At 42.2% G+C, this 62,152-nt stretch overlaps 3 protein-coding genes across 3 annotated transcripts; 1 reads left to right on the top strand and 2 right to left on the bottom strand.

The window, feature by feature from the left end:
- Window positions 1-1,235: 1,235 nt before the first annotated feature.
- LOC115135530 (matrin-3-like) lies at window positions 1,236-10,478 on the top strand. The gene is given in 22 exon segments (XM_065023534.1): window positions 1,236-1,376; window positions 2,085-2,632; window positions 2,938-2,999; window positions 3,134-3,172; window positions 3,277-3,377; window positions 3,487-3,530; window positions 3,846-3,962; window positions 4,422-4,547; window positions 4,647-4,722; window positions 4,725-4,810; window positions 5,039-5,163; window positions 5,260-5,758; window positions 7,619-7,706; window positions 7,853-7,878; window positions 7,995-8,123; window positions 8,352-8,474; window positions 8,620-8,748; window positions 8,825-8,952; window positions 9,216-9,330; window positions 9,578-9,713; window positions 9,846-9,967; window positions 10,225-10,478. Coding segments are annotated over 21 exon segments (2,814 nt in total). The 5' UTR covers window positions 1,236-1,376; window positions 2,085-2,116; the 3' UTR covers window positions 10,252-10,478.
- Window positions 10,479-16,567: 6,089 nt separating this feature from the next.
- On the bottom strand, window positions 16,568-24,968 carry LOC115136407 (transgelin-3-like). Its single transcript, XM_029671990.2, has 5 exons — window positions 24,835-24,968; window positions 23,886-24,099; window positions 23,454-23,628; window positions 17,701-17,803; window positions 16,568-17,444 (listed from the first exon to the last, which is right to left on the bottom strand). The coding sequence occupies exons 2-5, from the start codon at window positions 24,063-24,065 to the stop codon at window positions 17,303-17,305; spliced, it is 600 nt and encodes a 199-aa protein (XP_029527850.1). The 5' UTR covers window positions 24,066-24,099; window positions 24,835-24,968; the 3' UTR covers window positions 16,568-17,302.
- A 7,801-nt stretch (window positions 24,969-32,769) lies between these two features.
- LOC115135531 (palmitoyl-protein thioesterase ABHD10, mitochondrial-like) lies at window positions 32,770-45,802 on the bottom strand. The gene is made up of 5 exons (XM_029670311.2): window positions 45,590-45,802; window positions 35,531-35,717; window positions 35,224-35,335; window positions 34,755-34,892; window positions 32,770-34,432 (listed from the first exon to the last, which is right to left on the bottom strand). The coding sequence occupies exons 1-5, from the start codon at window positions 45,669-45,671 to the stop codon at window positions 34,091-34,093; spliced, it is 861 nt and encodes a 286-aa protein (XP_029526171.1). The 5' UTR covers window positions 45,672-45,802; the 3' UTR covers window positions 32,770-34,090.
- Between the last annotated feature and the right edge of the window lie 16,350 nt (window positions 45,803-62,152).

Raw genomic sequence — 62,152 nt, forward strand, 5'->3', positions numbered from 1 at the left:
AAGGGCGAAGTATCTGAGGTGTGGTGAAGTTATCAGAGACCGAGGTAGGCACTGAGGATCAGGAAAAAGAGGAGTCTGTGACAGTAGGAGTGAAGTTTTTGGAAAAAGTGGACTCTTGCCTTTTGGTTGATTCATTTGTGGTTTCACGGTGGGTGAAAAAAATAGTTGGGTAATGTGGAATCGGTAAGGGTAACCAGAAGTGGTCTAGTGATAATTGTTTCTGTTGGTCAGAGGGAGAATGCACTCGGAGTAAAACGAATGGCGGCAAGAAAAGTGTATTGTTTCGCTCTCAAGAAAAGGGCACCAATGAAAAGAATGATAACTGGGGTAGCAGTAAATATAAAAGTTGACCAGCTGAGGGGAAAGATTCCCAGTGTATGTGATGCTCGCAGACAGGGTGGCGAGAGTGAGGAAACAGAAGAGTCATTGTCTGTTCTTTTGAGTTTTGAAGGTGAGTGTTTGCCCGACAAAGTGAAGTTAGGATATATAAGTTATCCTGTATGAGCCGAATACATTACAATGTTACAGGTGTCAAGCTTATGGGCATGTGGCAGGAGGGAGGGTTCAAGGTGTGAGAAATGTGCAGAAGGGCATGAGACAAAGGAATGTGAAGAATTGGAATGTGTTAATTGTAGGGGTGCCCATGGAGCTGGGGATCAGAAATGTCCCGTGCGAGAGGGGCAGGTTGAGGTTTCCAGGGTTAGAGTAGAGTAGAAGTTGTCATATGCTGAGGCAGTGAAGAAAGTAGAGGAAGATGGGTTAAGGTGGAGGAGTGGTGAGAATAGTAGAGATATACCCGTACAGAGGGATAGGCCAAAAAGTTATGTTTCAGTAAGATTGGATTTTTAGCATTTATAGCAATGGTTATCAACTGTACTGCAGGGATGGAACGGAATTCACAGAAAATTGAGGTTGTGGTGGCAGCTGCAGAGAGATATTGGGTGGCGAGACTTGACAGCAGAAGAGTTACAGGGTGTGTTAAGTGGTGTCCCATCCTTCCAGGCATGAGGTAGGAATAAATACATTTAATTAGTAGGGAGGTGTTAATTTGATTGTATATCATTTAGAAATTAGTGAGTGTAGTGTTAGATGGTAGGGTATTTATTTAGTACATTTTTATTTTTCAAGCAAAGTATAAGGGAGTTGTACTCCAGTCTAGTGGGTGGCGGTAATGCAACAAATTGGATGCCAACCGCCGTTAAACCTCACAAAAGAAGAAGTAATGTAATTACGTGGGGGACTTTTATTCTGAAATTCCGCTAAGGGAATAAGCTATTGTTTTCATGTCGCTGGTAGATGGATAAATTATAAATATAGTTGGTCAGACTGTAGCCACTAAATTTAACGAAATACCCAGAAAGGAAGCTTCTTGAAAGGTATGTTTTACAGCATTCACAATGTGCATTCCATGTAGTAGTGGAACTGTATGCGTAAACATTCAACCCGAAACTATCTGTCTGTGTTTACTAGAAAGCTATGGTTAGCTTCTTGCTAGCTAGCTTCCTGGCTGTGGTCAGCAAGGCAGCATTCTCCAACGGTGCGTGCGGCTAGCCAACAATAATGCAGTAACTTTAGAGCTACATGGTACTTGCTTGCTAATATTTTTTTCATCGGGTTGAGATGATATTTGGCTTAATTTAGCAGAGCTAAATATGTGTAGCTAGCTAGTTAACAACAACTGGCTGTTGTGCTGAAGCCCCCTCCAATTTAACTAGCTACTGTAGCAAATGACTAGCTACCCACAGCAAATGAAGACCAGCTAGAGAGCCATTGAAGATGATACCTTTTCAGTTTACTTTTTTTCAGAATACTTTCTTCCTAATGCTCATTTGTAGGGCCTACACGTTTTACCCAACCACATTGATGTAGCTAGACATGTTCAGGGTTTCCCAAACTCGGTGCACGCTTTTTTGTTTTTGCTGTATTCCTACACAGATGATTCAATTAATCAACTAAGCATAACGTTTTGATCATTTGAATCTGCTGTCTAGTGTTAGGGCAAAAACCAAGATGTGCACCCCTTGGGTCCTGAGGACCAAGTTTGGGAAACTCCTTTAGAACACCTTTCCCCCCCCCAATTTCAGAATAAACTTCTCTGTGCCCTGGATGTTTGAGGATGGAGGGCAGTGAGGGAAACAGCTCTGCACACCAAGGATCTGGTGATGGAGCTATGAATTTATATGCCACTCTGGGGCTCTCTCCAGAAGACGTGGATGCTCTGGCCCAGATTCCAGAGAACGAGATCAGTGTGGAGACGTTGCCTTATCTGATAATGCAACTGAAGGCCAATCGAGCCAAGCAAGAGGAGCAGGGAGAGGCCTCCCCAGAGAGAGACAGCCGGCAGGAGGATACAGATGATGGAGTCCTTGGCAAACAGGACAGTCCGCCTGCAGTACCTCTCCGGTCAAACAGCCATTGTGACACTGACTATAGGAGAGTGGAGATTCACAGTAGACCAGAGCGGCGGACTGAGACGAGAGATTCCCGTCACAATTGGTCCTCAAGGGAAAAACCATCCGAGACCCAGCAAAGGTTACCTTTCTCCTATCAAGTGGATGATTTTCATGGAGTTTTGCCCAAGGTTTACCCACACACATGCTCTCTATGCTTATGCATGTTGAATTCTACTAAGGTAAGCTTTGTTATATTCCAATACTCTTGCTTTTGTACTGTGTATCTATGTAATTTAAATCAACACTCTTATACTTATAAAGCCCTTTTTACATCAGATGTCAAAGTGCTATACAGAAGCCCAGCCTAAAACCCCAAACAGAAAGCAATGCAAATGTAGAAGCATGGTGGCTAGAAAAAACTCCCTAGAAAGGCTGGAACCTTGGAATAAATCTACAGAGGAACCAGGCTCTGAGGGGTGGCCAGTCCTCTTCTGGCTGTGCTGGCATTCATTTAACAGGTTTAATGAGTTCGCTTTTTTCACAGGAATGGAAGGATCATGTCAATGGATTAAGCCACGTGGAGGGCTGTCGAGAACTCCTGCGTCTGTAAGTGTTAACATGCAACGTAAAACAGTTAGAGAATGGACTGATACAGGTCACAATCAATTGATATATTTCCTATTACCTGGTTTTTGTTCCAATTAGTTTTTTTTTTATTTAAATTTAATTTAATTTTACAGATATCCAGATTGGAAAAGACCTAATACCCGGAAGGAAATGTGAGGGGAATGAAATTAAGCTTCATGTTGAAAACAGGCATGTCATGATGTAAAATCATTAGCTGTTCCTTTTCTTACTTAGCACTGTTTACGTTATCTTCCAGGTCCAACTCCATCCCAAGTAGAAATGCTATTTCACCGTCCAGGAGAACGTCACGTCCTGCTATGCCGTACAAGAGACAACATAGCTCAGACCATGTAGGAGGTGATAACACCAGTCCCATTCCAAAGTCAAGTTTGATCCAGACCAAATAAGGCCCAATTGCAAACCACTTGAAAATAAATACTATCTCCTTTCATGTTTTCATCTTTAGGTGAAGTCTGGTCTGCTCCAGAAAGACACTATTTGAAGCCCAAGGTAATGATGCCCCTTTTGTGGTGATGTTTTCTTATAAATAGATTATTTGGTGTGGCTGGTAGCCTAGTGGTTAGAGCGTTGTGCCAGTAACCGGAAGGTTGCTGGATCGAATCCCCAAGCTGACAAGGTGAAAATCTGTCATTCTGCCCCTGAATAAGGCAGTTAACCCAATGTTCCCAAGTAGGCTGTCATTGTAAATAAGAATTTGTTCTGACTTGCCTAGTAAATATGATTTTAAATATATCATTAACTTATGATGGAGTTAATTTGCTTAAAGCTACATGCTTGAATGTGTGATTATATATTTTGCTTTAGGTTGGCACAAAGGTGGTGGTTACAAAATTTCCCCTTGGCTCTGTTTGTGTTGAAGACTTGATGACTTTGGCCAAGCCATTCGGCACGGTTGTAAAACATCTGGTGTTCCCCTGCAAGGTAAATTACACATTGATAAAAAAAGAGGAATAAGCACTCAACCCTTAAAGATCCACTATTCAGAAATCACTGCACCATTTCATGGTTGCAAAAATTCAAATAGTTTGCCTAATTTCAGTTTTTGACAAAACAAGCAACTCTACTGTAGAGAATAGTTGTACCATCTAAACTGCAGTGAAATATCTTTTCAATAACTAAATATTGTATTTTCAGCTGTGTACAAAACTGAAAGAAAGATTAAACTTAAGCATGGGAAGCATAGCAATGGGGCACATAGTCTAAGAAGCAGTAGATATGTTCTATCTTTCAATGAGAATGACAGCTATAACTAATTTCTATATGAATTTGGTTGGGTCGCCCAAAAGGTTACATGTTGCAGCTTTAACATTCTCTCTCTAAAAAAGTTACATCTGTAGTTGAATGTCTATTGGATGATTCAGTGTTGTCTTTTTGTTACAGGGATTCCTGGAGTTTGATTCTCACAAAGAGGCAGTCAATATGGTGAATCACTTCAGTGAAAAGCAAGCATTTGTGAAGGGAAATAAGTTGACTCTGTACCTGTCACCGATGGTGTGCAGTATTCATGTAAGTGCATCTGTCTGTTAAAAGTTTGAGATAATGATAATAATTAATACAGAAGTATTAATCACAGAGATCCCAGTATGAGCATGTTTTTTCCTTTAGCCGCCAAGGTTGAATGAACCACCAGAAAAACGGCAGACCAAACAAGTTACCAATACAGTGGTTTGTTTTTCCCACCTACCCCTGGGAAGGAAAGAGAATCTGAGATTCTTGATCTCGCCAAGATGTTTGGGGATGTGCGGCATTCAACATTTTCAAGTGATCAGGTAAGGTTTGAGCAATATGGAATTAAAGTGTGATCAATCAAATTCTGCAAATCGCTCTGGTGATCTCAAATAGACAAGAGTTCTTAACAGTAACAATGCAGTGTATCTATTTTAAATTGAGAATAGCATGGGATTGTATGACTAGAATAGATCAATTCAACACAAACCTCCCATTATGCAGTACCTTCTCTAGCTTCGTCTAATGAATCCTCCCTTATTCATCTGCAGGCCCTGATTGAGATGGTAGATTGGAAGGATGCTGACATTATGGTGAAGTACTACCACTCCAACCCCCTCAAGATCAATGGAAAGAGTGTCAAAGTATACTTGTCATCGTCACTGAAGCGCCTGAGGTAAGTAAGACTGGGGCAATGTCGACCAATTTTTCTGTGGGACTCATCAGGAAGTATGTCTCAGGGAAGTTTACCTCAATGGTTTTTGCCTTGTAGAGAAAGTCCTGACTCCACCACATCCAGAAGAGCGGATTCCAGTAAAGGCCGCAGCAGCAGACACAAGAGCGAGGAGACTAGCAAGACCTCAAACTCCACAAACAAAGAGAAACCCAGTACAGGCAAACAACCTGCTGAGAAAGTGATGGAACAAGGAGAAGGTCAACAAAGCACCTCAGAAGAGGTCAAGCAGGACATCAAGGAGGAGGACTTTGATTTGGAAAACAAAGATCTAGATGGAAAGGGCATCCAGGTGGAACCTGAACAATGCTTGTCAGATGATGAGGTTGGTGCTGGTGTTGCAACTAAAAACCCTGCTTCTTCCAAAAGTGCTTCTCTGGTGGCTGATTCTAAAGATAAGGGGGAACACGAAATCTCAGAACTTTTGGCAGACGATACCTTGGAGGATTGTGACATCAAGGCCGCCGATGATCCAGCTCTGTGTGATGCTGACGTCTCAATGGAGAACATGGTGGAACAGGAGAGCTTTCAAGAAGATGTAAGAAATTCTTGTCATTCATATTTGTGACCGGAACCAACAAAAGGCATATTGTTCCCAGAATTGAAAATAAGTTTGTCAAGTAACCAAGATGTGGGTTCCTAGCAATGGCTTCTTAAAGCATGTGTGCTTCAACTTGATTGAAGTTCTGGGAGCATTCCTGAGAATGTAGTTTGGTTGAGTGAGATCCTCCACTGATCAGTTGAAACAGATGTGGCCATCTATTGCCTAGAACCACTGAAATCTGGCAGAAGTTTCAGTGGCAAATAAAATGTATCTGACACTTCAGATTGAACCTCGTCAATCTAGACAAACAGTCAAGATGTTTTCTGTGACTCATGTCAGCAATGCCCGGTTTGACTCATGGCTTGTTGGAATATTGAGTTTGCTTGATACCATAGCCTGCTATTTTTTACAGTGCCTTCAGAAAGTATTCATGCACCTTGAACTATTCCACATTTTGTTGTTAGTCTGAATTTAAAATGTATTACATTGTCTCACACATCTACACACAATACGCATTATGACAAAGTGAAAACATGTTTTATAAATCTTTGCAAATGTACTGAAAGTAAGTACAGATATTGAATTTGCATTGGTATTCACACCCAAGTCCATATGTATTAGAATCACATTTGGCAGCGACTACAGCTGTGAGTCTTTCTGGGTAAGTCTAAGAGCTTTTCACACCTGGATTGTACAACATTTACACATTCTTTCATCTCCGTCAAGTAGGTTGTTGATCATTGCTAGACAGACATTTTCAAGTCTTGCCATAGATTTTCAAAATTGTAACTAGGCCACTCAGGAACATTCAATGTCGTCTTGGTAAGCAACTCCAGTGTATATTTGGCCTTGTGTTTTAGGTTATTGGCCTGCTGAAAGATGATTTCCCATCTACCAATTGGAGCCCTTATTTGCGAGGCATTGGAAGACCTCCATGGTCTTTGTTTGAAATTCACTGCTTGACTGAGGGACCTTACTATTATCTGTGTGTAGTACAGAGAATGGGTAGTCATTCAAAAATCATTTTAATCACTTATTGCATACATGCAACTTTTGACTTGTTAAGCACATTTCTACTCCTGAACTTATTTAGGCTTATTGGACTCACTGGACTCAAGACACTTAAACTTCTCATTTTTAATTCATGTCAAAACTTTTAAAAGTATAATTCCACTTTGACATGGGGTATTGTGTGTATGCCAGTGACACACACTCTAAATGTAATCCGTTTTAAATTCAGGCTAACACAACAATGGATAAAGTCTAGGGGTGTGAATACTTTCTGAAGGCACTGTATGTAGGCAATGTGATTTGCTCAGGGGCTATTAATTCCATCAGTTTTATGAGTGCCCTACAAATCAGATGGAGATCAGCTTTGAAGCATCTCCTTACGTTCCATGGTTTAATATCAAAGGTTATAGAGCCATCTCTGTACACGCTCCAATTGTTTCCAGAAAACCTAGACTGACCGTAGTAATCCAGAACAGGCACTTAATCGCTCAAGTCAGCCAAACATTGTAGATGTATGGATCAGTAGACATGCCTATTTGTTCAGCCCTAACATGGTAAAAACCTGGACTGACCAAGAGGTTTGAGCATATTTAAGATGTCAATGTAATTTGTAATAGTGCAGCAACAGAGTTCACTTCCTAGCTTTGAGACATGGATCTATATCATAGTTCAAGACTATTGAATACAATTTTACATACTTTTATGTTCATTGTTTGAGCAGCTTTTTACAGTTTCCCATTGCAACAAGTATTTGTCATGAGATAAGATATGGTTCTAGTGCAGCACTGTGGACCTTAACTCAAATGCTTTAACTTATTGATGTTGTGGACTTATTTCCAACAGGACAATATGGATGACATGGATTTCCCTGAGAATATGGATGACTTTGTTACATTAGATGAACTTGACGACAGTACTGGAGGGACACACCGCTGGGTAAGCAATGAATGATGAAAAATGTTATTACTTGGCAGCAATGGACATAATTATTATGCCTGTTTAGCCAGTGTGGATAACACATTAAGAAAATAATCTGCAGCTCATAATTTTATAGTTATAATTACTTTTTGTTTTTATTTGCAGAGTCAAAGGGTGCTTCATGGGTTGGTATTCCTCAAATGATCATTTAGAAACGTGTAGTTGGAATGTGTCAAGTGTAGAAAAGTAGTTTTATCCAACATTATTGATAGTAGGTTGCGCAGTAAAATTGTTTCTACAGGATGGAAAAGTTGTCCATATTAGCCCAATTAGAAAGGGCTATGGAAACATGGCGGTGGCCCTATTGAAACTGGCAGAGCGAGCAAACGTGAAAGTTGTCGACCATGCCATATCCTTCCTCAGAAAGGAGGTATGTTCATAATTATGTTACTTGCAGATCAGTGTATTTCTTTTGTATGGTACTTAACATTATTTCCATCCCATGAAGAAAACTAGATGTCATAGCAACAGTGGTGAATAACAATTTGATATTCATGCATTTTGGCATACAGAGAGGAATTTATTTACTCAACCCCTGATTTGTGCAAGCATTTAATGTCCTAGTGTGTATGACATTGAGCATTTCCTATATTTTCAGGCATGGTTAGAGCTTGAAACTACCGAGGAAGTACGTGAAATGGTGAAATTCTACAAAGGAAAAGGACAGTTGTTGAGGAAACCAGTCAGTGTTAGCATGTGCTTTTCACAGAAAAAGTTGGAGGTGGGTTTGGTGTATCTATGCTGTACACATTATGCATCTGATGAGAGAATTTAGTTATTAACTAAACTACACCTAGTATAGAGTCAATATTTGTAACACAAAGATGTGTATTATGTGTAATGTGACTTTGTTTCTGTCAATGTAGAGGCCTAGTGGGAGATCCATCTACATTTGTATGCTTCCACTCCAGAAGTACTCTGACGTCTCTCTTTTACGACTTGCCCAGCCTTTCGGGAAAATCATTGGCTATAATTTGAACTGGCATCATGGAAAGGTAGTTTCACCGGCCCTTTTTTTAGGGGGGGGGTTCTGATAATAAAGGACTTTCACTTGGATGTTTTTTCTTTCAGTGTTATATCCAGTTGGAGAGCGTGGAAGCCGCTCAGAAAATGGTGAAGTACTTCCAACGTCCACACAAGTTCTACGGGACCCTGTTAAGGGTCAGTTTGTGCAAAAAGGGAGACTCACTAATATACTGGTAAATAATTTTCAATGACCCTTAACAATATGTAATAGAGTAGATGATGGAAATTATAGTTAGACTAAATGGAATTTGAAGAATGCTAGTATGCAGTCCATGTTCACTACCAGTTCAATTGATTGGAATCTATTGGAAGAATATACAGCCAATTAAATAATCTGAGAAAGAATGTTGTTAAACTGGAATGTATGAGTGATGCATCTAAGTACACTTTCATGATCTAGTACTGCGTGACATTGTATTCTTCTCTTCTGATACAGGAAGCCACCAGTCAAATATGAGCTGTGGTTGGCTGGTCAGAACAACAGAAGATCAAGAGATCATCAAGGAGATGAAAATACTAATGGCCAGTCAACCAAAAGCCCCTATCCAGAGGTGAAAGATGGTTATTTGCTGTTTTTGTTTCCTTAATTTGAACAAGGTGAAAGATAGTTAATATGTAAATATTCAGCTATCAAGGCAATCGTTTATAAAAAATTTGCATGCCCGTGAACAATCCTTTTACAGTTACCGGTCAGTCAATCCACGTAACACCGAGAAGAGTGAAGATATTTATTGGTGTTGGTCTCTCAGGCTAAGTAGAACGAATGAGTGAAAGACATGATTGTTTTTGTATGGCCAGGATGTCCAGAGCCCTGTGTCTGACAGTGAGCGGGTCTGTGGGGACCCTGAGGGTGAGGAAGCCAGTGGTGTGGAAGCTATCCCAGAGAAGAAGCAGGAGGAACCTCTGGGTCCTTATCAACCTGACAACCCTGTTGGTAAGATGCTAGAGAAACTGACTTGTGTTTTTGTGGCTGCCTATTTTTATTATCAGGTGTGACAGGGATCTGCTTAAGGGCTTTTAGTGCCATATTGTGATAACAACCCTTTCGACCTCATTTTACTTGCAGGGTTAGATTATCTGGTGCCAAGGACTGGATTCTTCTGCAAGCTGTGCAACATCTTCTACACCAATGAGGAAACAGCCAAATCAGTCCACTGTAGCAGTGAGGAACATTATCTGAACCTTAAGGTAATTCTCAACTATGACAAGAGTCAGTCTTATGAATCATACTTTGTGGTGTATTTGTAAGACAATGTTTTTGACCTTGGAGGCCAGAATACATTCAACATTTCTCAAACCTTGTTTACTCTAGTTGAAGCTAGTTGAATCTCAACCAAATGGAAAGATGTGGGACTTTTTAGGGGATCGGTTTTAACTGGAGTTCTTGGTTATGGGTTAATTTAGATAATGCATTGAAAATGTACACTGATTTTATTTTCTTTCAGAGAAAGATGGACATAGATCTCGGCTGATTGAGAGGATTGTCGTCCACCTGTGGTCTTCCCAGAGGAAGGCCGTTTTAGTATAAACGTTTCTGTCCAGTTTGTTTAACATTCCAGTCTCTTCTGTTACTGTTGACAACAGTTACCCATTTGAAATCAATTAATGCAGCCTATTTACAAAATGTAGTCCCCTTCTGTGGTTATGAATAGTACCTGGATTTAGTTTCCTCTTATTGAATAAACAAACTTTTGACTTATTCTTTTACTTCTGGAAAGCACCTTTTTCACCTTAAGGCAAACATTTACTCTGAACCTACTGACCTTTAACATATTTGACAGAGGCCTATGGTTGTTTTAATGGTCAACTGTCATTTATCAAGGACATGTGGACAGGATTGGCTGGAACTACATCCCAGAATTTGCCATAACCCAGAGAACCATCTGGTTCTTGACTGTGACAGCAGAGCTGGTTAAGAAGATTCACCCAGTCTGTGGCAAGGAGCAGCACATCGCTTGAGGAAAGTTCTTGTCTGAGCCTTGCCACTAAGTTTTCAGTTCAACCTATAGAAAACACATAAGCCTATCATACATCATTAGATCAGGCATGTGGTCACCTCCAATAATGAGGAGATATGGAGCCTTGTTAATGTTTTATAACATGTTTGTTATTCACAGTTAGCTAGTTTAATACAAAATCATGGAAATTAGGGGGGAAAGGATCAGGAATACATCCATTTCAATCTGCTCAGATGTACTAAAATCAACTGTGTCTCATGCATTGTTAATGTAAGAACTATATATGTCATTCACAATACTGTATGCAAAAAAAGGAGGAAGGAGGAAATTAAGTTGAGTAAGATAGATGACTGATTCTTACCCCAATTGTTTTTCCTTTCCCCACTAAGCTCCTGCACTTCTTTGAGGAGCAATGGAAGTTCTACAAAACATAATTGTTAGATATCGTAATAATAATATATAGTAATTTTCAACTGGGCAACACATTGCATTTGGGAGAAAACGATAAATAAATGAAAGACAATGGTAGTGCATCAGGCTACAATAAAATGTGACGAAATTATATTAATTAATCACACTAGTCAATCAAGATGAAGCGCTACATGTGCCTGACTAGGCTACTCTTATGCAATTCTAAATAGCCAAAATTGTTACTAAAAAAAAACATTTATCATGTCATTCTCAACATATCCCTAACAGCAAGTTACAATGTTTCCCTTTATTTACACTCTGAACGTTCGTTGAGTCGTCTGTCGCCATGACTACGACAGGCTAACGGAGTTTTATAAATTAATTAAACTATGAAAACGTCAGAAAAACAGAAATCATTAAACTCCGCTTAACTTGGTGTTCTATGTCATATGCTTTATAACTGCCTTACCGTGAAGATAAGATTAAACATAATTCGTTTATCTGGTGCTTCAGTTTTCAGTAGGCTCTCATTCAACTTCACTAAGCAGGCAGGCTAGCGTGATAGCCACTGTGCACGTGAAGCAACCACTCGAGTGAAAGGCTCCCTCTGCGGGCAGAAACAAGCACACCCCTTGATAATACATGATTACAAATGACAAAAGATTAGGCTACCATATCTCACATTCTCCCACATTTCTGGTTGGCAACACAGGGAACCCAAACATGAGCACATTTATTTTTACTACCAACACAAAGTATTACCCCTTTTTCACAGCAACCATTTCCCTTTTTCTTTAATGTTACAGACAAACTAGGGCCAACAATAGTAGTCTAATGCTTCTGACTTTATGTAGCACTCCAATATGGTATACTTCTGCTGGGCAGGATACATTTAGTCCTGTGTACTGGGTAGTGCTGCTACTCCCACCTCTACCTCTTCCTATTCTCAGCTCATTCCAGAGAGGATTTGCTTGTTTAGAGCTCTATGTTAGAGTGTAAAAGCTCAGAAGTATACCAACAGCTATTCAATAGCTTGAAGTAGCTAGCCTCTCCACTTGGGAGCTCTGCTGTCTCCCCACTCGGTTTGCCTTGTGCCATTGTCAGGATAATTCTATACTCCTGTTCATTTACCAATTAAATTATGTTACCCTCAGTCTGTTATATCAGGATTCGTGAGATACTGATAGAAACGAAAACAGACAGAGGCCCAGTCTACCAAAGTTAAATGTTTATTCACGGGAACGTTCTGACGTGTACAGTACAGGACCTTCAATTTATAGCGACACACATACTTCCACACCAACCATCAAATCCGCCCGCCAATAGAGCCTAGGGGAGTACGTCAGAATAGTGTCTTCCTACCCTCCCCTAAGATAGGGAGAGACCTGGGACTGGGAAGTGTCCCAGCCAAGGTCTCCCCGGATCTGGCTCAGACAGATAGTCTGTTCTCAAAACACTAGACACATTGTTCCCAAACGTTGATTCTGACTAAAACCACACACAGTATTATAATCTAATCATCAAATGAGTCCAACACTTACACACATGTATTATAATAATCTAATGATTCAAATTAATTTCATACACATGGTATCAGACCTATGGTTTCAGGACTGTAACATTCTAATCATTTATTAAATCACATTTCCTTATCAGCCATCTTGTTTGGGTTTTGTCCATGTTTTAATTACTTGTGACAGTGTACCAACCTGGGCAATACTCAGATTGGTCAACCAGTATTGCGGGGCTGAGGGTTTGTCCTAGTTGTTGTGTCTTGTCTCTCCACCAGAACCGTCCCGGTTAGCATTCGGTCTCAGGGACCGTGCCTAACACTGCAAGCTCAGGAGTCTGTGTATGTTTCACTCCAGCAGACTTGCAGTTTTCCCCAGAGAGTGAGTCAAGTGTCACAAGCCGCACCACACTTATCTCTCACAGGGCGCAGCCATCTTGCCTAGACTCATGTGTTCCACGGTGAATAAGCTATGCAGTAGCTAGCTTAACAAGAGCAGACCACTGCAGGACTAAGCACACTCCTTATATCCTGCCAACACTCCCACGTATAGTAGAATAAACTATAACATGGCAGGAGTTACAGTTGACCCACACTATAAGCTAAGATTGAGTTAGCGTGTGAGTTTGTGTGCTCTGCCCTTCCCCCGCGATCAGGCAGTTGTAGCTTCTAATGTGCTAGTGATGGTTATTTAACAGTCTGATGGCCTCATCTCCTTTGTTTTGTTGACATTGGGTAAGAGTTTATTTCCCTGGCACCACACTCCCAGGGCCCTCACCTCCTCCCTGTAGGCTGTCTCGTCATTGTTGGTAATCAGGCCTACTACTGTTGTGATGTCTGCATACTTGATGATTGAGTTGGAGGCTTGCGTGGCCACACAGCCATGGGTGAACAGAGAGTACAGGAGGGGGCTGAGAATGCATCCATGAGAGGCCCCAGTGTTGAGGATCAGCGAAGTGGAGGTGTTGTTTCCTACCTTCACCACCTGGGGTCGGCCTGTCTTTAAGTTCAAGACCCAATTGCACAGTGCGGGGTTCAGACCCAGGGCCTCAAGCTTAATGATGAGCTTGGAGTGTACCATGGTGTTGAATGATGAGCTATAGTCAATGAATAGCATTCTTATGTCGGTATACCTCTTGTCCAGATGGGATAGGGCAGTGTGATAGCGATTGCATCGTCTGTGGATCTATTGGGGCGGTAGGCAAATTGAAGTGGGTCTAGGGGTGTCAGGTAAGGTCGAGGCGATATGATCCTTGACTAGTTTCTCAAAGCACTCCATGATGACAGAAGTGAGTGCTATGGGGCGATAGTCATTTAGTTCAGTTACCTTTGCCTTCTTGGGTACAGGAACAATGGTGTACATCTTGAAGCATGTGGGGACAGCAGACTGGGATAGGGAGAGATTGAATATGTCCATAAACACTCCAGCCAGCTGGTCTGTGCAGGCTCTGAGGACACAGCTAGGGATGCAGTCTGGGCCGGCAGCCTTGCGAGGGTTAACATGCTTTAATGTCTTACTCACGTCGGCCATTGAGAATGAGAGCCCACAGTCCTTGGTAGCTGGCAATGTCGGTGGCACTGTGTTATCCTCAAAGTGGGCAAAAAAGGTGTTTAGCTTGTCTGGAAGCAAAACGTCGGTGTCCTCGTTAGGGTAGATTTTAATAGTCACAGTGGGTACAGTATCTCCTATAGACTTCCTGAGAAACTCGGTCACTTATCAGTATTCTGTATTCCTCAATGTTATTTTCGGAGGCTACCCGGTCCTTAGCACGGGCACTTCCTGTTTGAGTTAATGCCTATAGGAAGGGAGAAGCAAAATGGAGTCGTGATCAGAGGCCTCATTTATAAACGTTGTGTAGGCACAAAAGAAGGCGTATGAAACTTTATAAGCAAAGGTTGGATTTATAAAAAACAAACTTGATGGGAGAATGTGCGGTCCTCCACGGACACCGGAGAAATAAGAAACTGCGACTCCGATGGCAGAAGGATGAACTCGAGAAACCCTTTGAAATTGATACCTTTGTGTAAAATAATTCCAAATATTACCTCTCACCTATTATATATGAAGAGTTCCTTTGACTGCACAAAAAAAACATGATTGAGGATAAATACAAACGGAGATATCTGTTTTGCAACAACAAAAAACTAAAATATATTGTACTGTTTAATCGGAGTCATATTTCATTTGAACTGTAATTATTAAACAATACCTGCATGTTATGAAATGTATTCTAATGAATAATAAGGTGAACAGTAGGTCAAATTACGTTTAAACTGATGCCGTTTTCGATGTCTCAGTAGGGCAGATACGAGTGCACAGTTTAATATATTGTTATCACATGTTCGTTGCGCAGAACTGTCAATGTGATAATGGCCCTCTGTCATTGTCAGTTACAACCAGCGTAATTACCACACATGAAGGTGTTAAGCAATTGGGTGGCTTTGACAATCAAATGGGTGGGTATTAAAAGGCATGCAATTACAATGCGTAATGACGCACAATGGCTGCTTTGGCACTGTTGGAAGATTTGGCGAATGGAAGAATTCAGAAAGAGCGAATTTTCAAAGACCAGCAAGATTTACTGGCCAATGATGATGAGTGGCGTATAAACCGGTTCCGATTACCAAGAGCTGTTCTCTTGGATCTCTGTGCTGTAGTAGGCCCAGTTTTACAGAGAAGCACCCGCAGAAACCAAGCCGTGCTGACAACTGACAACTCTCGGATTTCTGGCAACCGGCACTTTTCAAAGGGAATTGGCTGACAGGTCAAGGATCTCTCAGCCAAGCTTTAGCCGCGTTATGCCAGACGTGTTAGGAGGTATAACTGGATTGACGCAACTCTACAAAGTTTCTTTACACCGTGGGTGACCAGGCAAATATCAAAGTGCAATTTGCAGCAATGTCCGGTTTCCTAAATAATCGGTGTAATTGCCTGCACTCATGTTGCTATAAGGGCAACGAGTGAGAGTGAATTGACTTTCATTAATCGAAAGCTTTATCATTCCATGAATGTCCAAATCATATGTGATGCGGACATGGTGGTGGCCTGGGTCAACCCATGACTCATTCATATGGAGAAACAGCAGTGTTGGGCGCAGACTTGAGGCTGGAGCTGTCCGTGATGGCTGGCTTCTAGGTACGGATGAGTAATGTAGAAATTCTAAATCAATTGCAATTTCTCTGCTGCAGTGCCTAACCCATTCACTAACCTTACAGGCGACAGTGGATATCCTCACAAGCGGTGGCTGCTCACCCCTTTCGCCAACCCGCAGAGAGGAACTACAATGTGCGCCATTGCCAGGTACGCGCTGTTGTGGCGGGCACCATCGGGCTTCTGAAGGACATATGGCGCTGCCTGGGTTAGAGACCCACTTTGTTGATGATGCTTTTTGTGCATTGCGGTTGAACCAAAATATTATATGTAACAAAGATTTAATTCAATGTAAACAATGAAATATGTATATGAAATTTAGTGAAATAATAATATATGTTGATGCTAATACTATGTACACTATCTAATTACGTTGCAATATAACAATAGCGCACAGATAACTTAATTGGGGAGGATGGACTGGTGGTAATGGCTGGAGCGGAATAAGTGGAATGGTATCAAACATGGTTTCTATGTGTTTGATGCCATTCCATTAGCGCCGTTCCAGCCATTATTATGAGCCGTCCTCCCCTCAGCAGCCTCCACTGCATTAGCCTAATATTCTAAATGCTTTTAGCAATTCATTAAAAAAAATCTCATCACCCTAATAACTATGACATACCCCTCACTATTGTCATTGTTTGCACTAATTGCACTTTTTGTCTACATAACCTACATGACATTACCCTGAAGAAGGCACAATGATGACAAAATATTGGTGCTTCACCCAATAATTTACTGGGAGCTTGTATATAGTGTGCAACTTTATTTATATTTATAGCCTAGAGTGAACTCGTCATTAGGCAGCACTTCTACCAACTTTTTTTGCGCCAACTCATGCTTTTTATAAGACATTTCACACAGTACTCATACATCTGGATACATTAAGTAACATTTTAAAAACATTTAACAAATTAAACAAGAAAAAAGACATATAATTGAAGTACTTCAACAAATATTTCACTTAACATTCAATACTGAACATGAACTTTGTGCATAAAGAAATCATGCAACGAAGGTAGTTATATAAAAAGAAAAATGGCCGTAGTGCATCGCATTCACATTCCGCAGTGTAGTAAAGAATAAGACTACTGGTGCTGTAAATTACCGGAATAAAGAATATTGCACCTTAATACTATCGTGACTATCATTACAATTACTTTTCAAAATAACATTTCTCAGACAATGGCACAGTTGCTGTCATTTCACAATTGTGTTGACAGAAACCTTGAACACCTGTCTGATGCAAAAACATCCACTCTGACAGAAATGACACACCAGACCGTGTAACTGAGTGAAGAAGAGCCACTGTGAGCTCATACAAAGGCTTATTGAAGGACATCATCTGTAATGCCCTGTAATAGTGTTCTGAGACTTTCAGTATAAGGTTACATCTCGGGCCCCTATAGCGAGATCATCAGGGAAACTTCACGTTGCCACTGAGCTAATGAGAGAGCAACTTTGGATTAATTTAGAGGAGCCAAATTACATTTTTACATTATCTGGCGTGGCATGCCGTACCCCCTCATGCCAGACTGAGATGCCCCCGTGTTTCCGCCCATCTGCATGCCAATCAGACTTCGGCCTTGACGCAACTGCTCCTCAGAAAACTCCCGCCGGTTTCCCTGAGCTTTCCTAAAAGCACAGGAGACAAAACGTGATTTACCTGCTGTGATGGATGTTTGTACAGGAGAGATTAAAACTGATACAAGTCAGGAAGGTCTACACCTACAGTAATGATACGTAAAGCAAACAGGTGAGAGGGAGGAGGGGTCAAGTTAAGGCGACTCATTATAAATAGTTCATTTTGGAGTGGTATGTAATAAAGAAATGGACATCATTGCTGTTTTGTACAACTCATTACAAACAGCTATCATGATTGGTTCCTCACCTATGAAACCAATCAGGTTCACCACGATATTGACCATCATCCTTTGTGAGCGCCATACTGCCAAGTGCTGACAAGGTCCCTTGCACGGCAGCCATATCTTTCCCTGTAGTACACAAAATACCAGACAGACATTTCAATACTATATTTGGCCTTTAGTAGGTCAAAGCAAAGTTTATTGGTCGCATACACAGATTTGCAGATGTTATTACAGGTACCAGCGAAATGCTTGTATTTGTAGCTGTAACAGTACAGTAATACCTAGCAATAAAAAAAAAAAATCAAATCATATCAAATCAAATTTTATTTGTCACATACACATGGTTAGCAGATGTTAATGCGAGTGTAGCGAAATGCTTGTGCTTCTAGTTCCGACAATGCAGTGATAACCAACAAGTAATATAACTAACAATTCCAAAACTACTGTCTTATACACAGTGTAAGGGGATAAGGAATATGTACATAAGGATATATGAATGAGTGATGGTACAGAGCAGCATACAGTAGATGGTATCGAGTACAGTATATACATATGAGATGAGTATGTAGACAAAGTAAACAAAGTGGCATAGTTAAAGTGGCTAGTGACATAAGAATGCAGTCGATGATCTAGAGTACAGTATATACATATGCATATGAGATGAATAATGTAGGGTAAGTAACATTATATAAGGTAGCATTGTTTAAAGTGGCTAGTGATATATTTACATCATTTCCCATCAATTCCCATTATTAAAGTGGCTGGAGTTGGGTCAGTGTCAATGACAGTGTGTTGGCAGCAGCCACTCAATGTTAGTGGTGGCTGTTTAACAGTCTGATGGCCTTGAGATAGAAGCTGTTTTTCAGTCTCTCGGTCCCAGCTTTGATGCACCTGTACTGACCTCGCCTTCTGGATGATAGCGGGGTGAACAGGCAGTGGTTCGGGTGGTTGATGTCCTTGATGATCTTTATGGCCTTCCTGTAACATCGGGTGGTGTAGGTGTCCTGGAGGGCAGGTAGTTTGCCCCGGTGATGCGTTGTGCAGACCTCACTACCCTCTGGAGAGCCTTACGGTTGAGGGCGGAGCAGTTGCCGTACCAGGCGGTGATACAGCCCGCCAGGATGCTCTCGATTGTGCATCTGTAGAAGTTTGTGAGTGCTTTTGGTGACAAGCCAAATTTCTTCAGCCTCCTGAGGTTGAAGAGGCGCTGCTGCGCCTTCTTCACGACGCTGTCAGTGTGAGTGGACCAATTCAGTTTGTCTGTGATGTGTATGCCGAGGAACTTAAAACTTGCTACCCTCTCCACTACTGATCCATCGATGTGGATAGGGGGTGTTCCCTCTGCTGTTTCCTGAAGTCCACAATCATCTCCTTAGTTTTGTTGACGTTGAGTGTGAGGTTATTTTCCTGACACCACACTCCGAGGGCCCTCACCTCCTCCCTGTAGGCCGTCTCGTCGTTGTTGGTAATCAAGCCTACCACTGTTGTGTCGTCCGCAAACTTGATGATTGAGTTGGAGGCGTGCATGGCCACGCAGTCGTGGGTGAACAGGGAGTACAGGAGAGGGCTCAGAACGCACCCTTGTGGGGCCCCCGTGTTGAGGATCAGCGGGGAGGAGATGTTGTTGCCTACCCTCACCACCTGTGGGCGGCCCGTCAGGAAGTCCAGTACCCAGTTGCACAGGGCGGGGTCGAGACCCAGGGTCTCGAGCTTGATGACGAGCTTGGAGGGTACTATGGTATTGAATGCCGAGCTGTAGTCGATGAACAGCATTCTCACATAGGTATTCCTCTTGTCCAGGTGGGTTAGGGCAGTGTGCAGTGTGGTTGAGATTGCATCGTCTGTGGACCTATTTGGGCGGTAAGCAAATTGGAGTGGGTCTAGGGTGTCAGGTAGGGTGGAGGTGATATGGTCCTTGACTAGTCTCTCAAAGCACTTCATGATGACGGAAGTGAGTGCTACGGGCGGTAGTCGTTTAGCTCAGTTACCTTAGCTTTCTTGGGAACAGGAACAATGGTGGCCCTCTTGAAGCATGTGGGAACAGCAGACTGGTATAGGGATTGATTGAATATGTCCGTAAACACACCGGCCAGCTGGTCTGCGCATGCTCTGAGGGCGCGGCTGGGGATGCCGTTTGGGCCTGCAGCCTTACGAGGGTTAACACGTTTAAATGTCTTACTCACCTCGGCTGCAGTGAAGGAGAGACCGCATGTTTTCGTTGCAGGCCGTGTCAGTGGCACTGTATTGTCCTCAAAGCGGGCAAAAAAGTTATTTAGTCTGCCTGGGAGCAAGACATCCTGGTCTGTGACTGGGCTGGGTTTCTTCTTGTAGTCCGTGATTGACTGTAGACCCTGCCACATGCCTCTTGTGTCTGAGCCATTGAATTGAGATTCCACTTTGTCTCTGTACTGACGCTTAGCTTGTTTAATAGCCTTGCGGAGGGAATAGCTGCATTGTTTATATTCGGACATATTACCAGACACCTTGCCCTGATTAAAAGCAGTGGTTCGCGCTTTCAGTTTCACGCGAATGCTGCCATCAATCCACGGTTTCTGGTTTGGGAATGTTTTTATCGTTGCTATGGGAACGACATCTTCGACGCACGTTCTAATGAACTCGCACACCGAATCAGCGTATTCGTCAATATTTCCATCTGACGCAATACGAAACATGTCCCAGTCCACGTGATGGAAGCAGTCTTGGAGTGTGGAGTCAGCTTGGTCTGACCAGCGTTGGACAGACCTCAGCGTGGGAGCCTCTTGTTTTAGTTTCTGCCTGTAGGCAGGGATCAGCAAAATGGAGTCGTGGTCAGCTTTTCCGAAAGGGGGCGGGGCAGGGCCTTATATGCGTCGCGGAAGTTAGAGTAACAATGATCCAAGGTTTTACCACCCCTGGTTGCGCAATCGATATGCTGGTAAAATTTAGGGAGTCTTGTTTTCAGATTAGCTTTGTTAAAATCCCCAGCTACAATGAATGCAGCCTCCGGATAAATGGTTTCCAGTTTGCAAAGAGTTAAATAAAGTTAGTTCAGAGCCATCGATGTGTCTGCTTGGGGGGGGATATATACGGCTGTGATTATAATCGAGGAGAATTTTCTTGGAAGATAATGCGGTCTACATTTGATTGTGAGGAATTCTAAATCAGGTGAACAGAAGGATTTGAGTTCCTGTATGTTTCCTTCATCACACCATGTCTCGTTAGTCATGAGGCATACGCCCCCGCCACTCTTCTTACCAGAAAGATGTTTGTTTCTGTCGGCGCGATGCGTGGAGAAACCCGTTGGCTGCACCGCATCGGATAGCGTCTTCCCAGTAAGCCATGTTTCTGTGAAGCAGAGAACGTTGCAGTCTCTGATGTCCCTCTGGAATGCTACCCTTGCTCGGATTTCGTCAACCTTGTTGTCAAGAGACTGGACATTGGCAAGAAGAATGCTGGGGAGTGGTGCGCGATGTGCCCTTTTTCGGAGTCTGACCAGAACACCGCCTCGTTTCCCTCTTTTTCGGAGTCGTTTCCTTGGGTCGCTGCATGCGATCCATTCCGTTGTCCTGTTTGTAAGGTAGAACACCGGATCCGCGTCGCGGAAAACATATTCTTGGTCGTACTGATGGTGAGTTGGCGCTGATCTTATATTCAGTAGTTCTTCTCGACTGTATGTAATGAAACCTAAGATGACCTGGGGTACTAATGTAAGAAATAACATGTAAAAAAACAAAAAACTGCATAGTTTCCTAGGAACGCGAAGCGAGGCGGCCATCTCAGTCGGCGCCTCGTTTTTGACCCCCTCCACTGTGGCTCTGTCAATGTGGATGGGGGTGTGCTCTCTCTGCAGTCTCAAGTAGTCCATGTTGTTCCCTCAACATGGACCTCTTTTTTTAGACAGAGTTCCTCTGTCTAGTGTCTGTGTTCTTTTGCCCATTTTGATCTTTTATTTTTATTGGCCAGTCTGAGAGATGGATTTTTCTTTGCAACTCTGCCTAGAAGGCCAGCATCCAGGAGTCGCCTCTTAACATTGAGATTGGTGTTTTGCGGGTACTATTTAATGAAGCTTCCAGTTGAGGACTTGTGAGGCGTCTGTTTCTCAAACTAGACACTCTAATGTACTTGTCCTCTTGCTCAGTTGTGTCCTGGGGCCTCCCACTCTTTCTATTCTGGTTAGGGACAGTTTGTGCTGTTCTGTGAAGGGAGTAGTACACAGCGTTGTACCAGATCTTCAGTTTCTTGGCTATTGCTCGCATGGAATAGCCTTCATTTCTCAGAACAAGAATAGACTGATGAGTTTCAGAAGAAAGTTCTTTGTTTCTGGCCATTTTGAGCCTGTAATTGAACCCACAAATGCTGATGCTCCAGATACTCAACTAGTCTAAAGAAGGCCAGTTTTATTGCTTCTTTAATCAGGACAATTTTTCAGCTGTGCTAACATAATTGCAAAGGGTTTCATAATGATCAATGATAGCCTTTTAAAATGATAGCCTTTAAAATGATAAACTTAAATTAGCTAACACAACATGCCATTGGAACACAGGAGTGATGGTTGCTGATAATGGGAGTCTGTACGCCTATGTAGATATTCCATTCCAATATCCGTTTCCAGCTACAATAGTCATTTACAACATTAACAATGTCTACACTGTATTTCTGATCAATATGATGTTATTTTAATGGACAAAGAAATGTGCTTTTCTTTCAAAAACAAGGACACCAAACTTTTGAACGGTAGTGTAAACATGATTAAAGTGACCAGTGTTCTTCAATGAGTCAATATCCGGAGACACCTGAAACCCCACCTCTTTAAGGAATACCTAGGATAGGATAGTTTCTCACCCCCCTCCCCTGAAAAGATTTAGATGCACTACTGTTCCACTGGAGGTCATAAGGTGAATGCACCAATTTGTAAGTCGCTCTGGATAAGAGCGTCTGCTAAATGACTTAAATGTAAATGTAAATGTTCAATGACTATGGACATAGGGCAGTAGTTTCTAAGGTGCAGGGTAGAGTACCGGGTGTTAGCCGGCTATTAAGAGTGACTAAGGTTCAGGGCAGGGTACTGGATGGAGGCCGACTAGTGGTGACTGTTTAACAGTCTGATGGCCTGGAGATAGAAGCTGTTTTCTCAGTCTTTCATCGCAGCTTTGATACACCTGTGCTGTCTCCGCCTTCTAGATAGATGGTAGAGGGGTGAAAAGGCAGTGGGGAGGGTGGCTGAGGTCTTTAATGATCTTCATAGCTGACCTGTGACATCGGGTGATGTCCTGGAGGGCAGGCAGTGTGCCCCCGGTGATGCGTTGGGCTGACTGCATCACCGTCTGGAGAGCCCTGTGTTTGCGGACAGTGCAATTGCCATACCAGGCGGTGATACAGCCCGACAGGATACGCTCAATGATGCATCTGTAGAAGTTTGTGAGGGTCTTAGGAGCCAAGACAAATGTATTGATTCTCCTGAGGTTGAGGAGGTGCTGTTGATCTTTCTTCACCACGCTGTCTATGTGAAGGGACCGTTTTAGTTCGTCAGTGATGTGCACGCAGAGGAAATGTACGTTTTTGACCCCCTCCACTGTGGCTCTGTCAATGTGGATGGGGGTGTGCTCTCTCTGCAGTCTCAAGTAGTCCATGTTGTTCCCTCATTGGTTATAAAAATGTATGATTTGACAAATGAATCCTTTCCAGGAAGGTATATTATATTGAAAGGCTATATTCACATACATGGCACATACCTGAAGTTATCTATCATAAGGACTAACCAATTGCTGCATGTGAGTGTAAGGTGGAAGAGCTGTACCTTCCCATAGGTCCACGGTCTGGAAAAGGTCCCCGGAATTCACCCCATAAGCTTCAGCTGACTGCAGGAACTGAGAGATCTTCTCCATCTGCTTGAAGACCATCTTTGTCTCTTGGATCTTCTTTATGGGTTCTTGACCAGGGGGATAGAGGCTGTTAATGAGCCTGCAAAGAATCTGCAACGAGAGATGAAATAATGGAGTGACAGATTAGAACAGGCCTACACCCACCTAGCATTAGAGGTGGCAGTGGTTGGTGGCTTTGAGGACCAGGAGAAGAAACCCCATAATTACAAAGGCTATCAAATATCGTCTATTATGATAATGGTGAATTAGAGTCTGAGATGATCTGTATATGTGTTTTAAGAGTTAGGTTTAGAATAATGAAAACATGCATAAGGTTACATCAACCAGAGTTTGTGTCAGAGACTCACTGTTCCATCCTTGAGCCAGCTCTGGAAGTTTAGTCTCCCAGACTCTGGTCGTTCTATGCCCCCCTCAACCTGCAAGATGATCCAGTCCACCAGTCTGGCCTCCAGGTCCAGAGTATACTTCTGGTCTATCTTCTCCTGAACCTCCCTACTCAGCCCGTAACTGGGTCCTCTGTTTGCCATGGCTTCCAGAGTTCGAGCTCTTCCAAGAGAGTGACTGCAAGGAAAGGGTGCAATTGAACAAATATAACATCTCTTCAACCTTTCTGTAAAATTAGAAGCAAAATGTCTTATTGTGGGTAAATTAATCCATAACTTTTGAACTGCAGTCTATAGTAGTTTGAGGATGTGTGTCGCTGGAGACATGCACTATTTCACTGCTGTCTGTTAATTATTTGTATTCGTCTGCCCTGGGCTTTCATTTCTGATGTCATATGTATATTTAGGTACGGGCCTCTGACTTCAAGGATACGCAGTCATAAAGTTCAGCAATTTTTTTCATATATTCGGACACCTCTAGTTTCACATTGCAATCTTCATAATTTAATTTGTTTTAACCGTGTGGATGATACTTCCCTCGAAAAAAAATCAAGGGAAATATGATCGACATTTCAGATAGTCTACGTAGTCCTCCTGTGATGCGCGCGTTGTCACTCTCCACTGGATGGCATCCAGAGATTGATTTATGAAACGCCATAATATACTTGCTTGCATAGACGAAAGAAAAAATACAAATGGATCAGCCAAAAATAAGTCCCTCTCATTCTATCGAGTTAGGGAAATAACGTAGGCTAAACGGCCTGGATTAACTCCCTCCAGGGAAAATCCTGCTAGTGCAAGTGCATGCAATATGACAGCATTTATTATAGCGTTCGCAATTACATCTAGGCCCATTCCTTATTGTCAGCTTCCGTCTCTGCACATTATTTTCCCATTTCAGTCATTTACTTACGAATTTTCAATTTATGTACGGTCAGGCTTCGTTCCGTTCCTGGTCGTTAGTCCCACTCTGGAGTCACATGCTGTTAAAACTGGACATCTTGAGGAGTGCAGTACCAACCTCAACATCCGTACTCAGCATCCGTTCTCTGACTCCCAACAGCTTTCAGTGCCACGAGAGTCAGTTGATGCCGCTGCGCCTTCGCGCCTCCAATAGGGGATGGAGCCTACTATCCGGATGAATTCATGGCCAAAGGGGAGAAACGTCAATATCCAGTGGTAATGTCCAGGAACTTTACCCTTCAAATAGTTTACTAGGAGTTCATTCCAATTATTTCATTAATATAATGTAGCATTACATGATTTGTAGATAGTCAAATGAATGGGTAAAGAAGGGCCTATGGTTGATATTTGTGATGTGTGCTTTCTCTATATTCATCAATATTGATCAGTTGTTTTATTCACAAGGCATTTGAATAAAGGCATACAGTGCCTTCAGAAAGTATTCACACCCCTAGACTTTTTCCACATGATTTTGTGTTACAGCCTGAATTTTAAATTGGTCTACATAGTCCTCCTGTGAGGTCCCTGGAATTCACCCTATAAGCTTCTGCTGACTGGTTTTTACTGGTTTTTACCAATGTTAAACATTTTCTTCCAATTTGACAGAGTATTTTGTGTCGATCATTGACAAACAGTTTTTTTTTTAATTTTTTTTTTTACAATTACAGAAATGTTAATCCCACCTTGTACCACAAAACGTGGAAAAGGTCCAGGGGTGTGAAGACTTCCTGAAGGCACTAGCAAGTAGACTTACACCTCAACTCTGTTTATTATTCGTATACAATAGTTTATATTCTTACATGCATTTCACAAAGTTACAGTAGCCCATGTTATATGAAACATTGTCCATGCAAAAAACGAATCATGCACATGCAAAAATGTAATATGCATTTTCCATTTTTAAATGTTTCTTTGGACAGAATAAGGATAGTACATCATGCAATCACACTCTTACATCATGCAATCACACTCTTACATCATGCAATCACACTCTTACATCATGCAATCACACTCTTACATCATGCAATCACACTCTTACATCAAGGAGAGCACTGTAGAGAAAGCACATTTAGCTAAGTGATTGTAGTCGTCCAACCCCACTGAGATGTTGATGATTTTTATCCCATGATACTGTGGCTGTTGAGCATCTCCACAGTTCCTCTACTGACCATCTGTCACCGTCTGCCTGTCAAGGTGAGAACGGGCATTCCGCATTATCTCCATATAGAGCCTGTTGTTTTCACTGGAAATGCATGCAATCAGACTTATTTAAAAACACGTCAATAGCTGAGTTTACACATTACCGGTATGTAAGCTGTGCTCTTTGTTAAATGCTTTTAGTGCCATTGCCGCTATCTATGGTAACAGTTGTCTTAATAGGCTCACATAGCCACAGAGTGGTCGAACATCAGGTGTCCCATATCCATGAAATACTGAGCATCTGTTTGGAGAGCTGTCCAGTACTCATTGGCCTTGGGTAGAGAGAGTAATAATATCATGTGCATGCAAACAAACGCATACATTTACACAGGTAGAAAGCCTGGACTTGTCTAAATCAATACAAAATTCTAAAATCATACATAAAATACACTGGTAGATGTGGCACCTTTTTTCAATAGTGTAACCCCACTGGTTCTTAGAGTGGTTGGGATCCCAGTATCCCGATTGTCTCTTCAGTCTGATGAATCGCTTTGCTTCCTCTTCCTTCATGAATGGAGCAGCGAAAACTCCTGTTCAAAATGTTAGTTTTGCACTTTCCTGTTCAATAATTTATTAAATACAGTATCCTTGAGATTGCTGCAGACCAGCCATTTTAAAATGTACCAAAACATTTTATATACACACTTACCACTGAGGGCAAAACTAATCCAGATTTTCATGTTTCTGACCTGATGAAATAAGATATTAATACAGTTGTGTAAACCACTAAAACAAAATGTGTTTTGTTGCAGGTAACACAGCTACTCTCATTAGTATTGAGTCTACTTTTTCACCTGTAACTGCATGGATCACTTACCATCTCGTTCTGTTAGGTGACCTAAACTGGGATATGCTTAACACCCCGGCAAGTCCTACAATCTAAGATAGATGCCCTCAATCTCACACAAATTATCAATGAACCCACCGGGTACAACCCTAAATCCGTAAACATGGGCACCCTCATAGATATTATCCTGACCAACTTGCTCTCCAAAAACACCTGTTTTCAATCAGGATCTCAGCGATCACTGCCTCATAGCCTGCATCCACTATGGGTCCGCGGTCAAATGACCAACCCTCATCACTGTCAAACGCTCCCTAAAACACTTCTGCGATCAGGCCTTTACATTTTTTATTTTTATTTAAAAATATATATTTTTACCCCCTTTTTCTCTCCAATTTCGTTGTATCCAATTGTTAGTCTTGTCTTGTCTCATCGCTACAACTCCCGTACGGGCACGGGAGAGACGAAGGTCGAGAGTCATGCGTCCTCCGAAACACAACCCAACCAAGCCGCACTGCTTCTTAACACAGCGCGCATCCAACCCGGAAGCCAGCCGCAGCAATGTGTCGGCGGAAACACTGTGCACCTAGCGACATGGTTAGCGTGCACTGTGCCCGGCCCGCCAGAGGAGTCGCTAGTGCGCGATGAGACAAGGATATCCCTACCTGCCAAACCCTCCCTAACCTGGACGACGCTAGGCCAATTGTGCGTCGCCCCATGGACCTCCCGGTCACGGCCGGCTACGACAAAGCCTGGGCTCGAACCCAGAGTGTCTGGTGGCACAGAGATGGCGATGCAGTGCCTTAGACCACTGCGCCACCCGGGAGGCCAGCGATCAGACCTTTCTAATCGACCTGGCCTGGGTATCCTGGAAGGATATTGACCTCATCCCGTCAGTAGAGGATGCCTGGTCAGTCTTTAAAAGTAATTTCCTCACCATCTTAAATAAGCATGCCCCTTTCAAAAAATGTAGAACTAAGAACAGATATAGCCCTTGGTTCACTCCAGACCTGACTGCCCTCGACCAGCACAAAAACATCCTGTGGCGGACTGCACTAGCATCGAATAGTCCCCGCGACATGCAACTTTTCAGGGAAGTCAGGAACCAATACACTCAGTCAGTTAGGAAAGCAAAGGCCAGCTTTTTCAAACAGAAATTTGCATCCTGTAGCTCTAACTCCAAAACGTTTTGGGACACTGTAAAACCCATGAATAATACGAGCACCTCCTCCCAGCTGCACACTGCACTGAGGCTAGGAAACACTGTCACCACCGATAAATCCACGATTATCAAGAATTTCAATAAGCATTTCTCTACGGCTGGCCATGCTTCTGGCCATCCTCCTGGCTACCCCAACCCCGGCCAACTGCTCTGCATGCCCTGCACCTACTTTCCCTGCAGCTACTTTCCCAAGCTTCCCCAGCTTCTTCTTCACCCAAATCCAGATAGCAGTTGTTCTGAAAGAGCTGCAAAACCTGGACCCGTACAAATAAAAACTATATGCCGCCATTGTTGCAACCCCTATTACCAGTCTGTTCAACCTCTTTCGCATCGTCCGAGATTCCTAAAGATTAGAAAGCTGCCGCGGCAACCCCCCTCTTCAAAGGGGGTGACATTCTAGACCCAAACTGTTACAGAACTATATCCATCTTGCCCTGCCTTTCTAAAGTCTTCGAAAGCCAAGTTAACAAACAGATCACTGACCATTTCGAATCGACTCTGTCAATCACCGTATTCTTATCGGCAGACTCAACAGCCTTGGTTTCTCAAATGACTGCCTCGCCTGATTCACCAACTACTTCTCAGATAGAGTTCAGTGTGTCAAATCGGAGGGCCTGTTGTCCAGACCTCTGGTAGTCTCTATGGTGGTGCCACGGGGTTAAATTCTCGCGCCAACTCTTTTCTCTGTATATATCAACAATGTCGCTCTTGCTACGGGTGATTCCTTGATCCACCTTTACGCAGACAACACCATTCTGAATACATCTGGCACTTCTTTGGACACTTAACAAACCTCCACACATACACAGTTGAAGTCAAAAGTTTACAAACACTTAAATCTCGTTTTTCAACCACTCCACACATTTCTCGTTTACGAACTAAAGTTTTGGCAAGTCGGTTGGGACATCTACTTTGTGCATGACACAATTCATTTTTCCAACAATTATTTACAAACAGTTTATTTCACTTATAGTTCACTGTATCACAATTCCAGTGGGTCAGAATTTTACTTACACAAAGTTGACTGTGCCTTTAAACAGCGTGGGGAATTCCAGAAAATGATGTCATGGCTTTAGAAGCTTCTGATAGGATAATTGACATCATTTGAGTCAACTGGAGGTGTACCTGTGGATGTATTTCAAGACCTACCTTCAAACTCTGCCTCTTTGCTTGACATCATGGGAAAATCAAAAGAAATCAGGCAATACCTCAGAAAAAAAATTGTAGACAATTTCCAAACACCTGAAGGTACCACGTTCTTCTGTACAAACAATAGTACGCAAGTATAAACACCATGGGACCACACATCCGTCATACTGCTCAGAAAGGAGACGCAATCGGTCTCCTAGAGATGAACGTACTTTGGTGCAAAAAGTGTAAATCAATCCCAGAACAGCAGCAAATGACCTTGTGAAGATGCTGGAGGAAACAGGTACGAAAGTATCTATATCCGCAGTAAAATGAGTCCTATATCGACATAAAATGAAAGGCAGCTCAGCAAAGAAGAAGCCACTGCTCCAAAACCGCCATAAAAAAGCCCAACTACGGTTTGCAACTGCACATGGGGACAAAGATTGTACTTTTTGGAGAAATGTCCTCTGGTCTGATGAAACAAAAATGGAACTGTTTGGCCATAATGACCATCGTTATGTTTGGAGGAAAAAGGGGGAGGCTTGCAAGCCGAAGAACACCATCCCAACTGTGAAGTATGAGGGTGGCAGCATCATGTTGTGGGGATGCTTTGCTGCAGGAGGGACTGGTGCACTTCACAAAATAGATGGCATCATGATGGGGGAAAATTATGTGGATATATTGAAGCAACATCTCAAGACATCAGTCAGGAAGTTAAAGTTTGTTTGCAAATGGGTCTTCCAAATGGACAATGACCCCAAGAATACTTCCAAAGTTGTGGCCAAATGGCTTAAGAACAACAAAGTTAAGGTATTGGAGTGGCCATCACAATGCCCCCGACCTCAATCCTATAGAAAATGTGTGGGCAGAACTGAAAAAGCATGTGCGAGCAAGGAGGTCTACAAACCTGACTCAGTTACACCAGCTCTGTCAGGAGGAATGGGCCAAAACTCTCCCAACTTATTGTGGGAAGCTTGTGGAAGGCTACCAGAAACGTTTGACCCAAGTTAAACAATTTATAGCCAATGCTACCAAATACTAATTGAGTGTATGTAAACTTCTGACCCATTGGGAATGTGAGTTGACACCTACTCATTCAAGGATTTTTCTATATTTGTACTATTTTCTACATTGTAGAATAATACTGCAGACATCAACACATGGAATCATGTAGTAACCAAACGTGTTAAAAATATATATATATATATATATTTTAGATTTTTCAAAATAGCCACCCTTTGCCTTGACGACAGCTTTGCACACTCTTGGCATTCTCTTAACCAGCTTCACCTGGAATGGTTTTCCTTTCCAAGTCTTGAAGGAGTTACCACATATGCTGGTAGCCATGTTGGTTAAGTGTGCCTTGAATTCTAAAGAAATCACAGACGGTGTCACCAGCAAAGCACCCCCACACCTCCTCCATGCTTCACAGTGGGAATCACACATTTTTTAGATCATCCATTCACCTACTCTGCGTCTCACAAAGACACAACGGTTGGAACCAAAAATATTACATTTGGACTCATCAGACCAAAGGACAGATTTCCACCGGTCTAATGTCCATTGCTCATGTTTCTTGGTGTCCTTTGGTAGTGGTTTTCTTTGCAGCAATTCAACCATGAAGGCCTGATTCACACAGTCTCTGAACAGTTGATGTTGAGATGTGTCTGCTACTTGGAACTCTATGAAGCAGTTATTTGGACTGCAATTTCTGAGGCTGGTAACTCTAATGAACGTATCCTCTGCAGCAGAAGTAACTCTGGGTCTTCCTTTCCTGTGGCGATCCTCATGAGAGCCAATTTCATCATAGCACTTGAAGAAATTTTCAAAGTTCTTTAAATGGTCCGGATTGACTGACCATTCTCTTTGCTTATTTGAGCTGTTCTTGCTATAATATAGACTTGGTATTTTACCAAATAGGCCTATCTTCTGTATACCACCCCTACCTTGTCAAAACACAACTGATTGACTCAAACACATTGAGGAAAGAAATTCTACAAATTAACTTACCAAGGCACACCTGGTAATTGAAATGCATTCCAGGTGACTACTGGTTGAGAGAATGCCAAGTGTGCAAAGCTGTCAGAGGCAAATGGTGGCTCAAACATAAATCAAAATATATTTTTAACACTTTTGGTTACATGGTTCTATATATGTGATATGTCTTCACTATTATGCTACAATGTAGAAAATAGTGGAATGAGTAGATTTGTACAAACTTGACAGGTACTGTAAGTATTCAGACCCAATAGTCAGTACTTTGTGTAGGCACCTTTGGCAGCGATTACAGCCTTGAATCTGCTTGAGTATGACTAAGTTTAGCACACCTGTATTTGGGGAGTTTCTCCCATTCTTCTCTGCAGATCCTCTCAAACTCGGTCAGGTTGGATGGGGAGCATTGCTGCACAGCCATTTTCAGGTCTCTCCAGAGATGTTCAGGGAGACATTCAGAGACATGTCCCGAAGCCACTCCTGCATTGTCTTGGCTGTGTGCTTAGGGTTGTTGTCCTTCTGGAAGGTTCTCCCATCTCCACAGAGGAACTCTGGAGCTCTGTCAAAGTGACCATCGGGTTCTTGGTCACCTCCCTGACCAAGGCCCTTCTCCCCCGATTGCTTAGTTTGGCTGGGCAACCAGCTCTAGGACGTCTTGGTGGTTCTAAACTTCTTCCATTTAAGAATGGAAGCCACTGTGTTCCTGGGGACCTTCAATGCTGCACATTTTTTTGGTACACTTCCTCAGATCTGTGCCTCGACACAATCCTGTCTCGGAGCTCTACGGACAATTCCTTTGACCTCATGGCTTGGTTTTTACTGACATGAACTGCCAACTGTGGGACATTAGACAGGTGTGCTACTTTCCAAATCATGTCCAATCAAGTTCTAGAAACCTCAAGGACAAAAGGAAAGGGTCTAAATACTTAAATAAGGTATAGTTTATACACACACACAAAAACAGCACTTTGTCATTATGGGGTATTGTGTGTAGATTGCTGAGATTTCTATTTAAATCAGTTTAGGAATAAGGCTGTAACGTAACAAAATGTGTAAAAAGTCAAGGGGTCTGAATAGTTTCCAAATACACTGTGTGCCAGAGGGTGTGAATGGGCAAAACAAAATATTTAAGTGCCTTTGAACGGGGTACGGTAGTAGGTGCCAGGGGCACCGGTTTGTGTCAAGAACTGCAACGCTGCTGGGTTTTTGACGTTTGTGTGCATCAAGAACGGTCAACCACCCAAAGGACATCCAGCTAACTTGACAACTGTGGGAAGCATTGAAGTCATCAATGGAGGCCAGCATATCTTCGGAACACTTGACACACCTTATAGAGTTCATGCCCCGATGAATTTAAACTGTTCTGAGGGCAAAAGGGGAGGGTGGGTGCAACTAAATATTAGGAAGGTGTTCCTAATGTTTGGTATACTCAGTGTATATGTTAAGAAATGAGATTCACTTGAAATGGCTAATTTAAAAAATAAACTAAAATGAAACCTTAGGTATGAGATTAACAAACCAACATGTTAGATGTATCTGAAAAAGCCAGATCCATACATTGTTACTTTATTTATTGGCATAAGCGTCCGATGGTATTGTCGCTCTGGATAAGAGCGTCTGCTAAATGACTTAAATGTAATGTAAATGTATTGCTTGTTATCATCAATAAACAGATATGACCAGTGTTTCGGTGAACTAGCCCATCAATTCTGCCACATAGTGATATCACCTATAAACATTTAACTGTGATATGGAACATGGCATAAATAAACTTAGTTCACAAGATTAAACATTTAGGATCTAGGTTGTGAGATGTTGCAAACCAACCAGAAAAACCTGGCTTTAACCAGCAAAACATTATGTTTACTATACTAAACAGGAAAATCTAAACATGGGCTGCTCCCTACATGGCAATGTTTTTCACCTAACAACTCCCCAAAAACGTGCTTTTGTGCCAGTCACTCAAACCAGGCTAACATCTCATGATGCTACTGTTCAATCGTTTCTTTGAAATCTGTGTCATTTTGGAATAGGACCCACTAGCAACAAAACCCATATGAACTGAGCCAACATTGAAAGTAACATAAGTTGAATCTACATAAAGTTCTTCATACATGAGTTGTCATGCAGTCAATATGCTGTTCTGACCTTGTGTGCAAAGTCAAATGGCACGGACAAATCAATACGAAAATAGATATGTTCTTTCAGCAATGGAACCAAAAGCGCAAATACGGACAGCATGGGAAATGAGCAGTGCATGGAAATCAGCATGAGAATCATACAGTACAGTTGAAGTAATTTTGCCAACTGATCTCTTCACAGACAACCCCCCCCCTCCTAGAAATCTATTCTGCTGGAGACATGTTACATAGCGAAGTGCCTAAAATACTAGTGACATTTGCTGCCTCCTACTGGTCTTTAAGTGCACATGCATACATAAAGGCACAAACTGCCCATTACACTTGTATTTGTTCGGAGTAAAATTGACAGTGGAAGAAAATAAATGTTTGCTCACAGGTGGACGTAACACACCTGGACCTGATGTGCTATTGTAATAGGAGTGAGCCCAGTCATTAACGGTTTAACCAAATCACTATCAAACCACATTGTGAGAATAAAAAATAAAAACTACACAGAAATCCCAATAAGTTCGGGAGAAGTGTGAACAAAGTGGCATGGCACCAGTAAATAAAAATCCTAACAAAAGCTATCTATAGAGAGAGCCAGGAGAAAGTGTAAGAGCTCCTTTTCTTCACAGTATGTATTTTGTAAAGTAGCACCTCGATTTTGTAACGCATCAGGAACAGCAGTCCTAGTGCAGGAAAGTTGGGATCGGGGTGGGAGGTGTCACCCATAGCATGGTCCAGTTTTGGCCAATCAAACCAAAGTGGTCAGCTTGTCTATTAGGTCATCGATGGTGTAGACTATGAGCTTGATGTCCTCCTTTTCAGCCATGCGGTGCTGGCCATGCTTGCGCAAGATGACGTCAACGTCGTTGCTCAGCACACGCTCGGCTAGCTGCATGGAGATGTGCCAGGGCACATCCTGGTCCTTCATCCCATGGATGAGCCTCACCGGGCAGGTCACTGGAATGGGGCTCTGCAGAACACAGTGCTGCTCTGCCTCCTTCAGGAACTCTGTGGTGAACGTGATGGAGCCCTCCTCGTTGTGTTTGGTAGGAACCACCCACTGCCCCTTCTCTTCAATCTCCTTCCTCGCCTAGAATGAGACAGGTGGCATTTAGACAAAATGCTTGAATTAGATTCTGGAGGTGGAGACATTATCTAAGATGGCAACCATTTTAAAAAGTTCTCAGGAAAGATGTTTTAATTATAATGCCATCTGAATTTTGTTCTTGCAATTTCAAAACTAACTGCATGCATTTCAGAATTAAGGATTTTTTGTTCCCTTTCTTTTGAACCCTCCTTCGGTTTGTTGTTATGATCCATTTAATCAAGTGTCAGTCATGAGGGGAAAAGTGGTCTGTAGAGCTTTAAGGTTATTGACAACTCAAGATGGCTGACTCTGAACGCTGACTCACCTCAATAGGAAGTGTATTGAAGACAGTTACAAAGTGGTCAGCTGCTGTAGAGATGCCAACCATGGCCGCAGTTCTTTCTGGACGAGCTATGGCTGCCAGGCACATCAGCCAGCCGCCCATACTAGAGCCAACCAGAATCTGCAACACCAGAATAATTGTCTAGATCAGAAATTACCCTCTAATGATAGCATGGATAACCCTAGTGTAAATAATGCATGCATGGAAGAACCAAAGGCTTCTGCAGGACAAGTAGAGGTATAATAACCTAATATCCTCCACATGGCCATCAGGGCTAGGTTTATTACTAACTCAGTGGTCAATTCACACTGCAATCTGTACCAGTTTTACATAAACTACCATCCCACTATTAAACATGAGTCTGTGCAGGTCTATTTCAGGTAATAATACTTTGTATTACACTGGCTGACCACAATTCATCTCATCATAGAAACAGAGGGGAGCACCTTACTTGTGGCCCCTCCACAAGCTCGTCCAATACATATAGAACATCCCTCTTCCAGGTGCCGACAGTGCCGTCTACCATCTCACCTTCAGATGACCCACAGCCTGTATAGTCAAACCTGGGAAAGACCAAAGACTACATCATCATGATATGAGGAGCTTAGAACTCAATGAGAGCAATGCAGACAAAAAAATAATAAACACAATGGCAACAAGTCCTGACCAACTCAAAGAATGACATGCATACATGCATGAGTGTAGAGAGATCAGACAGCTCTTATTTTTCATGACTGAAAACACTATAGCTAATTTACCTTAGGTAAGAGTGGCCTAGTGATTGGCAGAACTCCTCAAGGGCTTCTGCTTTCTTTCCCCCCATGTTAGAGGCAAACCCTGGCAAGAAGACTACACCTGGGCTCTTCCCCTTCACTTTTCTATAAGCCAGCTTCGGCAGGTCAGGGCGTGCTGCATACTGCACTGTAGACGACTTGTGTCTCACTCCTGGAAAACAGAAACATTACAACAACGTTTTGCATACATTTCCCCCAAACCATTGGGTCAATCTTGAAATACATGATTTCACTCAATGACACAGCTAGCCATGCCCATGTGACTTGGAGATGGTGGTGCTTTGACAATGGTTTGGTTTGTGGTTCCAATTTGTATGCGTCTTGTCAAGTGTTGTAGTCCAGTCTCGAGATCACAGAGGGTCAAGTGTTGTAGTCCAGTCTCGAGATCACAGAGGGTCAAGTGTTGTAGTCCAGTCTCGAGATCACAGAGGGTCAAGTGTTGTAGTCCAGTCTCGAGATCACAGAGGGTCAAGTGTTGTCCAGTCCAGTCTCAAGTGAGATCACAGAGGGTCAAGTGTTGTAGTCCAGTCCGAGATCACAGAGAGTCAAGTGTTGTAGTCCAGTCTCGAGATCACAGAGAGTCAAGTGTTGTAGTCCAGTCCAGTCAGAGAGTCAAGTGTTGTAGTCCAGTCACAGAGGGTCAAGTGTTGTAGTCCAGTCTCGAGATCACAGAGGGTCAAGTGTTGTAGTCCAGTCTCGAGATCACAGAGAGTCAAGTGTTGTAGTCCAGTCTCGAGATCACAGAGGGTCAAGTGTTGTAGTCCAGTCTCGAGATCACAGAGGGTCAAGTGTTGTAGTCCAGTCTCGAGATCACAGAGGGTCAAGTGTTGTAGTCCAGTCTCGAGATCACAGAGGGTCAAGTGTTGTAGTCCAGTCTCGAGATCAGAGGGTCTCGGGTGCATTTTTACTCATCCAGTGAGGACTCGCCATTTCTTCCCGAGACCAGGGGCCTAATTTAAAACCGTTGTAAATAGCTGTGTGCCCTATTTCTGAAAAGACTGCGCGTACACACAAATTGAGATTTATAAACCATATACACATGCATGTTTCCCGTTAAATCAGACCTGATGTTCATGCGAGCACAATTTTACAAGCCTTCTAACTCCATCTGAAAAACACCCATCATTCACCTTTTATGGTGACAATAACACCCTTCTTTGCTGTAAACCATGGAAGTATTAGAATTAGGCCAAGACGGTATCTAAAAGGAAGTAACAATGCGAACTGGATTAAATATCGTGAGGTATTGGCAGAATGTTTTTTGCAGGGGCATTTGCTGTATCTGACTGTTGTTTCAGAAACACAAAAACAATTGCTAATTGTTTTGGACCTGTAAACAGATGATTTACATTGACTTTTTCCCTAACCTAAACACGCTGCTGTGCCCTCGAATTCTGAAACATTGACCACGGCCAGCAGAGCAAATGAACTGCAGCGGTAGCCTACACACTTCAATGCAAAAGATCCACTGTATGTTCACCTGTCTAATTCTACTGTTGACCTGCGTTATAAACCGTGCCCCCTTTTCGGATGCATAAAACAAAAACAAATTATAATAGCTTATCTAATAGGCCCAATTAAATTAGATGCTCATCATGGCCATATGAGGAAATCAGTCAATTGAAATAAATTCATTAGGCCCTAATCTATGGATTTCACATGACTAGGAATACAGATATGCATCTGATGGGGCCAGATACCTTAAAAGAAAAAAGGGACTCACAATGGGCCTCAGAATCTTGTCAAGCTATCCCTGTCCATTCAAATTGCCATCGATAAAATGCAATTGTGTTTGTTCCATAACCTCACCGCCACCATAGGACACTCTGTTCACAACGTTGACATCAGCAAACCGCTCGCCCACACAACGCCATACACATGGTTGTACTACCAAATTCTCTAAAATTACATTTGATGCGGCTTATGGTGAGAAATTAACACTACATTCTCTGGCAACAGCTCTGATGGGCATTCCTACAGTCAGCGCGGCAATTCCATGTTCCCTCAACTTGAGACATCTGTGGCATTGTGTTGTGTGACAAAACTGCACATTTTAGAGTGGCCTTTTATGGTCCACAGCACAATGGGTCACCTGTGGAATGATCATGCTGTTTAATCAGCTTCTTGATATGCCACACCTGTCAGGTGGATGGATTATCCTTGGCAAAGAGGAAAAGCTCAAACCGGAATGTAAACAAATGAGTGATTTTTGTTGTTGTTGAGAAATACGCTTTTTGTGCGTATGGAACATTTCTGGGATCATTTCAGCTCATGAAACATGGGACCAACACTATATGTTGCATTTATGTTTTTGTTCAGTGTATTTCACAAGTATAACACCATGAGTCAGAAAAGGTGAGGAATTTATTCTGCAATGAACATGGAAATGTATTTTTAAACATGTGACTATTTCTAATTATTTTAGAATCCAAAGAAAATATATAGGCGTAGATTTTTGCTCTTCTCACTAACGGCAAATGAATGCATCTTCGTATTATATTTAGCTACATGTTATTTTTTTAATGATTAAGCGTGTCATCATACTGTATATTCCTATTTGCCCAAGTCTACTCCTAGGCTACTTTTGCATTCTTGAAATGCAATACCTTAAACCACTAGAAACTGTGCGTACGAATGGTCTAAAGATTGCGGGAGGAGAAGCACATTCTTACGTCAAGATACATCAAGAGTTTCATAAATGCCAACTTCTACATGATAACTGGCACACGCATGTTTTGGGGCATACTTCGTGGTTATGCAAGGTTTCTAAATGATGCCCCAGTGGAGTAAAAAAATCTGAATTATCAGCCCCAGTTCAGTCAGTGCATAAAAAAGTGCTTTGCCAAGCCAGAGATCCACACTCATTTCATGACATGTATATCTTATAGCCTATTAAAACCTGGGCTTTCTACATTACTGTCCTTTACTTTTGTTGAAACATATCCTCAAACCTTGTCACGCTCTTCAGCATTTCCTTGCTCCCCTAGAAGCCCAGGGCAAATTGTAAGTTTATCATGGTCTGTATCTATCCTTTACAGACTAATGGTTAGTGATAATTTGAAGGGTGACTATTTGCCCTCAATACATATTTCCACCATTCTGAATGGCTATAAAATCCATATGTTCCCCCGGGTCTTGGGTGGTCTTGTCACACCTTTGACTAATCATGGTCTGTTCTGACTAGCTAGCTAATGGTGCTTTTAAAACAACTCGGAAACTGAATAAAAATGTGTATTTTTTTGTTGTTGTTGCGTAGAGCCTCCTATTGGTCAATTCTGATATTTTCCAAGTGGGAAACTCAGAGCTCATTTTCTTACAAAGAGTTTCCGAGTAATGACTTGTCTTGAAAGTGTCATAATACTAACAACTGATGAATAGCTGCTGGCGAGTTAGCCAAGTTAGCTGCAGGCTTGCAATAGCTAGGTAGCTACTTGTAACTAACTAGCTAGCTGCAGGGTGGAATGCAGCTGGCTGATGAAACTATGGCAGCCTCTACCATCCGTTGTATTGCTGAATGTACAATCACTGGAGAACAAACTGGTGGATCGCCGATGAAGACCGTCCTATCAAAAGGGACTTGAAGAACTGTAATATTCTATGTTACTCTGAAACTTAGCTAAACAAGGACATGGATAATCCTCTAGCTGGTGTTTCTATGCATCGGCAGGACAGAACGGCAGCGTTGGGAAAGCTCAAGGGAGGAAGTGTGTCTTAACAGCTGGTGCACGATCTCTAATATTAAGGAAGTCTCGAGGTTCTGCTTGCCCGAGTTAGAATACCTCATGATAAGCTGTAAACCATACTATTTACCAAGATAGTTTATCTATATTTGTCATAGGTGTCCATTTATCACCACAAACCGAGGCTGGCACTAAGACCACACTTAATGAGCTGTATAGGGCTATAAGCAAACAAGAAAACGCTCATCCAGAGGCTGCGATCCTAGTGGCCGGTGATTTTAAGGCACCACGTCACCTGTGCAACTAGAGGTAAAAAATATTTTAATCAACACTCTAGACCACCTTTACACCCTCCCCCACACACAAAGCTCTCCCTCGCCCACTATTTGGCAAATCTGAAGCGCTCAATACGGAAGTGGTCTGATGAAGCTGTTGCTAAGCTCGTTTCGCTAGCAGAGAAGTTGGGTTGTCACAATACCAGTATTATGATACTCGAGGTATCGTGGCAAGGAAGCAAAACATGAAGTGGACAACATTTGAGGAAAACAGTCCTAATGTCGGAAACAAGCAGCCTTGTGTCCTTTTTAAAGGATCAAAGAGTAAAGTCAGCTTCGTGTTTTCCTTTTTTCCATGGAAAAGTAGGTATCCCAGTATCGTGACAACCTTAACATATTCCAGTCTCTGCTCCGGGACTCATCCAATGGCATTGAGGACTATATCACATCATTCACTGGCTTCATTAATAAGAGCATTTGTCAACATCCCAAAGTGACCGTATGTACATATCCCACCCAAAAGCCATGGATTACAGGCAACATCCGCACTGAGCTAAAGGCTGGAGCGGTCATGTTCAAGAAGCCGGTCACAAACCCGGACAAGAAATACCGCTACGCACGCCGACAAACCATCAAACAGGCAAAGCATCATTACGGCACTAAGATAGTAGGATTCTACACCGGCTCTGATACTCGTCGGATGTGGCAGGGCTTGCAAACCATCACGAATTATAAAGGGAAACCAGCCGCGGGCTGCCAAGTGACACGAGCCTACCAGACAAGCTAAATGCCTTGATGTTCGCGTCGAGGTTAGCAACACTGCACCATGCATGAGAGCACCAGCCGTTCCGGACAACTGTGTGATCATGTTCTCCGTAGCCGAGAGTAAGTCCTTTAAACAGGTCAACATTCACAAAACCAGATTACCAGGATGCATACTCCGAGCATGCACTGACCAGCTGGCAAGTGTCTTCACTAACATTTTCAACATCTGCCTGACCCAGTCTGTAATACCTATATGTTTCAAGCAGACTACCATAGTCGCTGTGTCGAAGAAAGCAAAGGTAACCGGTCTAAATGACTATCGCCCCATAGCATTCACATCTGTAGCCATGAAATGCCTTGAAAGGCTGGTCATGGCTCACAACATCACAATCATCCCAGACACCCTAGTCCAACTCAAACATGCATACCACCCCAACAGATGACAATCTCGATTGTACTCCACACTGCCCTTTCCCACATGGACAAAAGGAACATTTAAGTGAGAATACTGTTCAGTGACTTGAGCTCAGCGTTCAACACCATAGTGCCCTCCAAACTCATCACTAAGCTAAGGATGCTGGTACTGAACACTTCTCTTTGACACTGGATCCTGGACTTCCTGACAGGACGCCCTAAGGAGGTGAGGCTAGGAAACAACACAGCCGCCACGTTGATCCTCAACACGGGGGCCCCTTAGGGGTGCATGCTTAGTCCCTCCTGTACTCCCTGCTTATCCACCACTGCGTGGCCAACACGACTTCAACACCATCATTAAGTTTGCAGACGACACAACAGTGGTAGGCCTGATCACCGACAACGATGAGACAGCCTATAGGGAGAAGGTCAGACCTGGCAGTGTGGTCAACCTCTCCCTCAATGTGATCAAGACAAAGGAGATGATCATGGACTACATGAAAAGGATGGCCGAGCACGCCCCTATTCACATCGACGGGGCTGTAGTGGAGCATGTTGAGAGCTTCAAGTTCCTTGGTGTCCACATCAACAAACTATCATGAGTCAAACACACCAAGACAGTCATGAAGAGGGCACGACAACACCTATTCCCCCCGCAGGAGACTGAAAAGATTTGGCATGTGTCCTCAGATCCTCAAAAAGTTCTACAGCTCCACCATTGAGAGCATCCCAACTGGTTGCATCATCGCCTGGTATGGCAACTGCTCGGCATCCAACCGCAAAGCATTACAGGAGGGTACATCACTGGGGCCAACCTTCCTGCCATCCAGGACCTCTATACCAGGCGGTGTCAGAGGAAGGCCCTAAAAATTGTTAAAGGCTCCAGCCACGCCACCCTAGTCATAGACTGTTCTCTCTGCTACCACACGACAAGCGGTACATGAGTGCCAAGTCTAGGTTCAAAAGGCTCCTTAATTTCTTGGATATAGGGGGCGCCATTTTAATTTTTGGATGAAAAACGTTCCCGTTTTAAACAAGATATTTTGTCACGAAAAGATGCTCGACTATGCATATAATTGACAGCTTTGGAAAGAAAACACTGACGTTTCCAAAACTGCAAAGATATTGTCTGTGAGTGCCACAGAACTGATGTTACAGAGAAAAAAACGGATAAAAATCCAATCAGGAAGTGCCACATTTTTTAAAACCGCCTCATGGCAATGACTCCTTATATGGCTGTGGAGGAGCTAGGAGTCAGCTTATGTTTTCCACGTTTTCCCCAAGGTGTCTGCAGCATTGTGACGTATTTGTAGACATATCATAGGAAGATTGACCATAAGAGACTACATTTACCAGGTGGTCGCTTGGTGTCCTCCGTCACAATTATTGCGTAATCTCCAGCTGCAGTATTTTTCCGTTTACTCCTGATGAGAAACCAACTGCCACGAATGATTTATCATCGAATAGATATGTGAAAAAACCTTGAGGATTGATTCTAAACAACGCTTGCCATGTTTCTGTCGATATTATGGAGCTATTTTGGAAAAAAAGTTTGGCGTTGTAGTGACTGCATTTTCTGGGTTTTTTCTTAGCAAAAAGTGATGAACAAAACAGAGCTATTTCTCCTACACAAATAATCTTTTTGGAAAAAATGAACATTTGCTATCTAACTGAGAGTCTCCTCATTGAAAACATCCGAAGTTCTTCAAAAGTAAATGATTTTATTTGAATGCTTTTCTTGTTTTTGTGAAAATGTTGCCTGCTGAATGCTAGGCTTAATGCTATGCTAGGCTATCAATACTCTTACACAAATGCTTGTGTAGCTTTGGTTGAAAAGCATATTTTGAAAATCTGAGATGACAGTGTTGTTAACAAAAGGGTAAGCTTGTGTTTCAATATTTTTATTTCATTTCATTTGCGATTTTCATGAATAGGAAACGTTGCGTTATGGTAATGAGCATGAGGCTATGATTACGCTCCCGGATACGGGATTGCTCGACGCTAGAGGTTAACAGCTTCTACCTCTAAGCCATAAGACTGCTGAACAGTTAATCAAACGGCTAACCTGGACTACATACATTGACAACAAACAAAAAGACGCTGCTGCTACACACTATCTATGCAGTCACTTTACCCCTACCTACATGTACATATTACCTCAATTTACCTCGACTAACCGCACATGGACTCAGTACCAGTGCCCCTTGTATATAGCCTCGTTATTGTTATTTTATTGTGTTACTTCAGTTTATTTAGTAAATATTTTCTTAACTCTTATTTTTCTTAAAACTGCATTGTTGGTTATGGGCTTGTAAGTAAGTATTTCATGGTAAGGTTGTATTCGGTGCATGTGACAAATAAAATTTGATTTGATTTTTGACATCAGCTCAGACAGATCCAGCTCAAAGGCCCAGCTCATGAGCTCCATCAGAAGCAGATATTAACTTAGATTGGACAATTAACTTGTTACTGAAAATGTTAGTGCATCAAATAGCATTCGTTCTCTAATCAAACCGAATCGTTTAACTAAAACGTATTGTTCCTGTATCATATCTCATCTAGATGTGTCGAATCTTATTGAAAGGGCACGATGCACATCCCTACTAGATTCCACTTTTCCTCACTCATTTTCTTTTCCTCTGCTGGCCGTGGTTAATTCCTACCACATACAGTACCAGTCAAAAGTTTGAACACCTACTCATGCAAGGGTTTTTCATTATTGTTACCATTTTCTACATTGTAGAATAATAGTGAAGACATCAAAACTATGAAATAGCACATATGGAATCATGTAGTAACCAAAGTGTTAAATCAAAATAAATGTTATATTTGAGATTCTTCAAAGTAGCCACCCTTCGCATTGATGACAGCTTTGCACACTCTTGGCATTCTCTCAAACAACTTCATGATGTCAGTCACCTGAAATGCATTTCAATTAACAGGTGTGCCTTGTTAAAAGTTAAAATCAACAAATTATTTCCTTCTCAATGCATTTGAGCCAATCAGTTGTGACGAGGCAGGGCTGGTATACAGAAGATAGCCCAAATAAATGAATATAAATATAAATAATATAAATATATAAATAAATGCTCGCCTCCCTACCACTGAGGAAGTACAGTTCCCGCGCAGCCCAGTCAAAACTGTTCGCTGCTCTGGCCCCCAATGGTGGACGCCAGGACAGCGGAGTCAATCACCACCTTCCGGAGACACCTGAAACCCCACCTCTTTCAGGAATACCTAGGATAGGATAAAGCTTAAAGATTTAGATGCACTATTGTAAAGTGGCTGTTCCACTGGATGTCTTAAGGACCAATTTGTAAGTCGCTCAAGAGCGTCTGCTAAATAAATGCTTCAGAGTTCAAGTAACATACACATCAACTATTCAGAGGAGACTGCATGAATCAGGTCTTCATGGTTGAATTGCTGCAAAGAAACCACTTCTCAAGGACACCAATAAGAAGGAGACTTGCTTGGGCCAAGAAACACGAGCAACGGACATTAGCCAGGGAAAATCTGTCCTTTGGGCTGATGTATCCAAATTAGATTTTTGGTTCCAACTGGTGTGTCTTTGTGAGACGCAGAGTACATGAACAGATTCTCTGCATGTGCAGTTCCCACCGTGAAGCATGGTGGAGGTGGTGTGATGGTGCTTTGTTGGTTACTGTCTGATTTATTTAGAATTCAAGGTACATTTAACCAGCATGGCTACCACAGCATTCTGCAGCGATACGCCATCCCATCTGGTTTGGGCTTAGTGGGACTATCATTTGTTTCTCAACAGGACAATGACCCAATCCACCTCCAGGCTGTGTAAGGGCTATTTGACCCAGAAGGAGAGTGATGGAGTGCTGCATCAGATGACCTGGCCTCCACAATCAACTGACCTCAACCCAATTGAGATGGTTTGGGATGAGTTGGACTGCAGACTGAAAGAAAATGAGCCAACAAGTGCTCAGCATATGTGGGAACTCCTTCAAGAATGTTGGAAAAGCATTCCAGGTGAAGCTGGTTGAGAGAATGCCGAGTGTGCAAAGCTCTCAAGGCAACTGCTACTTTGCAGAACCTAAAAAATATATTTTGATTTGTTTACCACTTTTTTGGTTACTACATGATTCCATGTGTTAGTTCATAGTTGTGATGTCTTCTATTATTCTACAATGTAGAAAATAGTAAAAAAAATAAAGTAAAACCCTTGAATGACTAGGTGTCCAAACTTTTGACTGGTACTGTATGCGTGAACTCTTTCTTTCCTAGATTCCTTTCCTCACTCCCTTTCCACATTTCCTAGCTTCCTTTATTCCTTCATCCTCTTTTCCTAGATTAGTTTCCCCTCCACTACTCCTTGCCTAGCTCCCTTTCTACTGGATGTTGTTAATCATTGGGAAGGAGGTAAGGAGAGGAAGCTAAGACAGCAGGATAAGGAAACTAGGTAATGAGGAAAGGGAGTGGGGAAAGGAATCTAGAAGGGAGCTAGGAAAGGAGATAAGAAAAGATGGGGAAGGATAGAAAATTGAGTTAGGGAAGGAAGATAACTAACTAAGACTTGGGTTTTTTTGAAGCAGTGATTTTGTAGAAACATTGATTAATTTTGAAAATCTGTCTAGTTAGCTTGTCAGTAACAACTCAATGTTTTTCGTTATGCAATTAGCTACAGTAAGCAAAAGTTACCTAACTAGATTGCTAGCCGCTAACGTCAGCTAGCATTGGGCAGAGGTATTAGAAAAGGAATCTCTGCTTTAGGTAGCTAAGTTAGCTGTTACTTTGTTCACTGTATTTTGGTTGTAAAGTTAACGTTAGCGCCACCTGTATACGTTGTTTGTGGATGACGAATAATTATATGTTTAATAGTTGCGACATAAATCAAACGTGTATAGTAGCTAGCTACTCACCGGAAAACGTAACAGGTTTTCTTTGGACATGTAACGTTAATTGGAAAATCCTGCTGAAATGCCTTGCTAGTGGAGACGCCATTCTGTACTGCGACGGAGGGGTGATGAGGACAAGACTCCGACTGAATAGTTCGACTCCTGCCACACCCTACACTGGAGGGAAAACGTGGGTTTGTGTGATCTTGCTAGCTAGCTGCTTATTCTTGTTCACTGGTATCATGGAGTTCGCACATTTTGTTTGTGCATACCGCCATCTACTGTGCGGGAGTGTGTGGTCGAGCACGTTATATTTTGTGAAACGAAAATAAAAAGGAAGGGGGAAAGGAAAAATGTGCACCACCAACTAACCCTACACCGATAGATCACTATTTTTTTTTAAACTTTTTTTAATCAGAAAAATAAACACCACCCCATTCCACTATTTTGACCCTAACTGACCCTACACCAGGCAACCTGGGTGGACAGAAGTCTTTAGTTCAACACACCTTGTAACTCTTCTGCAGTAAAACCTCATTACACCCAAGTACTTCTCTGCAGCTGCCACCGCAACATATATTTTCTGTAATTTACGTTCCATTTCTGCGGTACAGTTGATAACCATGGCAATGAATGCTAAGAAGCTAACTTTACTGAAGCAGAAATTCGTATCACTCTGTATTGGCTTAGGTCTACTACTCACCCTTGACCCATTATCCCCTACTCTTCACTGCCTCGCAGCATATGACACCTGTTCTGCTCTGACCCTGGCAACCTCAACCTGTCTCTCTTGCACGAGCACTTCTGATCTCCAGCAACATGGGCACCCCCAGAATTGGCACATACAGTTTTCTCCTCTGATACTACACATTCCTTTATCCCATGCCCTCCTGCACACTTCTCACATCTCAGAATCTCCCTCCTACACACTGCTGCAACATGACCATAAGCTTGGCATCTGAAACACCTTAGTGGGTTCGGCACAAAAGTTCTCATGGGATAACTGACAAATCCTAACAAGTCCATATCGAGCTACCTTCACCGATTTAACAGTTCCCAAATTATTTTCTACCCATCCTGAGACTACATATGGGTCAGCCAAAAGGCAGGGATCCACGTCGTCCATGGTTATCCTTTGCATGACCATCGGGGTGAGGCTCTTACTCAGAGGTCTTCACCACACCTGCCACAACAGGTAATTCATCCTCATGCTCGTCAGGTTCAATTTCTGAGCCATCAAAGACAGCAGGGTACGGTTTGTACTTGGTGCAATTCTCCCTGAACACACATCTTCCCGCTGCACTCGGCTCTTCTTCTTCCTCGCTGTCCATAACCACATCTATCCAATCACCACGTGCATGCATGTCTTCATCCGCTGTATTGTTTGCAGAACACGCACTGAGGGCCTTTCTCCAATACCCAATTTCTGTTCCATAGCCCAATTTACTAGTCTGGCTATCCCTGGCCTCTCCATGCTCACAAAATGTGGGCTGCTCTATATCTTAGAGCCTTTAAAATGGCAAACCAATCTAGCTAGTTAGCTAGCCTACAGATGTTGCTTTTAAGACAACTGGGAACTTCGGGGAAAAAACTAGGTCAAATCCTGAGGCTACGTGAGGCTTATTTGATCTAATAGAAGTTTTGTAATGGTTAGGTTGTTATGAATCCACTGCTATAAGTGGGTGCACATGGCATTTTGACAACTTAAAAAAAAAAAACTTTATGTAGTTGTGCCTGTTGTCGTAGAGATAAAAAGAGGACTCATCATGGATATAACCCGCTTTAACATGGACGTTGCCATTGAGCGCTTCCACCAATTTAAAGTAGTCAACTGGGTTGGTATTCCTTTGAGTTGGGAGTAGTCGGCCAATTATGAAAAATAAAATGTACTACTTTAAAATGGAGATCGCCTCAGTGGTGCTGCACATGCTGTCACAGACGTTATACCAATTTCAAGTAGGGTAAAGAAATGTGGAGAGTCTGTATATTAGTGGTATACAATTGAGTCTGTTCCATATCTGACCATACTGCTGTGGTGAGATCTGTAGGAATACTGCATTAGGAGCACTTATTTCAAACAGTGTTCTGTAAGCCACGCCCCAGTGGGCAGAGCTAGGCATGTTGCACTGGGACACGTTTTAATATGATGAAAAGCCTCTTAATTTACAATGGGGTGAACTGAGTGGAGGGGAATCGGTTGTCCTCTTGGAAGATGGCAGAAATGGAAAAATGGAGGAAAATGTAACATATGAGTAAATTGCACAGAACTTTTGGAAGCCCTGGAAAAGGAAATTGAATGTGATGAGAGTAAGGATTAATTAAATGCGGTGGCAGGTGCAGTGATGATCGCCGAGAAGGAGCTGAGTGTAGAGGGAAGCGATGTGATGAGAAAGGTTGGCGTCAAGTGCAAAAAGAGGGATACGTGTTCCAGTAGTTCAGAGATGGAACCTGAAGTGAGGGAAGATTAAGTACCTGCAGTGAGGACCACTGAGTTCGAGCCTCATCCCGATGATGACAAGGATGATTCCGGCCCAGTGGGAGTGCGATTTGTTGAGAGAATGGATCCTTGTATTCTTGCTGATCCATATGTAGTGTCAGGTTTGGTGGAGAAGAAGTTCAGGACTGTCGAGTCGGTGAAAGTAAAGAGAAGTGGACTCGTGATGATTTATTGTTTCTTCTGTTCAGAGGGAACGGGCACTCTCGCCCAAGTGACTCGGGACAAGAACTGTGACTTGCTTTGCTCTCCGGACCAGGGTGCTGCTGAAAGGAGGGTGGCATTAAGTGTTGAGGAAGATCAGCTGAAATGGAAGATTCCTGGTGTCTGTGATGCCTGCCATTTGGTGTGACGCAGATCCAGTGGAAAGCCTGGTGAAACGGAGAAGACATTGTCTGTCCTGCTGAGTTTTGATGCAGTGTCTTTGCCTGACAAGGTCAAGTTAGGATGTCAGTTATCCTGTGAGAGATTTGGTTCCGAAAATACTACAGTGTTTTAGGTGCCAAGCTTATGGTCATGTTGCAGCAGTGTGTAGTAGGGAGACTCCTAGATGTGAGAAGTGTGCCGGAGGGCATGGGACAAAGGAATGTAGTATTAGAGGAGAAAGTTATGTGTGTTAGCTGTGGGGTGCCCATGGGGCTAGAGATTGGAGGTCCCCGGTGAGAGAAAGGCAGTTTGAGGTTGCCAACCCAATCCCAAAAAAAAAAGAAGAAGAATTTACAATGGGTCTGCCGTGGTTCTGTGTGACCTAGTTAATCTAATATATTTGAGACTAGTGTATTGCAGTTCATTTTGTCTTTGACTTAATAAGTAAAATATATTTGAGTAGTTAACAGGGAAACAACAACGAGTCCGAGACAGTTTACAATAGAACATACCAGAAGGGGCATCGTTTACTAGGCTACTTAATGGGATCATGGTCACCACCAGTGTTTGGAATACATTGAGTTTGTTGACAAAACAGACCATGGGACACCTTTTCACACAGAGATTTATTTGTCAAAGGTCTGCAGTGGGTCTGTGTAAACTCTGCGAATATATTGGAGACAGGTTTATAGCAGTCAATGTCATCTATTAATTTACTGTTATAGTACACATAACACAAATATAAATGCAACATGTAATGTGCTGGTCCCATGTTTCATGAGCTGAAATAAAAGATCAAAGAAACGTTCCGGGCACACAAAAAGCGTGTTTGTTTACATCCCTGTTAGTGAGCATTTTATCCTTTGCCAAGATCATCCATGTGGCATATCAAGAAGCTGATTAAACAGCATGCTCGTTACATAGGTACACCTTATGCTGGGGACAATAAAAGGCCACTCTAAAAATGTGCAGTTTTGTCACACAACACAATGCCACAGATGTCTGAAGTTTTGAGGGAGCATGCAATTGGCATGCTGACTGCAAACATGTCCAGAGTTGTTGCCAGAGAATTTAATATCAGTCTCTCTAGCGTAAGCCGCCTGCAACATCGTTTTAGAGAATTTGGCAGTACTTCCAACCGGCCTCACAACTGCAGACCACGTGCGGAAGAGTATTTCTGTCTGTAATAAAGCCCTTTTGTGGGGAAAAAAATATTCATCCATGGCTGCACCCCTGCCCAGTCATGTGAAATCCATAAATTAGGGCCTTATCATTTTATTTCAATTGACTGATTTCCTTATATGAACTGTAACTCAGCAAATTCTTTGAAATTGTTGCATGTTTTGTTTATATTTTTGTTCAGTATATTTCTAAGTAGCAGCCATATCAGCCAGGGAAACTAATTGTTCTCACTTTATGATAGAACATTTTTCTGCCTGACTGTGGTGTTGTTTACCTGAATTGTAAGGATTTTCTTGTGAGCACAACAAAACTACTTATTTAGCTAGTTAGCTAGCCTACAGATGTTGCTTTTAAGACAACTGGGAACTTCGGGGAAAAAACTAGGTCAAATCCTGAGGCTACGTGAGGCTTATTTGATCTAATAGAAGTTTTGTAATGGTTAGGTTGTTATGAATCCACTGCTATAAGTGGGTGCACATGGCATTTTGACAACTTAAAAAAAAAAAACTTTATGTAGTTGTGCCTGTTGTCGTAGAGATAAAAAGAGGACTCATCATGGATATAACCCGCTTTAACATGGACGTTGCCATTGAGCGCTTCCACCAATTTAAAGTAGTCAACTGGGTTGGTATTCCTTTGAGTTGGGAGTAGTCGGCCAATTATGAAAAATAAAATGTACTACTTTAAAATGGAGATCGCCTCAGTGGTGCTGCACATGCTGTCACAGACGTTATACCAATTTCAAGTAGGGTAAAGAAATGTGGAGAGTCTGTATATTAGTGGTATACAATTGAGTCTGTTCCATATCTGACCATACTGCTGTGGTGAGATCTGTAGGAATACTGCATTAGGAGCACTTATTTCAAACAGTGTTCTGTAAGCCACGCCCAGTGGGCAGAGCTAGGCATGTTGCACTGGGACACGTTTTAATATGATGAAAAGCCTCTTAATTTACAATGGGGTGAACTGAGTGGAGGGGAATCGGTTGTCCTCTTGGAAGATGGCAGAAATGGAAAAATGGAGGAAAATGTAACATATGAGTAAATTGCACAGAACTTTTGGAAGCCCTGGAAAAGGAAATTGAATGTGATGAGAGTAAGGATTAATTAAATGCGGTGGCAGGTGCAGTGATGATCGCCGAGAAGGAGCTGAGTGTAGAGGGAAGCGATGTGATGAGAAAGGTTGGCGTCAAGTGCAAAAAGAGGGATACGTGTTCCAGTAGTTCAGAGATGGAACCTGAAGTGAGGGAAGATTAAGTACCTGCAGTGAGGACCACTGAGTTCGAGCCTCATCCCGATGATGACAAGGATGATTCCGGCCCAGTGGGAGTGCGATTTGTTGAGAGAATGGATCCTTGTATTCTTGCTGATCCATATGTAGTGTCAGGTTTGGTGGAGAAGAAGTTCAGGACTGTCGAGTCGGTGAAAGTAAAGAGAAGTGGACTCGTGATGATTTATTGTTTCTTCTGTTCAGAGGGAACGGGCACTCTCGCCCAAGTGACTCGGGACAAGAACTGTGACTTGCTTTGCTCTCCGGACCAGGGTGCCGCTGAAAGGAGGGTGGCATTAAGTGTTGAGGAAGATCAGCTGAAATGGAAGATTCCTGGTGTCTGTGATGCCTGCCATTTGGTGTGACGCAGATCCAGTGGAAAGCCTGGTGAAACGGAGAAGACATTGTCTGTCCTGCTGAGTTTTGATGCAGTGTCTTTGCCTGACAAGGTCAAGTTAGGATGCCAGTTATCCTGTGAGAGATTTGGTTCGAAAATACTACAGTGTTTTAGGTGCCAAGCTTATGGTCATGTTGCAGCAGTGTGTAGTAGGGAGACTCCTAGATGTGAGAAGTGTGCCGGAGGGCATGGGACAAAGGAATGTGTAGTATTAGAGGAGAAAGTTATGTGTGTTAGCTGTGGGGTGCCCATGGGGCTAGAGATTGGAGGTCCCCGGTGAGAGAAAGGCAGTTTGAGGTTGCCAACCCAATCCCAAAAAAGAAGAAGAATTTACAATGGGTCTGCCGTGGTTCTGTGTGACCTAGTTAATCTAATATATTTGAGTCTAGTGTATTGCAGTTCATTTTGTCTTTGACTTAATAAGTAAAATATATTTGAGTAGTTAACAGGGAAACAACAACGAGTCCGAGACAGTTTACAATAGAACATACCAGAAGGGGCATCGTTTACTAGGCTACTTAATGGGATCATGGTCACCACCAGTGTTTGGAATACATTGAGTTTGTTGACAAAACAGACCATGGGACACCTTTTCACACAGAGATTTATTTGTCAAAGGTCTGCAGTGGGTCTGTGTAAACTCTGCGAATATATTGGAGACAGGTTTATAGCAGTCAATGTCATCTATTAATTTACTGTTATAGTACACATAACACAAATATAAATGCAACATGTAATGTGCTGGTCCCATGTTTCATGAGCTGAAATAAAAGATCAAAGAAACATTCCGTGCACACAAAAAGCATGTTTGTTTACATCCCTGTTAGTGAGCATTTTATCCTTTGCCAAGATCATCCATCCAGCTGACATGTGTGGCATATCAAGAAGCTGATTAAACAGCATGCTCATTACATAGGTACACCTTATGCTGGGGACAATAAAAGGCCACTCTAAAAATGTGCAGTTTTGTCACACAACACAATGCCACAGATGTCTGAAGTTTTGAGGGAGCATGCAATTGGCATGCTGACTGCAAACATGTCCAGAGTTGTTGCCAGAGAATTTAATATCAGTCTCTCTAGCGTAAGCCGCCTGCAACATCATTTTAGAGAATTTGGCAGTACTTCCAACCGGCCTCACAACTGCAGACCACGTATGGAAGAGTATTTCTGTCTGTAATAAAGCCCTTTTGTGGGGAAAAATATTCATCCATGGCTGCACCCCTGCCCAGTCATGTGAAATCCATAAATTAGGGCCTTATCATTTTATTTCAATTGACTGATTTCCTTATATGAACTGTAACTCAGCAAATTCTTTGAAATTGTTGCATGTTTTGTTTATATTTTTGTTCAGTATATTTCTAAGTAGCAGCCATATCAGCCAGGGAAACTAATTGTTCTCACTTTATGATAGAACATTTTTCTGCCTGACTGTGGTGTTGTTTACCTGAATTGTAAGGATTTTCTTGTGAGCACAACAAAACTACTTATTTAGCTAGTTAGCTAGCCTACAGATGTTGCTTTTAAGACAACTGGGAACTTCGGGGGAAAAAACTAGGTCAAATCCTGAGGCTACGTGAGGCTTATTTGATCTAATAGAAGTTTTGTAATGGTTAGGTTGTTATGAATCCACTGCTATAAGTGGGTGCACATGGCATTTTGACAACTTAAAAAAAAAAAACTTTATGTAGTTGTGCCTGTTGTCGTAGAGATAAAAAGAGGACTCATCATGGATATAACCCGCTTTAACATGGACGTTGCCATTGAGCGCTTCCACCAATTTAAAGTAGTCAACTGGGTTGGTATTCCTTTGAGTTGGGAGTAGTCGGCCAATTATGAAAAATAAAATGTACTACTTTAAAATGGAGATCGCCTCAGTGGTGCTGCACATGCTGTCACAGACGTTATACCAATTTCAAGTAGGGTAAAGAAATGTGGAGAGTCTGTATATTAGTGGTATACAATTGAGTCTGTTCCATATCTGACCATACTGCTGTGGTGAGATCTGTAGGAATACTGCATTAGGAGCACTTATTTCAAACAGTGTTCTGTAAGCCACGCCCCAGTGGGCAGAGCTAGGCATGTTGCACTGGGACACGTTTTAATATGATGAAAAGCCTCTTAATTTACAATGGGGTGAACTGAGTGGAGGGGAATCGGTTGTCCTCTTGGAAGATGGCAGAAATGGAAAAATGGAGGAAAATGTAACATATGAGTAAATTGCACAGAACTTTTGGAAGCCCTGGAAAAGGAAATTGAATGTGATGAGAGTAAGGATTAATTAAATGCGGTGGCAGGTGCAGTGATGATCGCGAGAAGGAGCTGAGTGTAGAGGGAAGCGATGTGATGAGAAAGGTTGGCGTCAAGTGCAAAAAGAGGGATACGTGTTCCAGTAGTTCAGAGATGGAACCTGAAGTGAGGGAAGATTAAGTACCTGCAGTGAGGACCACTGAGTTCGAGCCTCATCCCGATGATGACAAGGATGATTCCGGCCCAGTGGGAGTGCGATTTGTTGAGAGAATGGATCCTTGTATTCTTGCTGATCCATATGTAGTGTCAGGTTTGGTGGAGAAGAAGTTCAGGACTGTCGAGTCGGTGAAAGTAAAGAGAAGTGGACTCGTGATGATTTATTGTTTCTTCTGTTCAGAGGGAACGGGCACTCTCGCCCAAGTGACTCGGGACAAGAACTGTGACTTGCTTTGCTCTCCGGACCAGGGTGCCGCTGAAAGGAGGGTGGCATTAAGTGTTGAGGAAGATCAGCTGAAATGGAAGATTCCTGGTGTCTGTGATGCCTGCCATTTGGTGTGACGCAGATCCAGTGGAAAGCCTGGTGAAACGGAGAAGACATTGTCTGTCCTGCTGAGTTTTGATGCAGTGTCTTTGCCTGACAAGGTCAAGTTAGGATGCCAGTTATCCTGTGAGAGATTTGGTTCCGAAAATACTACAGTGTTTTAGGTGCCAAGCTTATGGTCATGTTGCAGCAGTGTGTAGTAGGGAGACTCCTAGATGTGAGAAGTGTGCCGGAGGGCATGGGACAAAGGAATGTGTAGTATTAGAGGAGAAAGTTATGTGTGTTAGCTGTGGGGGTGCCCATGGGGCTAGAGATTGGAGGTCCCCGGTGAGAGAAAGGCAGTTTGAGGTTGCCAACCCAATCCCAAAAAAGAAGAAGAATTTACAATGGGTCTGCCGTGGTTCTGTGTGACCTAGTTAATCTAATATATTTGAGTCTAGTGTATTGCAGTTCATTTTGTCTTTGACTTAATAAGTAAAATATATTTGAGTAGTTAACAGGGAAACAACAACGAGTCCGAGACAGTTTACAATAGAACATACCAGAAGGGGCATCGTTTACTAGGCTACTTAATGGGATCATGGTCACCACCAGTGTTTGGAATACATTGAGTTTGTTGACAAAACAGACCATGGGACACCTTTTCACACAGAGATTTATTTGTCAAAGGTCTGCAGTGGGTCTGTGTAAACTCTGCGAATATATTGGAGACAGGTTTATAGCAGTCAATGTCATCTATTAATTTACTGTTATAGTACACATAACACAAATATAAATGCAACATGTAATGTGCTGGTCCCATGTTTCATGAGCTGAAATAAAAGATCAAAGAAACATTCCGTGCACACAAAAAGCATGTTTGTTTACATCCCTGTTAGTGAGCATTTTATCCTTTGCCAAGATCATCCATCCAGCTGACATGTGTGGCATATCAAGAAGCTGATTAAACAGCATGCTCATTACATAGGTACACCTTATGCTGGGGACAATAAAAGGCCACTCTAAAAATGTGCAGTTTTGTCACACAACACAATGCCACAGATGTCTGAAGTTTTGAGGGAGCATGCAATTGGCATGCTGACTGCAAACATGTCCAGAGTTGTTGCCAGAGAATTTAATATCAGTCTCTCTAGCGTAAGCCGCCTGCAACATCATTTTAGAGAATTTGGCAGTACTTCCAACCGGCCTCACAACTGCAGACCACGTGCGGAAGAGTATTTCTGTCTGTAATAAAGCCCTTTTGTGGGGAAAAAAATATTCATCCATGGCTGCACCCCTGCCCAGTCATGTGAAATCCATAAATTAGGGCCTTATCATTTTATTTCAATTGACTGATTTCCTTATATGAACTGTAACTCAGCAAATTCTTTGAAATTGTTGCATGTTTTGTTTATATTTTTGTTCAGTATATTTCTAAGTAGCAGCCATATCAGCCAGGGAAACTAATTGTTCTCACTTTATGATAGAACATTTTTCTGCCTGACTGTGGTGTTGTTTACCTGAATTGTAAGGATTTTCTTGTGAGCACAACAAAACTACTTATTTAGCTCAAATAGAGATATAATTAAATGTTGTTTTCTTTGAAAAGATGGGCTGAGTTGAGAATAGAACATTCCGTTTTCTGCCTGAGTGTGGCACTATTTACCACAATTTTCTGGATTATTTTGTGACCAGTATAAAACGATATACTTATTTTACTCAACTAGAGATTTAAATAAATGGTGTTTCTTTGAAAAGATGGGCCTGGCTGACATGAAAGACAAAAAAACATTAAGGGGAAAGGATCTACAGACACAGAGGCTGGTAATCTTTCTGCACATCTCTTTATTTACAATGCTCAACAAAGGATCAATTACCGGTGTGATCATATAGCCTACCTCAATTTTTTTAATCGAATTTAAAAAATGTCCCAAACAACAATGCATTGGCAAGGCAATTCAAGCGAAGCTAATATGCAGTGATAATGTATTGGACCTATAGCATACTGCACAAACCTCATTGCTACAATACTGTTTTAATTGGTTAATGTTGCATAGGCTTACGTTTCTTAAATCGTGTTTAAAAAATGTGCTTGCATTTGGTACACCGCTGTTCTACACTTTTCCCTGTCAACACTATCAACGTTTGCCTTTACTATGGCAATTGTGATTGAATCACGCGATATTAGCAGCTTTCAATGCAACATACCGAAACAAAACGTATTATGCAAGATATTTTGTTGTAGGCATAGCGCATCCGAGTAGGATTCTATTGAAATGACATGCACTCCTCAGCCCGCACTCTACACGTATTATGCAAGAGATTTTGTTGTAGGCATAGCGCATCCGAGTAGGATTCTATTGAAATGACATGCACTCCTCAGCCCGCACTCTACACAGACCGGCATAAATAATCAGAGCTGCAGTAGGCCTATATGCAAATAGGATATTACCATAAACGGATTTGTGCCATTTACTTTGAACTGGATTGTGATTACATCATGAGCGGTTATGAGCATATGCGCTTGTTTTGAGATCAAAGGGAGAGCTGCATGTAGCCAGCCACCTGTACTCATGTTGATCATATCCTTTGCTAGTTAGTGAGTTGTTAGTCCAGTTATAGATAACTTGTAGTCAGCAATAGGGGAGTGATTGCTTCCTATAAGAGCACAAAACGTGTACATTTCTAGACATCTTTGAAAAGCGAGTCTGTTAAAGAGCTGTTTTTTTTTTGTCTTAAAGGGGCAATGTTGTATTTTGAGATAGGCTTGAACAAGCCAAGTAGCCAATAAGCAGAGGGTAGCATAATTTGTCTGATTCTCAGTAATAATGATATAATAATAATAATAATAATAATGCATTTTATTTTGTAAAGTGTTCTTGCATCAAACAACACAACAGCATTTCCAATCACCTCCTTGTCTGAAGGACAAGTGGATAAACAGGTCAATATCAAGCCCTGCATGTTTTTTTCAAAAGTCTCATGGAATGTAGGCCTACATTTAACACCACACATTGGCTGCTACAGTGGGCTGATTGAACAGCTATTTCCATGTTAACATGTTATGGGATGCATTAGCTCCATTTTCTGATGATAAGAAACTCTGGATGGCCTATATTATGGTCAAATAGCCACAGTCCATGGCCATGTGTAACTTAAAGGGGGTACAGACACTCTTATACAGAGCAATTTACAGTAGTGAGTGGATACATTTGTTGTACTGGTTCCCCATGGGAATCTAACCCACAACCCGGGAGTTGCAATCACCATGCTCTACCAACTGAGCCACACTTCATTTTTGTTAACAATGGAAGCCAGCATTGTAAATAAAGAGATGTGCAGAAAGATAATCAGCCTCTGTCTGTGGATCCTTTCCCCATAACGTATTTGTCTTGGCAGCCAAGCCCATCTTTTCAAAGAAACACAATTCATTTCAAAGTTGAGTAAAATAAGTTGAGTAAAATAAGAGGTCCATTGCTCAGTCCTTGTTTTGTTTTCACTTATTGTTACCTGGCAAATAACCAACAACCATGGATATCCACAAGGAGAATAAGGTGAGGAAACAGTCCATGTCAGCCAGGCTCAGAAAATACTATTTCATTCTGTCTATTTGAACCAAAAACGTAGTCTATTTGCTCACATCACCACACCGGTGTGTCAAGTAAAAGGATTATTAGACACAATCCTTAGAGTATCCAAAACATATATACCAGAGGATACTTCAACAGGTGACTATCCTGGGAAATAAAGAAAAGGGAGCACTTTTTCGGCATATATTTATTGACGGGACATGAACAGGCCTACATTTCGGCATGAACCGCCTTACATGCTGACCACACCGCCCGCGTCGTGTGTGCAAGCGTTTCAAAATACATTTACACATACATGTTATTCAATCATTGCACCCACACTGCCTTGCGCTGCAAGTCCTGCCTCTCCCATTTCCTCATTGGTTTTTAGGAGCATATACCATATACCTGGGTGATTGAAAGATGAACTGAGGTCCACACTCCAGTCCAGTTGGTGGTGGTAATGCACCTTAAAGTTGGTTGCCAACAATGTACCTTAAAGTTGGTTACCAACAGCCACATAATGTCCAAAGAAGAAGAAGAAGGCTGAAGGAGGAGAGATTACTAGAAAATAACTTGATTTACTCTTTTATCTGTGGAGTAATTGTCAGAGTAGAGGACCTTGTGCATTTCAGGTCAAATAACAACTCAATGTTCATATCCCAGGACAAATTAGCTAGCAACAGCAAGCTAGCTAGCTAAATTGCCATAAATGTTTAATGGTTTATGACCTGTCCCTAAATTAATATAGTTGATTCAGAGATTGTTTTGATATTTCAACCTGCGTGTCCTGATCGTGTCTGGTGTTGGTGGACAAAATCAACATGCACACGATGGCTCACGCAGACGCACGTGCACGAGCGGTGTGGTCAGCATGTTATTCCGAAACGTAATGTCCAGTCAATACATTTCGAATGCTTTATTTCCCAGGTAAGTCACCTGTTGAGGTGTTCTATGTTTTTTTGTTTCAAGTCCCTCAGTTTTTGTTTCAAGTCCCTTTTTGTTTTAAAGCTTAGCTGAAGCGTGTTTATTTATCCCTTCCATGCATAGGCTAGTCTACTCTAGGTAGGTTCAATCTGTTCACATATCGGTGGGTTTTCTAGACAGGCCACCAAGCTACCCCCAAACTATGGTGCTTCTGCTGCCGTATTGAGCGCCATTATCTGTTTTGCATTCCATAGGAAAATCTTTCGCAATAAACAACTTGACTGATCTCGTAGATCTAATTCAGTTACCTATAAAATATATACCAATCATCAGCAGATCCTTTGGGCCTCCATTACTTCAGATACATTTTCCTAATAGATTATTCTGAGGGATATGGGGCATAGTTGTGACAGGTCTTAAAGGTAATATATTGAGACCTGTACATTACAGTGCACAATTGGTGGCTGACTAAATACTTTTTTGCCCCACTGTATGTACTTGAAAATGTATCAATTGACCAATTCGTCCACTTGGAGGCCACTTGGGTACATTTGGGAAAACTCATGAGTGACACCTGGGAGACTTCATACTAAATATTATGTAGCTCTCTCATTCTTGAATGTATCAGTCTGAAACTTTAGACACACACTGTTGCCCTGTTGTGGACAGCTTCCTATCTCAATGTATGGCCTTTCTTTTGCATTTCAAAGATGATAAAATAAAAATAGAAAACGCATGTTTTTTTGTTTGTTTTATCTTATCTTTTACCAGATCTATTGTGTTATATTCACCCACAGTGGGGCAAAAAAAAGTATTTAGTCAGCCACCAATTGTGCAAGTTCTCCCACTTAAAAAGATGAGAGAGGCCTGTAATTTTCATCATAGGGACACTTCAACTATGACAGACAAAATGAGAAAAAAAATCCAGAAAATCACATTGTAGGATTTTTAATGAATTTATTTGCAAATTATGGTGGAAAATAAGTATTTGGTCAATAACAAAAGTTTATTTCAATACTTTGTTATATACCCTTTGTTGGCAATGACAGAGGTCGAATGTTTTCTGTAAGTCTTCACAAGGTTTTCACAAACTGTTGCTGGTATTTTGGCCCATTCCTCCATGCAGATCTCCTCTAGAGCAGTGATGTTTTGGGGCTGTTGCTGGGCAACATGGACTTTCAACTCCCTCCAAAGATTTTCTATGGGGTTGAGATCTGGAGACTGGCTAGGCCACTCCAGGACCTTGAAATGCTTCTTACGAAGCAACTCCTTCGTTGCCCGGGCAGTGTGTTTTGGATCATTGTCATGCTGAAAGACCCAGCCACGTTTCATCTTCAATGCCCTTGCTGATGGAAGGAGGTTTTCACTCAAAATCTCACGATACATGGCCCCATTCATTCTTTCCTTTACACGGATCAGTCGTCCTGGTCCCTTTGCAGAAAAACAGCCCCAAAGCATGATGTTTCCACCCTCATGCTTCACAGTAGGTATGGTGTTCTTTGGATGCAACTCAGCATTCTTTGTCCTCCAAACACGACGAGTTGAGTTTTTACCAAAAAGTTATATTTTGGTTTCATCTGACCACATGACATTCTCCCAATCTTCTTCTGGATCATCCAAATGCTCTCTAGCAAACTTAGATGGGCCTGGACATGTACTTGCTTAAGCAGGGGGACACATCTGGCACTGCAGGATTTGAGTCCCTGGCGGCGTAGTGTGTTACTGATGGTAGGCTTTGTTACTTTGGTCCCAGCTCTCTGCAGGTCATTCACTAGGTCCCCCCGTGTGGTTCTGGGATTTTTGCTCACCGTTCTTGTGATCATTTTGACCCCAAGGGGTGAGATCTTGCGTGGAGCACCAGATCGAGGGAGATTATCAGTGGTCTTTTATGTCTTCCATGTCCTAATAATTGCTCCCACAGTTGATTTCTTCAAACCAAGCTGCTTACCTATTGCAGATTCAGTCTTCCCAGCCTGGTGCAGGTCTACAATTTTGTTTCTGGTGTCCTTTGACACCTCTTTGGTCTTGGCCATAGTGGAGTTTAGAGTGTGACTGTTTGAGGTTGTGGACAGGTGTCTTTTATGCTGATAACAAGTTCAAACAGGCGCCATTAATACAGGTAACAAGTGGAGGACAGAGGAGGCTCTTAAAGAAGAAGTTACAGGTCTGTGAGAGCCAGAAATCTTGCTTGTTTGTAGGTGACCAAATACTTATTTTCCACCATAATTTGCAAATAAATAAATTAAAAATCCTACAATGTGATTTTCTGGATTTCTTTTCTAATTTTGTCTGTCATAGTTGAAGTGTACCTATGATTAAAATTACAGGCCTCTCTCATCTTTTTAAGTGGGAGAACTTGCACAACAACAAATAAATTTTTAAAAAATCCTACAATGTGATTTTCTGGATTTTTCTGTCATATTTGAAGTGTACCCATGATAAAAATGACAGGCCTCTCTCATCTTTTTAAGTGGGAGAACTTGCACAATTGGTGGCTGACTAAATACTTTTCTGCCCCACTGTACATTAATTTCACATCTCCACAAACTTCAAAGTGTTTCCTTTCAAATAGTATCAAGAATATGCATATCCTTGCTTCAGGCCCTGAGCTACAGGCAGTTAGATTTGGGTATGTCATTTTAGGCGGAAATTGAGATGTAGGGTCCTTTCCAGAAGAGGTTATTAAAGATAATATATTGAGACATGCACATTACAATATTACTGGCTAAGTAAGCACACAGTGTCCTTCGCTCCCGCCTGCGGAAACACCTGCCCTCGCCATCGTTAACAAAACCGCGGGAAAACAGTGCCCGCCTCTTCTTCTTCTGTGAGGTTAATCGGCGGTTGGCATCTAACGTTATGGTGCATTCCCGCCATCTATTGTAGTGGAGCACCTCCCGCCTATGTAATGGAGTCATAGCATAAAGATTGACGAATAGAAGTATAAAGAGGGGTTCCTGCAGATGCAGGACATTTTATGTTTGTGCTTTTCTAATAACTCATTTCTGTGTAGTATTTCTGTGCTTTTCTAATAACCCATTTTTGTGTTCATGCAAGTGACTGATTAATCAAATCCTCACTATCAGTATCTGCAATTTGGCAGTATGCCCAGACCCTTGTTTTGAGAAAGGGATATCTGAGTTTCAAGGTCTCAGCTTAGAGAGAAGAAGCCTTGTGAGGTATTGGTCTGTCACATGCATGAAGCAAGCTTTAATGTGCATTACTGATGAGTGATAAATAAGCTAAATTATGCAAATATCACTTGTCTGTATATAAGAGAACTAATGGGACTGCCCCGGTAGAGCTCCTGATCGACATGTGTACTTGGTGCATTGAGTTGGTTGGTTGTAGCCCACCACACTCAATCTTATTAGTCTTCAGAAGTGAATCCAAAAACATCTAGTATAGACTATGTTTTTTTATTGTATCTCACCAGAACAGACAACTGAAAATGTGGATGTTAGTGATCTTGACTACATTTTCACAGTACCACGGCCACTATGACAGGACAACAATATATATAAATTGTCATAGGCCTAGATACAGCATAATTTCTACTGCAACAGGCCTAAATGTCTACTGTAATTTTGAAGTTGGCCTATCCAAAACACATT

This window comes from Oncorhynchus nerka, linkage group LG10 (genome assembly GCF_034236695.1).
Source record: "Oncorhynchus nerka isolate Pitt River linkage group LG10, Oner_Uvic_2.0, whole genome shotgun sequence".
Lineage (NCBI taxonomy): Eukaryota > Metazoa > Chordata > Actinopteri > Salmoniformes > Salmonidae > Oncorhynchus > Oncorhynchus nerka.

What these genes read in the sequence shown, in the direction of transcription:
- LOC115136407 (XM_029671990.2), bottom strand. Translation starts at nt 24,065, where the DNA reads ATGGCAAACAGAGGACCCAGTTACGGGCTGAGTAGGGAGGTTCAGGAG. An exon ending in GACCGTGGACCTATGGGAAG is followed by an intron (nt 17,804 to 23,453) that starts GTACAGCTCTTC and finishes TGTGTACTACAG; the next exon opens with GGAAAGATATGGCTGCCGTG. An exon ending in GAACCTGATTGGTTTCATAG is followed by an intron (nt 17,445 to 17,700) that starts GTGAGGAACCAA and finishes CTGTGCTTTTAG; the next exon opens with GAAAGCTCAGGGAAACCGGC.
- LOC115135531 (XM_029670311.2), bottom strand. Translation starts at nt 45,671, where the DNA reads ATGGCGTCTCCACTAGCAAGGCATTTCAGCAGGATTTTCCAATTAACG. An exon ending in CTAGGCCACTCTTACCTAAG is followed by an intron (nt 35,336 to 35,530) that starts GTAAATTAGCTA and finishes GGTCTTTCCCAG; the next exon opens with GTTTGACTATACAGGCTGTG. An exon ending in AGCTTGTGGAGGGGCCACAA is followed by an intron (nt 34,893 to 35,223) that starts GTAAGGTGCTCC and finishes CTGGTGTTGCAG; the next exon opens with ATTCTGGTTGGCTCTAGTAT.